Source organism: Sesamum indicum, linkage group LG10, assembly GCF_026168435.1.
Source record: "Sesamum indicum cultivar Baizhima isolate 11 linkage group LG10, ASM2616843v1, whole genome shotgun sequence".
NCBI classification, from domain to species: domain Eukaryota; kingdom Viridiplantae; phylum Streptophyta; class Magnoliopsida; order Lamiales; family Pedaliaceae; genus Sesamum; species Sesamum indicum.
This window is the reverse complement of record NC_142666.1, coordinates 13,951,531-14,023,619: the sequence shown is the minus strand read 5'-3', so window position 1 is coordinate 14,023,619 and position 72,089 is coordinate 13,951,531. Positions and strand designations below refer to the sequence as shown.

At 34.6% G+C, this 72,089-nt stretch overlaps 5 protein-coding genes and 1 pseudogene across 5 annotated transcripts; 4 read left to right on the top strand and 2 right to left on the bottom strand.

The window, feature by feature from the left end:
- Positions 1 to 15,812: 15,812 nt before the first annotated feature.
- Positions 15,813 to 17,612, bottom strand: LOC148786701 (uncharacterized; annotated as a pseudogene).
- A 20,114-nt stretch (positions 17,613 to 37,726) lies between these two features.
- Positions 37,727 to 41,342, bottom strand: LOC148786700 (uncharacterized). Its single transcript, XM_088886236.1, has 3 exons — positions 40,056 to 41,342; positions 39,804 to 39,989; positions 37,727 to 38,749 (listed from the first exon to the last, which is right to left on the bottom strand). The coding sequence occupies exons 1-3, from the start codon at positions 41,340 to 41,342 to the stop codon at positions 37,727 to 37,729; spliced, it is 2,496 nt and encodes an 831-aa protein (XP_088742362.1).
- A 2,007-nt stretch (positions 41,343 to 43,349) lies between these two features.
- Positions 43,350 to 44,863, top strand: LOC105172179 (two-component response regulator ORR9). Its single transcript, XM_020697471.2, has 4 exons — positions 43,350 to 43,727; positions 43,837 to 43,943; positions 44,071 to 44,148; positions 44,347 to 44,863. Exons 1-4 carry the CDS (start codon positions 43,622 to 43,624, stop codon positions 44,611 to 44,613), a joined length of 558 nt encoding a protein of 185 aa, XP_020553130.1. The 5' UTR covers positions 43,350 to 43,621; the 3' UTR covers positions 44,614 to 44,863.
- Positions 44,864 to 52,785: 7,922 nt separating this feature from the next.
- Positions 52,786 to 53,774, top strand: LOC148786699 (uncharacterized). The gene is made up of 2 exons (XM_088886235.1): positions 52,786 to 53,061; positions 53,151 to 53,774. Exons 1-2 carry the CDS (start codon positions 52,786 to 52,788, stop codon positions 53,772 to 53,774), a joined length of 900 nt encoding a protein of 299 aa, XP_088742361.1.
- A 235-nt stretch (positions 53,775 to 54,009) lies between these two features.
- Positions 54,010 to 55,206, top strand: LOC148786698 (uncharacterized). Its single transcript, XM_088886234.1, has 2 exons — positions 54,010 to 54,733; positions 55,043 to 55,206. The coding sequence occupies exons 1-2, from the start codon at positions 54,010 to 54,012 to the stop codon at positions 55,204 to 55,206; spliced, it is 888 nt and encodes a 295-aa protein (XP_088742360.1).
- Positions 55,207 to 65,815: 10,609 nt separating this feature from the next.
- On the top strand, positions 65,816 to 68,248 carry LOC105172180 (uncharacterized). The gene is made up of 2 exons (XM_088885601.1): positions 65,816 to 67,171; positions 68,003 to 68,248. The coding sequence occupies exon 1, from the start codon at positions 66,135 to 66,137 to the stop codon at positions 67,020 to 67,022; it is 888 nt and encodes a 295-aa protein (XP_088741727.1). The 5' UTR covers positions 65,816 to 66,134; the 3' UTR covers positions 67,023 to 67,171; positions 68,003 to 68,248.
- Positions 68,249 to 72,089: the final 3,841 nt, after the last annotated feature.

Below are 72,089 nucleotides of genomic sequence, written 5' to 3'. Positions count from 1 at the left end.
AAAAATTAAATATGCAAAGTGGAAAGATCCCATTTGATTAAGATTATATCTTTTACTAGATATTAAAACAAAAATGAGTCAATTATTGTTTTAATTAATGTAATTGTTTCTTAAAAAATATTTAATTAATTCAAAACATGATTGCTTGATCTATCGGTGGGTGTATTTGTAATTTTATAAATATAAGAGAATATTTGTATATTTTGGCTTAACTTTAGGGACTATCAATTCAATTTACCCTGTAAAGTACAATACAACCTCAAATGATATTATTTACAACTATTTAAAAAAGGAAAAAAAATGCAAGTAACTCACTTATGATATCGCAAATGAGCAAATTACCCCCTTATGAAAAATAAACAGCGATTTACCTCCTTATACTTTTTAAAATAGAACAATTTACTCTCCTATAATTTTTAAAATGAAACAAGTTACCTCCCTGTATAAGGAGGTAAATTGCTTCATTTTAAAAAGTATAGGAGGATAAATTACTATTTTTTTTCATAGGGGGATAATGTGCTCATTTTCAATATCACAGGGGGATAAATTGCTATTCACCCATTTAAAAAATATAAGATATTTGTGTAATTAAACCTAATACAAATCTTTTTTGATATAATTTACCCGAAAAATAATTTAAACAAACGTGCCCTAATCTAAAAGCACCAACCACTATGACTTAAATACATACCTAGCATATGTCAAGATCTTCAAAAATCAAAATCATCACTACCAAGTAGATGGTCACGAGTTAAATTTTGGTACCAACTATTGTGCTTTCTTGTCACGGGTCAATTTCAAAATTGACCTATTGATTGAAATATAATTATTTCTTAATTACACACACTAATAACTTTTCTTAAGCCAAAATCATTTGCCAAATCACTTTTGTTTTGTCTATTCTTAATTTAAAAGACTTGGGATTCGACAAAATTAAGCAAGTAAATAATGGGAAATATTTATTAAGTACTTGAGTTAAAATTAAGCAAAAATGAAAAGTTGAAATGTTGCTTAAACTTGGCATATAGTTGGGGAAAAATACAACACCAAGCATCAAATTGGGGGCTTAATTAATTAATTTTTTGTGCTGGGTATTTTGGTCATGAGTGTAAGCCTAGATGACAAATATAAGGTCATGTAATTTCAAGAAAACATGCATAAGGTAGAACCCAAGTAAAATAATTTATTATGATTAACATATAATGAAATTACGTGGTAAAATATGAAATATATATATATATATATATATATAAATGAATGATACATAAGTTTGAATGGGTAGTAGCCACAGAATTGTTCGAATTCTTTTATTAAGATGTAAGAACGTCTGTGAAAATGTTATTGAATTATCATCTACGTTCGATCGTCTAATAAAGTTTGGCTAAGTTTCTTAAAAATATCTTGTAAGATGTTTTAGAAACTTATAAAATATTTTATCCTCTTTTAAAAATAAGCATTTAATAAATATGGATAAAATAAGATGTTAAAATTTATAAGATATTTTCATATTGTATAACATGGTAAGGTATTTGGTATAATAAGATCATTTTATTGGTAATAGAGCGATATAGAACATGATATATATCATTAAAATAAAATAAGTTATTATTTCTTTACATATTTTATATTTAAATGTTTTTAAAATACATTTCATAAAAAATAAGCATTAATTTGACTCCAAATAAAAATGTTAACATATAATCTTTTTTACAAAAAAAAATGAATGATAAATTATTACCTAAACTTTTAAATAAAAATAATATATATATACACACACATTAAAGCTAGTCAAATATTAACATAGACATATAATTGATATTTGTTCTTAGTTAATTCATGACTATTTTAATCGTATAATTTATAATGTCCTAAATTAATATTTTTTCATTAAATATAATATCACTAAAAATCTTACTTTTGTTTAACAACAATAAATTATTATTAAATAATTAGCCATTTTCTCTTGTTCGAATGCATGAAAAATTAAATAACAATAAAATTCTTTGAAATCCTAGAGAGAGATTGTGTATCTGTCTCTGAGTGTATGAGAGAGATCCAAAAACATTTTATTTTAAGATCTAATTATGAACTCTCTAGAAAGGATTTTGTCAAATATTTTTTTTTTAAAATTTATAAATTTTGAAACATCTTTCTAAGAAATTTATAATCTTAGCTGAACACCCGCTAAAGAATTAAGTTTGTCGGAAAGTTAAGACGTGGACATCATGTCGTAAGTTTTTGGTAGTAAAACAGTTCAGTTATTTCCACCAGAATCAAAGTAGTTGGTAAGCATATGACAAAAGCCCCATGTCTACAAGTTCTTTTGCTAGATTTGTGTGTCGAGTGAACTTTTGAATAATTCAAGAAATAGAGCAAATACAAGCTCCTTCTCACTCCTAAAACACACCCGATTTGGAATGGGAGAATTCCATATTAATTTGGAACGTTTTTTGCAACGGATTTGGAAGGAATGTGTCTGAATAACGTGGTCGCAATATTTTAGGAAAGTATATGCTTTTTGTAACGGGCAAAAGGTTATAAAAAATGTTTCAAATATTTTCTATAAGATTTTGTTCTAAAATCCGTTCCAAATTAGTACCCGTGTGAAATTCAGAGTGATTTCTGGGCCGACGAATTTAAAATTGTGATGGCCTCTGAAAAGTGGAAGATGGCCATTCCAAATTTGGTTCGAAAGCCGTTATAAGGTTGTATTGATTTATAATCCTTTTCCAGAAACTACGCAGCTGTTACATAAAATATGCCATCTTTTGGAACAATTTCTCATGTGTTTGAAAAACCGTTTCAAACTTTGTGTGCTAATTTAGCGGCTATATTTTAACGACTATATTCCATTTCAATACCCATTGCAAAACGCATCCTGTAACTGCTACATTCCGTTCCAATACTCGATCCAAAGCCCCCAAATAGTTTTATACATCTATTCGTGTGTATGTCTATTTTCATTTCCTTTCATCTCACTCTCTTAAATTGGTTAACCACACACTTTTAATCTCTCTCTGGTTTTCTTTATCATATTCTTGATCGTCATTTTCTTGTGTACCGTTTATCTTTTAAGCTGGTTGACCAGCTAACTACGGTAACCCTTTTTGGTTAATCAATACTCAATTTAGTTATAGTTTATTTATTTTTATATTTGAATGTTAAGTATTAATAGTGGCAAGTAATAATTAATTTTTACGTTAAAATTTAGTTTAATATATTTTTGCACATATACATGTGTATGTATAGTGATCATCATGTTAAGACAATTGAAGAAATGGATATACGAGAAGAACCTTTCGGTGAAGGGTACTAAGCAAGAGTTTGGGAATGGTGTTATGACTTCATAAAATGGACCAAGCGTCAACATCAGACATGTGGATACCGAGAGGATTATGTGCTCGCATCGAAGGTTCAAAAATAAAAGGTTCAAAGCACGAGACGAGGTTAACTTTGACTTATGTATGAATGGATTTATGCCAAAATAGTACAATCGGACTAGCCCCCTGCTGCTGAGGAAGCTACTAAGCACTGGGGTGATGATTAGCAACTGGATTGGGCCCAAAGGATGGTTTCTAATACAGTGACCAAATTCTTTTTCACCGCACCATGAAGACGTGCCTGTTGAAGGTCCGATCTCCTATTCTACTCATGCCGATCCTAGTTCGTGGTATGATGAGGGACCCTATGATTATATATTCGGGTTATCAGACCGTTTTTTCGATATGGTACATGTTGTAGACCAACCGTTGTACAACAAATATAATGAATCTTGTGGTTGCTAGACTGGTGACAATCAAGGCCGAGACAACATGTCCTACAGATGCTACAATCAGGTGCCACAGTGGACTAGTCATCTATTATCGCACGATTACACCCTGACAGCACGAAGATGTTGATAAGGTATTTAGGTTACCTATTGACATGTGTGTAAAATGATTGTATGTTGTACTATAAGGACAAAATTGATTTGTAGTACTACAATTTTTGTGGTGACGCTAGGTACCTACTGACTAGGGATTGAAACCATTGTTGCAAGAAGCCTCGTTTGTCATTCATAGGAACTTGCCGCATATTCTCCGACTATAGAGGTCGCGTGCTTCAGCAGCGATGATAGAGTACATGATGTGGCATGCCACCATCAGATGGACAAGGGCTCTTGGGGCCACCAATCCAGTATAAAGGCTTAGAAACATTTTGACCAGACATATCCTAATTTTGTATTGGAGGCCCGTAATGTTAGACTTGTATCGTGCATTAATGGGTTTGCACCACACTAGAAATATGGTCAAACCTGCTTATATTTTTTAATTGTACTCACATCGTATAATCTCCGACGAGGATGTGCATGAAGTCTGAGTATATATTCCTAATGATAGTGATCCCTGGCTTGTCTATTCCAAAGCGTCTGATCAATGTGTACCTCGAGCTATTGATCGAGGAGCCGTTACAATTGTGGCATTAAGTTGTACGGACGTATGACAATGCCACGAATCTAGCATTTATGATGCATTCGGCTTTGATGTGACCATAAATGGCCTACCTACTTATGGGATAGACTACCGAAGGTATTGTTTTTGAAATCAGATTGGACCAGCCAGTTCGACCGATTCAATCGGTAATCGGGCATGTGTCCAGTCCGGGTCAAGGCCATAAAGTTGAGGCCTATCAACCTGGTGCAGACCGGTCAAAACTGATCAAAAATCGGTCCGCCCGATACCCGATCTAACCATTTTTGATAATTTTTTTTAAAAAACAATTATAATGTAATAAAATATATATGTCACTAACAAATATAGTGATATATACAAAATGAGAAGTAACTAAATGTCAAAGAAAATAAATAGGCATGTGCATCATAGATAATGATTCAAAATATATCACATATTTATAGTGTAAATAGCTTAAACTTGCTTCATATTTTCCCAATATGGGACAAATGAGAAAGTGCATAATCTTAGCTTATATTTTTTCAATGTGGAACAATGAAAAAGTAATTAAATTTGGCTGACATTTTCAATATGGGATAATGCGTACTTCTAATAGTCAATGGAGTTTTTATTTCTTCATAATCTATTTATTTCTCCTTTTCACCATGTTTCTCCAATCTTTTTTTTACTTTTTTTTAATAAACTTATATGAAGGAGACGGTTGCTAAAATATTTTTATTAATTTTATTTATTTAGTCAATCCATATATAATGTATTTGGGGGGCTTTCCAGTTTTAAATTTTTGTTACTTTGAATTTTAATTTAATTTACTTCCTCCAAGAGGTTTGTGTCTTTTTATTGTTAGACTATTATAAATTGTATTCATTTATAAATTATACCATTTTATAAAATATTATTATAAACTGTATTTATGTAATCTATTGACATATAATATATTATATGTTGCATATATATGTATATAATAATATCCGGGTCAATCGTTTTTTTTTAATCTTGTCCAATCGGTAGGACCAGTGACCTAGTAACTTGACTGATTTGATTCCCAGTCCAATTCTGAAAACATTGACTGTAGGTGTTATGGGTTGATCGTTTGTATATATATATATATATATATATATATTATAATTAAATACTTTTTCATATTAATAAAATATTTTTTTAATTATTCATATTTCATAATGTTTATTAAATTCTATTATTTTATATTTATTGAATTAATTAAATTTGAAAATAAAATTAATTAAAATCTCATTAAATTAATTTAATTATATATGAAAATTTATTAAAATGTATAAATTTATTTATTTATTCAAATCTATTAAATATATTAATACATTATAAAATTTAAAAATTAGGAACAGGTTTAGTAATGCTAAAAAAAATATTACAAATTTTAATAAAAACCCTCCAATACAAAGTCTGTCCCAAAAAAGTCTTCCTAATTGGATGAACCGTTCCAAATTAATAGATAACCGTTCCTAATACAAATACCCATTAGTTTTAATATGTGTTCCAAAATTATATAAATCGTTCCTAATGCTATTACTAAAATAGTTCTACGAACGTGTTCCTAATTCACTAACCTGTTGCATAAAATAATTCCAAACACCATTCCTAAATTGATCCCAATTAAAAAGAAAAAATAGTTCTAAAACTAAAGCAAGAGTATTACAAATACCGTTCTAAAATTTATCGATAAAAATAAAATATCTATTCCAAAAACCGTTACTAACTGTTCCAACTCATAAATTAAAATTTTTTTGGACAAAATCGACATTAGAAACGGTTTACAATGACCGTACAGTTACCATCTCAAATTAGAGGGATTTTTCATAAATTATTCCTAAATTTTTGTAACGCCGACTGTAAAGACGGATTCCTTTCCATTCCAAATTTCGCTCTAAATAACTTTTGTGTTCTAGTAACCATTTCAAAGTAAAAAAAAAAAAATGTTCCAAAATGCACCCCAAATACCGCCTTTATATAGTGATATGGGCTTGTCTAATTAATGGATTAGATTCATTAATTAGTAGAGATGGGCTAAAATTATTAGTTGGACTAATTAGTTATTCGGGATTGATTAATAAATTAGATTTATTAATTGAGTATTATTTAGCATGTGTATATTTAATTAAATTATATAATAAACCCAATAGATAGTTAACAAATTAAAACAAGCTCGGACCAAATATTAAGTCTCTGTAGGTTTAAAAGACTTTGCCTTTCAAACACACTATAACACCATCTTAAAAACTCTTTCCTCAACCATGAGCCATGAAATTTTCAGCCTTTTCTCCATGACTTTGAGTTCTTCCTGAAGCATATTGAATTATAGAGAACGAGAATAAATTATTTACATAAATCGGATCTAATTCTCTCTAGCAAGAAGGTTGGATTCATCTTCCGGTATGGTGTGGACTAACTTTAGAGGAGTTCTACACTTGAACTCTTTAAATAAATTGATACGGAAAAGCAGAGGATTCAATGCGAGTAACCAAATAGAAAACAAAGAAAAGGTATTTTTGTGATTATTTTTCTATTCGCTTTTCTTCATCTTTTGCCACTAATAAACACATTTTATTTTATATTTTTTGCACTTTCTTTGCATCGAATGCCCGGGAATGATCAAAAGGTTGGTCTATGGACATCTATTGTGAAATTAAACCGTTGTTGAACTATCAATAGCACAATAGACACAAATGTCAAGTATGAATACGTACCATATTCATCAAGATAATGTTACTTTAATAAAGATTATTGAATATTTTCCAAAACTGCAATTCCAATAGATTTTATGGTCACCTACTTTAATATATTATTGAATATATCTAATACACCGAACATGTGGAAAAAATAAAGGGTACACCTTTTGATCTGGATTAATTTGCATTATTCATTATTATTTTGGTTTTCCATGTTTCCACTGCGTCCTTGGTCGATTAGCTATCTTTCACATTGAGTCCCCCTACTGCTTGCTTTCAGGTGGAACAATAGAGACTGTAACAGTGGAGAAGGAGGTGTTTCCCTCAAAAGATCCATTATCACCTCCATTGTTTGCACTTGTCATTTCTCACATCAAAAGTTCAAGTGTTCTTACAGACAGCGCCAATGACGCGAACCAAGTCCAACAACACTGAAATGGTCAAAAGACAACACTCTAATGCTTAAGTAAATAACGTGTTTACTAAAGAAATGAAAGAAAAATTTGAATCAAAGTGAAAATAATGATTAAAAATTTTGTTAAAGTTATATATAACTAGTGTGAAGTGCAAAAAATGAGTTAAAAATAGTCTAACAACGAAAGAGAATGAGAATGAGAATATGATAGCTTGTTGTAAGATGATCCCAAAAATGACTACATAATATGTCTATATTTTTCGATAAAAGTAAATTGCATAAATAGATAAAAAGAGAGATACAACAATACGGTTCGAGCAGTCGAGGCCCCGTCAAACAAAGGGATCCTCCAAAGTTGGTAAAAAGCACGTGTCCTAACTATTGATGGGAGGGTATAACTAAGTATGACATGTCTAATCTCCTCAACTACAATACTAGAAAGTGCGTCATATATACGACTAGTATGCTGAAAGATCTATTGATTCCATTCTTGCCACAAGTGATACACTAACGACGTCAACAGTACGTGGTATGAGGCGTTGATGACGTGCTTCCCCCTCCATTTAAGACATCCACTCTACGTCAATATTCCACTGATTGACTAGGCCATCAGACCCGTACAGTTTTTCAAATATCTGCAATGCACTGACGAACATAATGGTACTAAAAGAATAAATGCTCATGTGTCTCAGAGATTCTACCTTGGCAAAGGACACATGCCCTACCGGTGTGGTACAACCATGGTTTGTCAAGAGTAGATAACTTCCCCAAAATGGCAAGCTATAAGATAAATTGGTTGCGGGGAATCTTGAAAGGACCCAAGAATAGTGAAGTCCAGCCTACCTTGTGTCCTTGAGGACAAAAGAAGTGCTATGCTACTACCATTGTAAAAGTACCGCCATTCAAGCGCCAAATAATGCGATCCTCTCTATCATGGATGACAGGCAGAAGGTGAATGATCGCCACAAATTCATTAGTGAGTGGCGGCTAGCTCCATTCCCTATCCGCAATGACCGAGTGTAGAGCCGTGTGATTGTTCGTAACGGTCGAGCCAGTAGGAAAGTGATAAATCAATGGCCCCATTTGATGCCAAGGGTCATGCCAAAGGGAAAATAAATCCCCATTACCAACTCGAAAGTTGATATAAGGTAATAGTCATGGTCGAAGAGCAAGAATTTGCCGCCACCCCCCACGACCCCTTGTTGTCACTGACTGTCCAGATAGTGTTAACTCCAAGTCGAGTATGGAATAACCAATCAACCCTGATGGAGTCCTCTTTCTGCAAAATAATCTTCTATAAATGCTTGCACATGAGAGCTCGATTTAAGGCTAAAATATCCCTAAGGCCGAGGCTTCCCTCGTCCACTGGCCTACAAATAAGTGTCCAAGAGACATTTGGACAGCCCGTTCCTGTGGTACCCTTCCAAAGAAAGGTAGGCAATTGTTTCTCAATCTCACGAATCACCATCTTTGGTAAGATAAATGTCGCTGCCCAATAGGTGTGAAACGACATCAGTACAAATTTGATGAGTTGCAGTCTACCGGAAAATGTTAACCGAATTCCTTCCCATCCTCGAATTCGATTATCAATTTTTTCCAAAAGTGGAGTGCAATCCCTAATCGTGATACGAGAGGAAAGAAGGGGGAGGCTGAGCTAACAAAAAGGTAACTCTCCCTATTAGAATGATAGGAGGGATAGTATCCTGTCGTGGAGTCCGTGTGCCGCCTTGGAGATAATAATGTGGCTCTTTTGTGGGTTGACACACAACCAGGAAAACATTGAAAACCTATCCAAACCCTTTTTAAAAAGACCCGATAGACGATTCATCGACCCTACAAAAGAGAATAAGTCATCAGCAAAGCAAAGTTGAAATAGACCCATCGTATCACACTCCATAACAAGGACAAATAAATAAGGGGTCATAGGGTCCCATTGGCGCAACCTTCAGTGAACATCTCAGTGGAAAGCGTTGTTGCTTATAGCCAATAAAAAGCTCCTGGGCTAGCAGAATATTGTCGCTGATCGACCTGCCTGCCACGAACGCGTTCTGCGAGGGACTAATTAAATCATCCAGGACGACACGCAGACGTTGTACTATAATCTTTGTAATCACCTTATATAGCACATTGCAACAAGAGATAGGCCGAAATTCAATAACCGTGCTGGGATTGCGTACCTTGGAATAAGTGTGAGCAACGTGCACTCACTTGTTTGAGAAGTTTGCCGGTGCAAAAGAACTCCATAACTGCACTCGTGATCTCCTGCCCCACTACCGGCCAAACCGCCTTAAAGAATGCAGAAGTATAGCCATCCGGGCCAGGTGCTTTATCTTCTACAATATCAAAAATCGCCATTTTGACCTCATGCGATGCGATTAGCTGCATCAACTCACGACCTTCCACATCCGACAATAGGCGTTGAACCCACGGACGTAAATGTCGTAAGTCAAGAGTTTGGTTCTGTCTAGCCCCTCCCAGAAGCCGCTAGTAGAAATCAACAAATTCATTCATAATTGCTATCTGGTCCGTCAATAATGTACTCCCTTGGCTCGTAATTTGGAGGATACGTTTGGCAGATCTATGTGTTGCCACCTTTTAGAAGAAAATCTGAGAGCATTGATCACCACCTTTCAGCCAAGCCATCTTTGCACATTGCTGTAGCATATGTTGTTCAACCCGAGTAGCCAACAGTAGAATCAACTTGCAACAGTGCTCCAATTGAAGTAGTAGTGAATTGTGAGGGTCTAACTGCAGGAGAGATTGGGCTATATGGAGAAAAGCTTTTGCCATATAGACGTTAGTCGCCAAATCCCCCTTGTTCCTTCGTTGCTTTCGGAAGATAGGTTTAAGGGCCTTCAATTTCTGCGTTACCGCATATATAGCACTTCCCACAATGTTGTGCCGCCACATTTTATGCATAGAAGGGTGAATTCCAAAGATAGAGCTAGATAATTATCAAACCGGAACATACTTACAATAGATTGAGTAGGAGTACCACGCATAACCAATGGAGAATGGTCAGATGTATGTGGTGTAAGACATTCATAGTGCGCAGATGGCCACTGCGCCAACCACCAATCATTGACTAGATACCGATCTAGCTTCTTCCAGAGACTGCGACTGTCACTGCTACAATTTTGCCATATGCATCTCTCCCCTTGCATAGGAAGACTGAGAAGACCCGGGTCATGAAGGCACTCAAGGAAATCTGCCATGGCTAACCTTATGTCACCTAAATTGCGACACACTTCACTCATATCGAGGATAGTGTTAAATTCACCACCAACTAGCTAGGGAAACTCATCAATTCCTTGGGCTAGGTGACTGAGATCCTGCCACAACTCACGATGCACCGCCAAGTCATTTGCACCGTAAACAATGATAAATAGCACATGTATATTCAGCAATCGGATAAGAATACGAAAGTGTATATATTGACGCCCAACATCTAGTACCTCATAATCAGCCCAATCATCATCCCAAGCTATCCAGATACGAGTACTAGGATCCCTATAATCAACAAACCATTTCCAATGAGGAAGCAGTTGCGTTTGAATGCGATTGACATTCGGAGCAGCCACCCTAGTTTCCAATAAACCCACAAAGCCAAACGATAATCAGTAATAAGGTCACTAACGGAAACTTGATGGTTGCGGCGGTTCGGGCCCCGCACATTCCACGCTGCTGCATTAATCATCATCAAGCAGTGTGGGGCTGCATTGATTAGGACCCCTCAAGGAATGTTCTGCAGTAGTATAGTCATACAGAAGAAGTACCTCGGCTATCTGGCTCCGGAGGCTCCCGCTCTACCTCTTTCGGTTGCACTATTGGTTTATGCACATAATATGTCTATTTATAAGTGATCATGGTGCAGGATCTAGAAAGTAATTGTGGAGAGTCGTATGCCGTTTGAAAGCTATGCATGTTAGCTATCCAAACAAAGAGTCTATTCATTATTTGGACTAATATTGACTAAGATATGACTCTTTAACCAAGTCTAGCCAGTTTGCTGGAAATTTAGGAGTTAGTTACCTACCCATTAGCATCTGATTGCACCCGAATGACTAGGAGTTAGTTGGGGATCTTGTGGTATGATGTGTCCCAATTGTCAACAACCTTCATAACGTGTCCGTTGTGCTATAAGCTAATGAATCTTGTTGAAATGGGTCTATTCCTTGGGCCTGTTAGATTAGTAATGTTAAAAACAGTAAAAGTTTATGCGCTTTTACCTCCCTACTCATGAGCTAACAGGTCCTGCCTGGCTAAGCTGCTCGGTGGAGACCCACTTTCATATTTTGGGCTTTGTGAGAAAAAAATAATAGTGACAAGGAAAAAAATTCATTTAATAGAATTAATTAATAATAACATTCATTTTGTCAACTAATGGCTTTGCGAATAATCAAGTATCTTTTTGTTATGACAACAAATACAAGTCTTGAATTTGTAAGTGAATATACATCATATTCATCTTTATTTTGAAATAGAAAAGAATCAAATTAATAACAAGTACAATAAATCAAAACATAACAATAACTGAGTGCATGACCAATATTATGTCTGACTTGGAAACACAATTAAGTAGCTTCGTTAAATCTTTTAACTAGCTAATTGAGTGGTAAGCAACCTAAGATCCTCATCATGTTCCAAATATGGCATGTCGGACTCATGCATGAACACTCAGGCTTCAATACCATCGTTATCTTTCGTGTTCACTAGGATCATAAATTCATGAACAGGTACATCAGCGAACCTTGCCAAATCGGTTTCCCATATCCAAAGTCCAATCATAGTCTTCGAACTTAGACCAGTATGAGATCCATATAACCTTCATATAATGGCTATCTGATTATGAGCTGCTTCGAACTCAGAGTCAATCAAAACCTTTTGTCCAAACTCTCTATTAGACAATATCCTCTCACAGTCATTAATGTCCAAAATGGTAACCTTGCGCTTCTTTGACACTATTTCAAAGAAATTGCATTCCAGGCCATAACTCTCCTCTGTCCTGGATTCCAGGAAGGACATGGAGGCCCAAGTGCGTCAAGCATATTTCAAAATCAGTGGAATAATCCTTTTACGAACATTGACCATTTACCGGATGATAAAAGCCCTTGACTTGCCATGTTGTTTTCCTATCAAAGTGCAGAATAGCCTATGTTAGGACTGCACCACCACCCTAGATGGCGGGCATTCGTTCTCCATTTCGAGCTCAACCTCTCTCGTAGCATATATATTGCATTCTTGTCAAGCATAAACCTCTTGGTTAGAATACTGGTGTCTTTAGTTATGGACACCCCAAATTGAATTGGGTCTAGATTCTGAGGGGGAAAGTAAGTGGGAGAGTCGAAATTTGGCCATATCTCTAGTCCCCCTTCAATAGCAACATTAGACCAAGCTTTGAGAAATATTGCCTGTGAGCATGAATCAAAAATCCTATGTGAAGAACAAATACCGATTGCCCAAAGGAACTTGTTAATTTGGACTACCAGCATCGGGTCAGCTCTTTGAGTTTGCAGTCCACTTCTGCTATTGAGAACCTAGCATCCTCATCATTACAGTCAACATAGTGTTCGTCTTTGTAGTTTCTTCCGGCAAGTGGGTAAAATAAAGGCAACACTTGAGATAGTGATTCTTCTAAAGATGTAATATGTTTTCCATTAACAACTTGGTCAGATGGATAGAAGAGAATGTGAATCTTATGAATTGATGGGTTGAGTTCGTCTGCTAGTGATATCTTGTAAGTGCGGAGCTATGATGGAGTTTGCTCGCAAGGCTTTATCAACTTCTTGTTAACAAGATTGACCTTCATAATTGTTTCTTGCATGAAGTTAACTCCCATATTACCGGCATCAAAACTTCACTAAGAAATTAATGAACATATTATGATTAAAAAGTTTAGTATTAAGATATATATATATATATATGTATCAACTTACTCCTCATCATATTGCAAATAAACAAATTACTCCTTATGAAAAACAAATAGTAATTTACCCCCTATGATGTTGGAAATTAGCAAATTACCCTTTACGAAAAACAAATAGTAATTTATCTCCCAACTAAATTACTTTATTTTATAAAATATAGAGCGGTAAATTGCTAACTTTTTTTATAAGGGAGTAGTCCTTTACTATAAGGGGGTTGATTTTTTTCTATTAGAATGGGTAACCAGAAAGCCAATTGGATTGGCGGTTTTAGGAACCATTCAGCAATCTTATTCAAGTAATATTGACCTGATGAATATGGTAACTATTCATCCTTAGCATATGTGTCTGTTACGCTTACCAATTACGTTAGGTGTTGATTCAACGTCACAATAGATACCCATAGACCGTTTAGATAACTCATGTAGTTGGGCTACACATTGAATGGCTGTAAGGAAACCTACTTTTGAGGGTTGATCTGAAACGTTCCAAGTCGAGGACCTTGAGACTGGGCATCAAGAGCCCTATTGAGACATGCAATAAATATTGCACTCATTGGATGAGTGTCGTGTTCCATCTGCGACAGACGCTGGACATCTATGCAATTTTAGTGGGTTAGTAGATAAGATCGTCAACTGACTGGACTAAATCGTGGGGATCGTTATATGGATGCTTTAGCAGCTTGGTCAGTGTGACTAGAGTTCCCCGACTCCTATAGTATGGGAGTAGTCCTTAGATTTGAGGAACCATGGCATTCACGTGCACATGATGGCGATATCTTGGATCTGGCGAGAGGTAATTGTGTCACTGAAATATCATTATAAGCATTATCCAGTGTGGTCAAAATATGCAGTGAGGACGGTGGATATCAAGAAGAGGATCAGTCTCCTGTCAATATATAACAACGGTATCTTCTATGCACTTGTCTAATTGCAAAGGCAATGTAATCTACGAACTCATCCGAATTATGCCTTTTCTTGGAGCTTTTCATGCATGCTCTTATTTTCCTAACCCATACCTGTAGAAACATAATAAATATATTAAAGAACATTATAAACTAAGATTTTCTAAACAACTGAGTATACATTAAACATGATAAAAACATTACAAATTTAGAATTTTCTGTCATAAAAGAAAGTATATAACTATTCCTGCATGTCGTCAACAAAAGAGTATATAAATCATCTTACATTATTGTTGTCATTACAAACTAATTACTTTACCTCAGACATCAAAATCATCTTCCATTTCAATATTATTTCCCACTTTAACATTTTCAACCGTCATCATTATCTCGTCAACAAACGATCCTTCTACCCCTTCTCTCACCCAACATACATCCTCATCTCGAGAAGGAATGTTGTCATCCAATTGCACCCTGCTATGTGGCTCAACTTCAATCGTTGAGTAGACTTCATAATTATCTCATTTTGTCATTGTTACAACCACATTCTAGTCTGCCTCAGATGGATCAGAATTGTACCAGACTTGTTGAGCTTGACTTGTTAACACAAAAGGCTCATTAGTAGGTAAATTCTTATTATACATCAAATGATTAAAGTTCACAAGCGTGAACTTGAACTCATCTTGTTTAAGCCCCTTTTCGTTGTCAACCCAATCACATTCAAATATAAAAAACTGAGTATCTTTTGTATATTGAATTTTAAGAATATCTTTTACAACTCCATAATAAAACACTGTCCTAGAGCGAGAATTCAAATCTTTAGCACTAGTAAAACTCAATGTATCTGCACTAACAACAATCCCACTACATTGAGTTTTCTCATCAGTATCTTTACGTTTCACACGATATCGACATCCTCCAACAATGCATGCATTGTATCGAATCGGGCCATGAACTAGAGTAATTAATTCCTTTGGAACATCTGATATATTGCTCTAGCCAAATTTTAGACCTATATTGTGTCATGAAGAGTACAAATTAAATTATATAGATTAATTTGATTTATTAATATACACTAATAATAAATATACTTACATAAGATTTGAAACCACACATCAAAGTTTGACTATGGTTACGTTGGATTTCTCTCAGTGTTGTGTGTGGTTTTTCCCTTCTAATTGTTGCATAATGTATTCTCCATGTTTTTAAAATAAATTCTATAAGTTTATTATGAATTGAATATAAGCATCAAATTATGATTTTTGATGCTACTTACTCGCGATATGATGTTATTAAATTGATATTGGATAGCACATAGCGATGAATCTTCAATAATGTATCTTTATCAATGATGCACCGTGTTCCTCCATATAACCTCCAACCCATGTTATTATATCCATCGTAATTGCAAGGTGATCAATTTTCCTTAATTTCCACATCATTAAGGTATCTAGAATAAAAGTTCATGCATTCTTCCATCAAATAACCTCAAGCAACTGAACCTTCAGCACGTGTCCGATTGCCCACATACCTCTTAAATGTAGATAATACCTTAATAATTGGAGAAATAACATCATAGAAGTTCAAGTGTTATAATTTATGACACGTAAACTTAAGGAGGTGATAAATGGAATACCTCTGAATAGGATATATCCATCGAAATTGAACAGGACCTGCTGGTAATGCCTCTTCAGCCAAATGTATAGTTAAGTGTTCCATTATGTCAAAGAAGGATAGAGGAATTATTTTCTTCAAATGGCATGGAGTGATGGAAATTCGATATTGAATTTTCTCCAAATGAAGTTTGGAATTCACTTTAGAGCATAATATCCTGAAAAGTTGCTTAGTTCTATTAAAACATGAACTACATTTTTTTGTTATGCTCTTCGTGCAGCAATTATTAGCAATTTTTTAATGAGAATATGATTGTCATGACTCTTTAGACCCCATATGGTAAGCTTCTCCAATTGTATGCAACAATAGATATTGGAACCATATCCATCAGGTGGCCTTAAACTCTTTAGAACATCACAAAATATTTTCTTCTCAATGATACTCATGGTGAATGATGAGGCAGGAAAATAATACCCCTCGACAGGTCTAGGAAATGGATGTAAAGAACTCTGAATGTTCATAACTTGGAGATCCTTCCTTGCATTGGTTTGTCTTTTGTCCTACCTTTAACACCCAACAAGGTAAAGAGTACATTTTCGTACACATATTTTTCAATATGCATGACATCGGAGCTGTGCTGAACAAAATTCCCTGACCAATATGGCAACTCAAAGAATATACTTCCTTTCTTCCAAAAGGTTTCTACTGGGCCATCAACTTATCTTTATTTACCTTTACATCACCTTTTGTCCTCACTCAATCTCAGGGAGTGGCATTGGCTCGCGACTCAATTCCATTGTCCCCATCAAATGATACTCTATCCCTGATAGTCGATGTCTTGTGGATAAGAAATGACGATGGTCACAATAATAAAACCTAGGACCATTTTTTAAATATTCAGAATGTGTATCTTTACCACAGTTAGGACAAGCATAAAGGCCTTTTATAGGACAACCTTATATGTCACTATAGCCTGAAAAATTATTAATAGTCCATAATAGTGCAGAATGCAATTGGAATATTTCACCAGATGAAGCATCATAAGTTGGCACTCCTGTATGCCACAACTCCTTCAGCTCATCTATTAAGGTTGTAGAAACACATATATTTTATTTCCCTGTCCTTTCGGGCCATCAATGATAACAGATAATATGAACGAAGTTGCTTCATGCAAAGCTAAGAAGGTAGATTGTATGTCATAAGAACAATTGGCCAAATGCTATAGCTAACATTCATCATTCCATGTGCATTGAACCCATCTGTGGCTAGACCAAGTCTAACATTATGGATGTTAGAAGAAAAGAGGAATTTTTCTTATCAAATTCTTTCATGCTTGACTATCTGCTGGATGCCTGAGTACTCTATTCTCTATACGCTCGTCAGCATGCCATCTCATAAGAGAAGCTGTTTTAGTTAACATAAACAATTTCTGTAGTCTTGGTTTCGAGGGAAAATATCTGATGCGCTTCATTGCTACTTTCATAGCTTCATCTTTGTATCTTCATTCACCACATATTTCGCACCGATCTAATTTTCCATCTTCACCTCTGAACAACATGAAATTGTTGGGACAAGCATCAATGACCTCACAAGTGAAGCTTAATTCAGTTGTGATCTTATTGGTTTCATAGTAGTTAGCAGGCAAATTCATACAGGAAATCTGTCTCTCAATAATTCAAGCAACAAATTCACCGAGTGGTTACACCAGCGACAAAGAACTTTTAGATGCAATAACTGAGAAACAAAGCTGAACTTTGTCTGGTTTTACATCCAAGAAACAGGTCAGGCTCAGCATCTCGCAGTATTTTGAAGAACCTCTTTGTTTCTGCATCAACTCCATTTAGATATTGATCATTTTCCACATGGTGATCTTTATATGGAATTCCTATTACATCTCGTAACATGATGGCCATCTCATCCCCATGATCATTCGTGAGGATTTCATTATATTCTCTTAAATGTAACGGAATATACATCTTATCTGGCAAGTGCAACTTGTATATGTATGATCAAATCCATCCCTAAAGCAATAAATCTTCACGGGCTTTGCTAAATTGATCTCGATATTTGGTACATGGACAACAGATTCTAGAACCATATTCCTTCCCAAAAAATGCAAATTCTAAGAATTTTGCATCTCCATTTACATATTCATCGAATAGATGACCAACTGCCTCAATCTAACTTTTATCCATTTCAAAGGTTTCTCCTTTATTCCGCTATAATTTCATATGCATTCAAATATTGATAAAATTAATTACATTAATTTTGGATAGATATTATATTAAACAAAACATCCAAGACTCCGTCAAGCTTGTTTATTGAGCTTATTTCATCAGTTCTATTCAATTTTGATATTGATATTTCTATAATAAAGCACTGATAAACCATATCAATTAGTTAGATTGGAGAATCAATGCACCAGTCAAGCATATTTAGTAAAGTTGGAGAATCAAAGCATCAATCTATTATACAAGTTTATAAATCTTGCAATCACAACTAAAAGAGAGAGAAAAATAAAAGAAATGGCATACAGAAAACAAAAGCATCAATCAAGTATGCAATTAGTAGTACATCAATTACATAGGTAGTATTCCCGCCTTTATATCAGCAAAAGAGGCATCAATTGCTGCCTTTTTTATCAACAAATAGAGCCAACGCTGCCTCCGTACATTATTACCGAGGCAGTGTTGCTGCTTATATTATCAGCAAATGTTGCCTCTTTTATCAACAAGCAGAGGTTAAAATCTAGAAAGCATACCAACTCGTTTAACAATAGATTTTCAATGACAAAATCATTTTAATTAATTAAAATAGTATAGACTCATCACGGCCAATATGCAAAGAACTATAAACTATAAAGAAACTTGCATCGTTATGAGAATTGATGAGCAGTTTGTCATTCAGAAAATGTAGGGCAGACAAGCATGAAGCTGTGATTGTAATTTCCACAATAGCAACACTTTTTTCAAACATCAAACTATATTTCCCATTTTTAAGTAGCACAAGATTATACTGTGATGTAATAAATTATAATTGAAATTCAGAATTTCTCTCCTGATAATAGAAACTTAAAACTGATCAATACCTATAATGTGAGGAAAGACAGAAACCAGCAATACATATACATAATTAAGAAAAAATAGAAAATACACCAAATCTGTGTGTCAACAAAATAAAATAGTAAGAGAATGGCTCCAATGGTTTAATTTCCACAAATCTTTCTGCATACGAGTGAAAATTTCATAAGTGTTTACAATTCGACTAAAATAAACATTGTTCGTGACAACCTACTGAAAAGAGAAACAACCTTGTACTGTATTTGTAGAAAATACATCACAATCACCTAAGCTATACCAAATACCCGAAAAGCAAACTAAAAAAAGTCAAATCTACTTTAGGAAATCCAAGCCCTAACTAAATAGCGCGATTTTGACGAGCAAAGGAAAAAAATACAAATAAAGAAAAATCAAAATCAAAACACAGACACAAACCTGAATAGAAATATCAGTTCAAGCTAAATAGTGTCACCAAGTTGCTTGAGAATTTTTCACATATGAAATTATGAATGTCATATTGTTCACATAAAATTTCACATCATGCCGTTACTAATTCCCCATATATCTAATATATTCAACTAAGAAACTAACTTAGATGTTTCAGGAGATATGAAAAGAAGCTCAAACCTGTACTATAATTTAGCAGAATGACATAAAATATTAACTAAACAGTCGGTCAAAGATCTAACCAAAAGAATGATATTACACCAAAAAAAAATCACAATATAGAGAAAACTAAGATTACCCCCTATAAGATACACAAGTACAAGCATACCGGTAAATGCTATTGTATGATAATCACAATCTAAGTTATGCTTACACAAGCACTATTGGTAAAGACTAGTCATTTCAGCTTGCCATTCAGTTTCTTGAATAAGAACATTAAATATATTTTAACAGACTACTGTTGAAAAAATAGCTACAATTCAATTTCCTAAACCAAACACCCAAAATTGATTCCTATGTTAATTGTTTTTATTGATAGAATATACAGAACCATCGTTGTCCATAATAGGAATAAGGATAAAATATTCTTACTCATGCTCGGTACATAGTATTAGTCTTTGAATTCGATCCAAACATGATCATTAATGACTAAGTTGACAGACCCTACAACTTTCGCAGCAACAGTCTTGTGATTGCCTAGCCTTAAGATCATCTCGTCTTTACTTAGTCCTCTGTTTCTTTCCAGTAGCTGGAAGTTATTGCAGATGTGAGCTCCACACCCGATATTTAAAACCCAAGAAGCAGAATTAGTTATTATATTCACTTCAATTACAAACATACCTTGTTTGGAAAGGAGTTATGGGCACTCCCTCTTCCAATGTCCTTTTCCTTGGCGATGCATGCAGACATTGTTGGTCTTCGACTGCTGTAAACTGCCAACCTTCCATTTCCCTGCTTATTCCCACTGAGCAGTAAGGGCGCTTAGAGTGCTAGTAGTAGCTACAACAGCCTTTCCCTTTCCCTGCTTCCTCTTCAAGTGTTCGACCCTATTGCCTTTCTCTTTGGAGGTCGAAACCTCTCCTATCGACACTACTGGCGTAGAGTTGTGGGGCCTTGTCTCGCATTGGACCAACATATTAATTAACTCATTGATAGACTTCTCAAGCCCATTCATATTGTAATTAATAATAAACGGGTCATAGGATGGAGGAAGTGACTGGAGAGTCACGAAGCCCAGTTTTGAAACCTTTGAGCTTCTCCACTAAGGATAAGCATCTTGACTCTATAACTTTGTATAGGTGACCCCTCAGCCGACTTGGTCCCGAAGAGTGCTTTTGTGGTGGCATATCTAATATGCTTGTCTGGAACAACATAAACATCTTTTATGCAGAGCATAATCGAGGGGACGTCGTCCATCTAATCATATTACTTTAGGATATCACTAGTCATTGAAGCCAATATGATACTGCGGACCTCTCGATTGTCCTTAAGCAATTTTTTAAACGTCACACGTTCTTCAGGCGAGGGTCCTTCCGGCAAGACCATCAGGAGAGGCTTGTCTAAGACATAGCCTGGTTCAAATGGAGGACAATCCTCAGATTCTTCAGTCAATCGTTATAGTTCGTGTCATTGAATTTACTAGTCTCCATAATTATAGTTAAAGGGTTCTTAGACATATCTAAATAAAAGAATGTAAAGCATAAATCAACAAATGTGTGCAATATTATTGTAAAAGTTGAAGACATGGTCTTTAGTCTTTAACCTTTCCACTATTTGAAATTAAATTACTAAACCTAATTCGGAAAGGATTTTCAAACAAGAATCATTTTGCGTGGTTTGCACTTATGTCCAATTTTAATGCATTATTTTACATATATTTTCCGTACTTCGATATGTGATATTATATGATATTGGTTGTCATATGTGAAATGTGAGCATGATTATGTGGAAAATATTTTCATGTTGGCGTATTGATCGGATTGATAATAGGATGCTCACAAATTTTTGTTGAGTGCTGCTTGCATGCCTCTTATTTATTTCTCTTGTTCTCTCATTTTTTGCCTTGTGCTATAAGGCATGATTTCTTACAATCCATGTACTCCCTCCCGGCTCTTCATCAGGGTTTTCTTTTTTAAGATTTAATGAGAGTAGATAGTTGTGAGGTTTGTTTTAATTTAAATAAGTTTAAAAGAAGACAAGGCCCAGGTGATAGAAGCCCAAGAAGAGGCCCAAAGGACAAATCCACGATGGACAGCCCAAGAGATGAAGAGGCAAGGCCCATCATTATATTAATGGATTTGTATACTTGTAATAGTATAGGGTCAACCTTATATCACTACAAGGAAATAAGGTTTTTTCTATCAAATTTTTCGCCACAATAAAAAACCCGCAGCAAATGTTGTTTTTTACTACAAAATGTAATCCGCAGTAAGTATTACAAACAAAATGACGTTGTTTTGAGTTTTTGCTATGATCTTAATTCTTACTAAAGCAATCTTAATTTAAAAAAAAAAGTGCATAAAATGACGTGTTCTCCGGCGAGTGGTACATTTTTTGGTGAAAATTTTGAAAAAACATATTAAATGCATATCACATCCGTTTTTGATGAATCAAACACCTTTTCGAACCTATTTTCATGCTCAACATTATGGCGAAAAAGTATACAGATGAAAACAGTAAAGTTAGGCTCGATTTTTTATGCAAAGAAAACTAATTTGAAATTAGGGTTTGATTTATCTAAATTAATACTCAATCGTTTTCTACCAAATTTTAACCATGTAATCTTCACATTAAAATCTATTCATGGTAGAAAAAACAACTCCAAAAAAATTAAATCTCATATAAATCGAATTTTCAAAAATAAATGGGTTTCCAGTTCGAAAATACCCAAATTTATCTAACAAATAATTCCCACCAAAAGGGTATACATCATTCATATTTAATCTCATGCATCATCAAATATAAAATTATTAATGGCATAAAGTTAAATGCATACATGCTTGTATATGAAGAGCGAACAAGTTTTAACGGCTCTAATACCACTATTGGAAATGATTACATATAAGTATCACATAATTGATATAAGTTGTACGTTAAAAGATTTTGGTAAACTAACTCAGTAGTTTGGTTTTAAAACCTGCAACAAAATGAAATTAGGAATCTCGGATCTCTACGACTTGTCTACGAGCTTTCAAGCGATCCCTTGGATCTACAAGCACGTTCTTGTTACCTCTTGAGATCAACAATCTCATCTAGCTCTCGTGGATTGCTACCAGACTTATCCACCCAAATTCATACGCTTAAACCCTTGGAGACTTTAGAGATACTCCAAGAGAAAATAGAGAGAGTATTTTGCGAGAGTTCTGTGAGAACATACGTAGTATGAATTGTGTTCCTTTTTTTTTTTTTTTTTTTCGTATCCATAGGAGCACCAATTTATAGGTGTGTGCAAGAGGAGTCCTCCCAACCAAAACTTTGAGAGACGTGCAAAAATCTACCAAATATGGATGTATATCTAATATTTTTTAAAAGAGCTTATAAATATAAAATTAATGTCATAAAACAAAAATATCCCTATTCATACACTCACACACTCTCCTCACTCTCTCTCTCTCTCTCTCACACACACACACACACAAACACACTAGTTCTCTCTATAGGATTTAAAAATAATTCTATTTAATTTTTCTAACATTTCAAAAAGAGAAAATACTCAATTATATAATAATAAATTATTATAGTTGAACAAAAATAAGATTGGTATTGATATTATATTTACTGAAAAATATAAATTCAAGACATTATAAATTATACTACTAGAAATAATCATTGCATTAACAAAAAAAATATAAACTATATATCAAAATAAATATTCAACTAGTATGATTCTAGTAGTATCATGCCAATTTTAGTCATTTTACCAATAAAAGACCTTATTATGCCAAACACCCTAATATCTTATAATTTTTTTTCCGCATCTTATAAGCTTTAACATTTTATTTTATTCATACACTTTAAAAACTTATTTTTAAAATAAGATCCAATATTTTATAAGCTCCTAAAACATCTTATAAAATATAAGAATTTATAAAACGTTTTAAAAAAACGTTAGCCAAACACCCTCTGCATCCTAGCCTCGGCCAAACAATGAAACACCGGTCCACTTGAACTGACTTAAACTAGTTTGATCTAGCCCTATAGTAGTTTAATTGACTTGGCTCCTAGCATCTAGGTAGAACTCTATCACAAACGATCCAAGTCGGAGACTTTAAGGTTATATAACCCCCACATTAGTATATTTCATACAATTGATGAGGGAAAAATATAAATAACTCTTCTTGGATAGTGTAGATGAACAAATTACCCCTTATAAATAAAAAATAATAATTTATCTCCCTGTGTGTTAAAAATGCAGCAATTTACCTCCTTATATTTTTTAAAATGAAGCAGTTTATCTTCTTAGATTTTAAAATGAAGATAAGAACGTAAACTGTTTCATTTTAAAAAATACAGGAGGTAAATTGCTATTCTTTTATTATAGAAGGAATTTGCTCATTTGTAATATCGAATTAAATTGCAATAAGCCTGATATTAATATGGGATCCAAATCCCTTACCATTAGGATCGTTTTCTATAATACTGACGTGGGATCACAGTCCGTTACAATTAGGATCAGATCTAAGTCCTTTGTAATTAGAATCAAGGGCCAGGCATGTTGGTCTTGCGCCAAGTGCTAACGCTAATCCAAGTCCCTTAAAATTAGGCAGTATATGGACATTAAATATATATATATATATATATAGGATAAGATATGGTTTTTATATTTATACTAATATAAAAAGAAAAACTTCTCCACACTCACACTCACAAATAGCGATTAATGACATGTTCGCACCATTTTTTTTGTGAAGTAAAAAAATATAAAAATAAAATGACTAACTTACTCAACTTTTCAAAATTCACATTAATTGATAAATTATTATTCTTTTCTTTCTTTCTTTTTTATTAATGTAATCACTGGTTTATATATTATATTTAAAAAATTATTTATTATATGTAAGTAGGAACGACGTGCCTCAATGATAGTATTAAGTAAAAGTAAAAGCTGTCGTGAAGAAGCGGCGACCTTAAGTGGCCTGAGGAAGCCTCGGTCCACAATAACCAAGGGAGGCCAGCACAGCCCATTTGGAGCCCAAGCGGACTAGACCCTCGTGGCTGCACACCGGAGATCGCCAACGGCCGCTACCCCATCCGTAAAGCAAAAAAAAAAGGATAAGCATCGGCCTCCAATTCTGTTAGACATGGCCAGCACTAGAAAAGAAATAGAGAATCATCCCTAGCTGATATATGACCAGACAATCGTGTCAGGAATCCTACCTAGAGTCGGATATGCGTATCCCATTCGAATTCCAAAAGTTGGGGATTCGGTCTTATTCTTTCAAAAAGTAGTTTTTTTAAGAAAAATGATAATGACAAAAGGCATTGACCACTGCTACAGGACTGGTCACTTATGGGAAACCTGTTTCAAGCTACATTGGTACTTTGATTGGTACAAATCCTTATCAGAACAGGGACAGAAAAAAGGCGAATGGGACATCAGAGAGAGTGCTGAATGTGGCTGAAAGTGATTACAATTCTAGTATTATCCTACCTGATGGGTCCAAGAAGATAGTGGAACCAATGAGAGATGTTCAACTTATAACATTGTACTGCATCAACTACTTTACATGCTTGCTTTCAAATATAATCTACTATATGTCAAATTATGTACTGATTCCCCTATTAAATTTGTTTTTTCTAAGGATTGTTGTGTAGTGCAGGCCTTCAGACTAGGAAAGTAATGGCTGGAGGTAGAATGGAGGGAAGACTCTATGTTTTAGACAGGAATTCTTTTACTACACATTTAATCAAAACCTACCTTAATTCTGTTCGTTTGTTTTGTAATCTTTCTGATATAAACTTGTGGCATAAGAGACTAGGCCACACTTCTAGCAGTGTACTCAGACATAATAAAGAAATAAAACTTGCAGATTGTATGATGGACATATGTGAAGTTTGTGCCCTAGCAAAGAAACGGAGGCATCCTTTTACCCTAGCAAAGCAACGGAGGCTTCCCAACAAGAAAGCAATGGGGTGCCGATAGGTTTATAAGCTCAAGCTTAAAACAGATGGCACTGTTGAGAGATGCAAGGCAAGGCTAGTGGCAAAAGGCTATAACTAGATGGAATGTATAGATTACACAGACTATTTTGCTCTTGTCGCCGAAACTATCACAGTAAGAGTTTTCCTAGCAATTGCTGCTTCAAAGGGCGGTGAAATTATTTTAAAACTATAAAAAAAATTTATGAAAATAAAGTGAAATTGGAAGAGTTAAAATTTAAGTGGCACCGCGATGTCAAAATGCGGTGCCACTAACTTTTTAAAAAAAAATTATTCAAGTCACCACGATTTGTAATTGCGGTAACCAAAATTTTTTTAAAAAACAAAAACTAATTGAAGTCACTGCGATTTGTAATTGTGGTGACACTTTTGTAATTATATATATAAAACAAAGAAAATTGATGTCACTGTAGTTATGTATATAAAAACAAAAAACTGCTTTGTCCGGCGACAATCGCTGCCACTTCTCTTTAAAATTTCAGCATCATCATGGCAAGTTGTCGACCATCAAATATATCATTCGACTTCCCTTGATGAGACGAACATTTCCCCTCTAACAATTTCAAATTTTATCAATTGTAGACAATGGGCTTTTAACACGACCACCGCTCCTTTCCGCTATCGATTCACCACCACCAGCAGTGGACTCGCCTCGACCTAAGGGTTCTAATGAGACCAACCTAGCTCAATTGTATTGAGAATTTATTGAGATATGAAAATTCGAAGATTTTTTTGCCGGAAAGTCGCGCTGAAGCTGTTTGTCGCCGTTTCTCGGCCGTCAGGACGAATCACGGACTGAGACCACCGCCGTTTGAATCCTCTCATCCAGACGATTCCAACGAGACTAGTCTTGCTTAATTTCATCTTGAGATTTGAAAATTTGAAGTATTTCCGCCGTCAACATTTGCGCTGAAATTGTTTGCGGTCGTTTCTCCGCCGCCAGGACGAATTAAACTCAAAGGGCTGGCCCGTACATTATTTTGATGTTAACAATGCCTTTCTCCATGGGAATCTTGATGAAGACATCTACATGTAACCACAGGTTTTGTCTGTAAACTTCAAAAATCCTTGTATGCTTTAAAGGAATCAACGAAGAAATGGAATGAAGAGTTTACAGACAGATTGAAAAGTTTTGGTTTTAAGTAGTCCAAGCATGACTACTGTTTATTTACCAATATGACAGATGCAGGACTTATTAATTTACCAGTATATGTTGATGATATTTTGGTCACTGCTCCTTCAATTGAATATATGGAGAGGGCCAAAAGATATTTGGATGATCTTTTCACTATTAAGGACTTAGGAGTTGCTAAATACTTCCTTGGTTGTGACACAAAATAAATATGTCCAAGACACCGTGAGAGATACTAGACTCACTAGAGGAAAGACTACTTCAACTCCTCTTCCTACGGGTATTAAGTTTACAGTAGAAACAGGTTTCCTTTTGTCTAATCCTTCTAAATATAGGAGACTTATAGGATAAATATTGTATCTACGTTTTTCAAGACCTGATATGTCGCATGCTACGCAGCAATTGAACCAAATTTTGCAACATCCCTATAACACAAGAATGTCGTCTTACATTTGGTGAGATATATGAAGGGGAGTTCATCGACAGACCTTTTCGTTCCTTTTAACAATGTTCTACATTTGTCTGTTTACAGTGATGCATACTGTGCCGCTTATGTGGACTCTCGTAGGTCGCTTACAGGATATTGCATCTTCTTTGTGAGCACTCCCATTTCGTGGAATACTAAAAAGCAAACCACCGTCTCGCGCTCCACAAAAGAAGCTGAATATTGCTGCATAGTTGAAGCTTCTTGTGAACTGACTTGGGTGTCTTTTGTGTTGCAGGACCTGCTCATTCCTCTCAATACCCCAGTACCATTTTACTGCAATAATAAGACTGCACTTCACATCACTGAAAACCCAATTTTTCACGAGAGGACTAAGCACATCGAGATTGATTGCCATATTGTTCGCGATAAGTACAAAGGACTGATTAAACCTATGCATTTATCTTCAAAAATTCAGTTGGCTGACCTGTTGACCAAGGCTCTTACAGGTCCTTATTTTTCTTTCTCTAGGTTCTAAGTTTGGTTTGGTGTCTTTAACCCGAACTCCAACTTGCGGGGGGATGATGAACCTCCAGCCACTCAGCCACCAGATTCAACCAGACTTATAGAGTTAGATCGAAAGCAGTAGACAAAATTGCTACAACAGCTCTAGCACTTTACAGTGTTATTTATAAGTAGAAGTTAACCCCTGATTTCTCTTTACTTAAGTAGCTTCATTAAGCCTTAGTTTGTACTGTAGAGTTTTAGAAAGATTTTGTTTCAGAAAGACTTTGTTCTCCAATGATTTCTTCACAGATTTTTGCTATTTGCTTCTCAAGTTCTGAGCAAATACATATACATATACTAGCTATACACTAAAAAAAAAGGCAGAATTTGTAACGGTCATATGACCGTTCAAATACACATGGCCTTTGTAACATTTTTGTAAAGGATAGAGCATGCTGACATCATTGAGGGGGTAATATAAAATGAAATTATTTTGTAATGGCCAAAACCTTACAACAACCACTACAAAATTTGTGCGCCTAAAACCATTAGAATTTGTAGGCCGTTGCTAATTTGCTATGGGTTTTTTAACAGCTAGTTAAATTTGTAATGGCTTTTTGGTGAAATAAAGAGCCGTTACAAAGGCGGTGGAAAAAACCGTTGGAAAACATACAGAAAGACGGTGTTACAAAAACCGTCACATTAGAGATGATTTTTTTTTGTAGTGGACTTTACAAAATAACGGCTACATTTTCTAACGGCTAGTCTTAAACGGCTATCTTTGGAGTTCCAAAGAGTTTTAAAAAAGCCATTACAAAGAAACTTATATATTCATTTCATTTCATTTATCGTAGAAATTTTTATATTAACCACACACACTCTCAACACTCTAATTTTCATGCATATATATTTGGTTACCTTATAGATTATTACACGTATTTTGAACCGTCAACTAGTAGGATCGTCACTTAAGTTGGTTGACCAGGCAACCGAGACTAATTTAATACTTTATTGTGTTTAATTTAATTAATTGTAGTTTACTTATTTTAGTTTTATGATTTTGTGTGAATCTTGTATGATGCTAATGATATGTATTCTCCTAAAAAGTATAGTTTAATATTTATATATCATTGTATTCGCACATGTATCTATCCAATTAATCTTCTGATATATATATATATATATATATATATCACGTTACGAGAATTGAGGAGATGGATGTATAATAAGAACCTCCCAGTAAGAGCAGGTCTTACGCGGGAATTTGAGGATGGGTATAAAACTTTCATAAAATGGTCAAAGGGTCAGCGTGAACATATGAGTCCAGATCATGCCATTTTATGAGATACACAAAGTTGGTCCTCGCTTTCACGCCACGCAGGGCACAAGCTGCTCAGTCGTAAGAGGAATAGGATCAAGAACAACTCATGCTGGAAGTCCAAATCAGTGAAACCACAAAAGCCATTGGTTTTGGCAGCCAACTTTTGGCGTCAGGCGGGAAAATGAAATTTTGTAAAACCAAAACTCAAGCAGATTTTTTAAATCAATATTAATAAAAAGGTGGAAAAATTTAATTTCGATTGGCCGTTACAAAGGCCGTCACAAAGGCTGTCACAATGGTAATTTTAACAAAATTATTAAAAAATTAAGGACTATAATGCAAATTTTAGGAAAATTATGCACGTAAATGAAAACTTTAGAAAATTAGAGGACCTTAATCTAATTTTAGGAAAATAAAAATTTTATGAAATTATTAGAAAATTAAGGACAATAATGCAATTTTTAGGGAAATTATGAACCTAAATAAATTTTTTAGGAAATTAGAGGACCTTAATGTAATTTTACGCGCAATTTGGATTTTATTGCAATTTTTATGAAAAATTATGCATTTTAGAGAAAATATGGAATGCAACTTGTAGGCAAACTTTGGATCTTATTGCAATTATTAGGAAAATTACAAAAACACATAATTCAATAATAAAATACAATTATATGTTTTTAATGTTAATAATTTTATAAATTGTAGATAATGATGATCGGTGCTCCGCCACGCCGGGAAAGAGGTCGTGGCTGGGTCCCTGGTCGCGCAGCGGTCGTGGCCCTCCCAGCCCTCCCTAGGATGATCTAGCAGATGCACCTCCAGCCCTGCCATCCTTGGAGGGAGTGTCCCAGTCCCTGCTGATTCCTGTAGACTCCCCCGCAGTGGAGTCAAATGATTCGGGGGCCAGCAGTTCACAGGCCCTGGTCTAGGCCCGGCTGTGGGATGCACCACCACCACCAGCGCCACTACTTCCCCCAGTGGTCCAGAGGCATTACATCAGCCTCCGGGATGCGAAGTACGTAGAAGAATTTATTCAATTATTTTGTAATGTTTTTGAATTAAATTTAATATTTTATTATTATTTTCAGGTGCGACCGTGATTTTCACACGGCCATCAATGTTGTGGTTAAAGGGCATTATGTACATCCCTAGGCCACCATGTCCCAAATCCACAGGAGCACCAGCTATTTTGGTTCCAAAAGTTGAAGATAAGTATAATATTATTTAATTTTAATTAAAATTTATTTTTTTATCAAATAATTATAATTTTTATTTTGTCAATTTTTTAGATGTTGTACTAGTGGGACTGCAATGACGAGAGCATGTTCAAACTCGTCAAGTCAAAGGCGGGGAAGTTCCTGCGAAAGCGGTTTGCTAATGCCCTGAATTATTTGGGCCGACTGCTATGGCTGGACGAGGAGATCTGGTCGAGCCCTAAATTTCAGGCACCGCCTCGGTACAAAATAAGGTCAATTGGGCAACAAACCCAGAAGCAGCTGCGACCGTCTAACCCGGGGGTCATCATCCGTTGGGACGCACAAGCTGAAGATGGTAAGTATTTCAATGCATATTAGTAATTTCATTTAGTTTTTAATATTTCTAATCATTTTTTTAAATTGATTTTTGAATAGAAGACACAACTCGGACGCCCCGTCACTCAGATGGAGGTGTTCGAGAAGGTCTACAAAAAGAAGAAGGACAACCTGCTTGAGGGTGGAAGAGGTCGTGATAAGTAATTAAATTTTTTTTCGTAATTTATTCTTTTAATTTTAAATTATTTTTTTAATCTAATTATTTAACATGTTCGTAGGAGATATTCTTGAGGATGATGGAGGAACTCCAGAGATAGCACAACAGCAATGAAGAGCCTCTATTGTCGTCTCAAGGCTCTGTGGCCCTAGACGAGCAGCAGGTTTGGATGTCAGTAGCGGACGGGCGGAAGAGGGGTCGAGTATTCGGTCTCGGCTCCAAGGCCCACCACTCGATTGCTGAACCATCATAGGCCAGCCGTTCAACTGCTTTATCGCCCTTGCCACCACAATCCCAACGCCCCGACATAGATGATCAGGTGTTGGCCCTCGAGCGCTACATCAGAAGTATCGATTCCAACTGGCCCGATCATCTAGCGCCCGAGCCTCCAATTGATCCCCCGACGACGACGAACACACGGTCACTGGGAATAATAATTTAGATTATGATTTTTTTAATATTTTGTAAAACACAATTTTGTAATAATATTTTTATTTTTGTCATTAAATTATTATTTTTTTGGTTATATTATGTATTTTTTATATAAATTCATTTAGTCAATGTTACAAAATTAAATATTCAAATATGTTAAAACAAAATTAAATAATATTGAATAAAATAAATATTAAAAGATATTAAATATATAATAATTTTTGTAAGACTTCGTAACGACTTTTGTAATAACCAAAAATATTTAAAATCGTCAGGCCGTTACAAAGACTGTGCCCAAAAATAGTTATGAATTTCAAAATGAGCCATTCCAAAAATAGTTACAAAAGCAGTAAAAAAAAGTAGTTACAAAAGCAGTGGCAAAAACAGATACAATATAATTCAACATCGTTACAAAGTGTATTATAAAAATCGTTCCAAATATCAAGCACAACCATACATAAATATGTTATAAAAGCCGTTACAGTAACAATTAAATCAAATTCAACAGAGATGTTGCAAAAATAGTTCCAAATTTATTTTTTTCAGCGTCACCAGGTTTGTAACAGCCTCTAGAGACCGTTTCAAACACTGTTACAAATTGTAATGGCTTTCTGTAAAGTCGTTACAAATAGTTTGTAACGCCCTATTTAGCCGCAATAGGCCTATCCGTTACAAAAGCAGTTACAACTAAAAATACCATTACATATTAATAAAAAATTCGTTACAAAAGTCGTTCCAATAAAATAATTTTTTTGTAGTGGTATATGGTACATTCTATTTATGTGAACAAAAAAAAAGATATAAATAATTAAATATTATTTATTATTTATTTTTTCATTGTAAGAACAATGATAATATAAAAATAATTATAATAAAAATAAATAAGTTTGAAAAGAATATCTATAATTGGAGAAAGAGAAAAAAAATATTAACTAAACTATTTGTAAAATAGTTTTTATGTGCAAAAAATATAGAAGTTAGTGGTTGCGAAAAAAAAAAGGAAAGAAAAAATGAAGACTAGAAAATAGAGGAGAAAAAGAAAAAAATATTAATTAAAAATAAATAACTATTTAAAAAAATATATTTTACTACTTATAGATAGTAGGGAAAATGTGGAAATTAGTGGATGGAAAAAAAATTGCAGACCAAAAATAAGAGAGACGTCAAAGAGGTGCTCTCCTTTAATATATAGTATAGATTATGTATTTCATTTTATTCAAGTTAATATGAACGCAACTTACACACATCAGAAATTTTTCACAATTATTTGGGTAAAATCCATATTATCCCCTTATGATATTCAAAATATTCAAATAAGCCTATGTTTACAAAAAAGACTACATAGCCTATGTTTACAAAAAAGACTACATAACCCCCTGTATATTTTAAAAAGGTGCAAATTACCCCATCTTCTTTAGAAGTGCACCTCACGCGCGAAAAATGCAAATGAGTAAGCATTCTTGCTACTGCAAAGACCAAAGTATCCTTATATTTTCAAATAATTCCAAACCTCTGATTATAATATATTTTAATATGTAAATATAAATTTATATATTTATTAAATTATATGTATTTTTAAAATATAATAAAAAAATATAATTTATATATTAAAAGAAAAAAAAAGGGTGAATGACAGCTTCTGTCGAAAAAAGGAGGAGAAGTTGACGGAGGATGGGAGATCGAAGGTGGGTGATGGTGCAAAATTACAGCCTAAACTTAGGCTTTTAGACGGTGGTCGATTGGAAGAGAAAGTGCGGCAAACGACAAAGAGCAAAGCACTAAAAGACGGCGGTGCGGATTAGGATTTTTGGGACGATAAAATAGAGATAACTCGTCGAAGGCTAGGAGATTGGTGGTGGGTGGGGTGTCCAATTGCCTTCGAACGTGCTTTTCACCGGTGATAAGCTCAAAGTTGAAAAGTAGTCGGACAGTGGAGAAAAAAGCGATAGAAGATGGGAGCGCAAATTAAAATTTTCTGACCAAAAAAATAGAGATAACCGCCGATGTCTTGGAGATTGACGGTGGGTGAGGTGCCAAAATGCTCGCCGTTGAACGGGCTTTCCAATGGTGGTACGCTCGCCCGAGAGGTGGTCGGTCAGTGGAGACATGGGAGGAGAACGAAATTACACACGTATAGATACAAAAATATATACATCGTTATATATTAAAAAAATATATATAATTTTCTATATATTAAAATATTTTATTTTTTATAAATATGATTAAATCTCAACCATAAATTTAGATCAGATTAAATATAGGCCATTGAATTATAAAGGGCATTTTCATTATTGCTCCTTAAAAACCATGTCCAAATGCACCAGTACCGTGCATAATACACGGAGTTATGTGATATTTTATTTTTTACAAAAACTTATATAAACATTTTGGATATAAAAAGAGGGTAATATGAATTTTACCTTTGTGCATTCAAACACAAATACTCTCTCATATCTCACTAAATTTTATTTTAATAGAAGCAAGAATCAAATAACTTCAACTCAATTCACAATAACACTAACCCTCAATATTAAATAAACCGACTCCCTCCAATTTGGAGTGGGCTTCCACATTCCCATCTTCTTCATCTCCTGTCAATTAAAAGATTCAATACTCACATACAAACAATTGATATCAGTATTTGGAATAAAATCACACGGATTTCAATCATGTTATCTCCCTGCAGACTCCAACTCATACTCCACAGAAACAACGGGAGAGAAAAAAGAATAAGTATTGCAAGTGGGCGTACGTCCTTCAATTTGTGCCCAAACCAAGAAATATATATATAGTCTCGTGGAGAAGAGTGCCCTTTATCTGATTCTGCATAACCAAATCCACAGATAATGTTCACTTCCATATCTTAATGCTTTCAATCACTTTCCTCAATCTGATTATTTAATTAGTAGTGATTTTTTCAAGCTATTTGTCAGTAGTAATTTAATTATTTCGGACCAAATCCAATCAATCACACAATAAATATAATATACATTAGAAGAAATACTACGATTAAAACTAAAATACCATGGCAATACTAATTTATGAACGCAGCTCCACGACTGCCATTAATCATTGTTTTTATTAAATAAAGTCAAAAAAATTTATACAGCTAAAAACCGTGAGAAATACTTTAGTCATAGAGAAAAAACTATAGCAGATGTTGATTAATCATGATCAAAATTTAAGTTTTTGCATTGATTTTATTTAATTGTGCTAGATGGCATTGATAAACTATGATTCTTAACCGGTAACGATTTATAGTATACGGAAGAATATATGGTGATAATAGCATGTGATGATCGCTCTTTTTTAATTGTATAGTAATCATATTATAAATATATTATATTTATTATATAATTAATTCAAATTTAATCAAAACGGGATGTGAATCAGAAATATGACAGACTGCGTGCGTGCATTCCAACTGATCTGCACGTAAGATGCTCCAGCTAAATCACTTGGAGAGATTTATTTATACATGCTGTTTATAATAATAGCGGTACGCGTTATGATAATGAAGTACGGAAGTAGGTCAAATTAGGTTAGGTGAAGTGGTATCACTTAGACGAGCTACTGTTAATTCATTTCATTGTAGTTTTGTAATTTAGAAGGTGGTATTTTTTGATCTTTCATAAATTATTTTTTGCAATTTAGTTTTATAGTTTTAAAATTTTTAGTAATTTTAATTATTTTTTTGGTCAATATGGCTGAAAATTTGCATGTGAGTTCCACAAACACAGTTAAATTATAATTTCAGTTCTGCAATTTAGGGATGTTGGTATTTTTTATCTTGCACGAATTGATTTGCATGATTTATATTGTGATAAAGAATTTTTTTATGGTGAAAAATCTAGTTTTTACATTGATTTTATTTAATTATGGCTAATAATAGTTATTTACCAAATTTTTAAGTATTCTATTAACATTGTAACCAATGGTAATTATTTTTCTAGTGATTTAATTGGGTCGTGTGCAAGTCACATGTAATATTTTGGAGAAATTGTTCGAAAAAGGATAAAAATTATTAAAATTTTAAAATTATAAGACTAATTACAAAATTCAATTCATGTAGGATCAAAAATACCACCCCTAAACTAGAAAACTAAAATTACAATTATTACATTGTATTTTGAAGTGCTTGTGTGAGTTTATAAATTTTTTGAGAAAAATTATAATTTTACTTCAGTAAGAATTTATTTTGACAATTTTTAAATCTTATTATAAGTTCATTCTCTAAATAATTTATTAAATCTTTTCAAGAAAATTACAATTTACATCCCATAACTTAGTCCATTCGTAGTTTTGGTCCCATTATTTTGCACATGCTTCTTCCGTTAACAATCTAACAAAAATGAGTAATGTGGTGTAAATTGCATATTTTTTTGACTTACGGGACAAAATTTGTTGAGTCGTAAAACAGTGAACCAAAATTGCAAATGGGTAAGTTATGGGTATAAATTACAATTTTCGGCCATTTATTTTCTCTTACTTCTTAATTGCTTCTTTCTTTTAAACAATAAATTGGATCGATATGAAGAGCTATTCTGATCAACAAATGAAAACATAATGGAGGTTAACGGAATGAACTCGTTGTTAGATGGACTTTAAAATTAGAGACGTATTTATAATTTTTCAAACAATAAGAAGATATTTATAAATAATAAATTTCAAGAAATGCTATTGTAATTCACACTTTTTAAAGGGTTGAAACAAATAACATCCTATTTAATTTAAAATAGTAACTTTTTTATGTGATAAACCAACTAATTCATTACAACTACTTCAAAAAATAATGACAAAAAAATATACGCACACAAAAATAATTTTTTTGTTGAAACTAAAATTTTATTTAGAGTGATAAGAAGCGAGATGGAAGATTTATTTTGGTATGGATTAGACCAATGTGTACATTACTTGAAAGTGACCCAACTTTTTAAACGTTAATAAATCCTATAATTTAAAAACAGATAAGGAGGACAAAGGCGACAACTAACATGTGAAATTGGTCCGTTGGACATAAGTCATGTAAATATTTTTTTGTAGAAGGTCACACCCCATTTTTCATTTGCCATCTGCAGGGAAAATTATAGTTTATGTATAACCATTGCTATTATGGTCCAATTATTTTACGACTCAGCAGATTTAATCCTACAAGTTCAAAAATATTTTAATTTACATCCCATTAATCATTTTCGTTAAATTGTTAGCACGTGCTCCTCCTGTTAACAATTTAACGGAAATGGGTAATAATACGTAAATTGTAATATTTTTCGACTTGTGAGGTTAAATCTGTTAAGTCGTAAAATAATGAGACTAAAATCATGAATGAATTAAATTATAAGATGTAAATTTCAATTTTCCCAAATCTTTTCATTAATATCTTATAATTAAGCTCTCAAATACCATACAAAACATTTTGAAAAACTTACGAATTTAGCCAATTTTGGGACAATATAAAATAGAGATCACATATTCGAGAAACCAAATAGAAAAGAGTTATTCTATATATTTGATAGGTATACATGAAAAATGTCTATAATACCCTTAATGAAGGACATTTTAGTCTTTTTGTTTAGGATCCGCGTCTTTTCTATCGGTCGGGTCGGAGCTGACTCAACCCAGACCCGTTTATCCACTTGAAGACCCAAGCAATGCCAGCCGTCCGATCGTGGGCGTAAGCTAGCCGGATAAGGCCACGTGGCCCTTTCTATAGTACTCGGCTAAGCCCTATAAATACCCCAAGACGCCATATTATGAGGTAATTAATGCTAATCCTATTCGATCTACACCTTTAATTACACACATTTACCTCGATCAACCTAACTTGAGTGTCGGAGGCTCGTTGTTGAAGACGTGCCCGATGAGCTCATTCTACTTGTCTTATTCTCAAAAGCCCAACACTTGATATTGGTGGAGTTGGTTAACTGTTGTGAGGTCGCTCATCTAGATTGCTGATTTCGAGCAAGATCAATATCATTAATTGACTAATATAATACAGTACTTGAATTATAGTTCCTTTTATTGATGGAAAAAAATATTAATTGAATACACTTTCAAAAACTAATTAATTACCATAAGAAAAGTGTAAAAATGGTGAGCACGAACAATTCAAGAAGTGTAACTTCCATGAGAAACAGATTTGAAGCAGAAGACTAGAATCAAGAAGACAAAATTTCAGTTTATTTTCTCTTATCTGAAAATTAGATACAACAGATGTATATATAACTATCTTAACCAGAAAACTTACTCTCCCGCTCTCTAAGTCGCTATCCTAACTGAAGAATCGTTTTCACGCCTTCAAATCTCATGAGAATGAATACAATGAAAGCAACTCATAAAAGCGTGATTTCGCAGTACCCTATAATGCGTTTTCTTCTACGAAGTAAAGCACGTTTCCAATTGTTCCTTTCTTCTTTCTTCTGCAAGTTCTGAACTGCACGCTGCAACTTCATAAACTATTCTGAAGCTATTGTTTACATACCCTCCTCAAGTGGGACTTGGTTGAATGTTGACAAGTCCTAACTTGGAGATAGCTTTCATGAACTTTGGACCTGACAGATTCTTAGTAAACACATCCGCAGGCTGATTATATGTAGAAATGTGCAGAGGCCTGATGAAGCCTTCTTTAAACTTATCTCGTACTAAATGGCAATCAATCTCCAGGTGTTTGGTCCTCTCATGGAACACCGGATTCGCAGTGATATATAGTGCTGCTTGGTTGTCGCAGTGTAGTGGAATAGGAGTGGGAATTACAATCTGCAAATCCTTTAGTACATTATGAATCCAAATTAATTCACATGTGGTGGATGCCAAACTTCTGTATTCCGCCTCTGCTGAAGATCGTGATACGGTCGTTTGTTTCTTGGTTTTCCAAGATATCAAACTATTGCCAAGAAAAACACAAAAACCAGTTAATGACCTCCTCGTATCTTTGCATGATGCCCAATCCGCGTCACAATAAGCTGACAAGTTAAAATCATCATCTGCAGCAAAAAAAATTCCCCTATCTTGTGTTCCTTTGAGGTACTTAACCAGGTGTAATGCTGCTTGCCAATGTTGCTTGCACGGATGTTGCATAAATTGGCTAAGTTGCTGCGTGGAGTGACATATGTCAGGTCTGGTTATTCCCAGATATAATAATCTGCCCAATAACCTTCTATACGACTCAGGACTAGACAGTTGTTCCTCTGCATGTTCTGTTAACTTGATTCCTAGAGGCAAAGGGGTAGTTGTAGCCTTTGACTCCTTCATCTTAACATCTTCAATGATGTCTCTCGTATATTTTCTTTGTGTTACTGTAATTCCCTTCTCTGATCTCCCAATCTCCAGCCCCAAAAAGAACCTTGCAGGACCTAAGTCTTTAATGGTAAACATTTCATGTAGGTACCTCTTAATTTCTGCAATTGTCTTCTCTGAAGGGCCTGCAATTAACACATCATCCACGTATACAAGAAGACAATAAAAGCTAGTTAATGAGTCCTTTGTAAACAAGCAATAATCATGCTTGGACTGAACAAAGCCATAGCTTTCAAGCTTTGAAGTAAACTCTTGAAGATCTCCTTAAGGTAAGATTTTCCATATTTTGATTATTTTCATTGTTTTCTTCATGTACAACATCTATGTTTTGTGTATCAGTATTGAATTCCTGCATTTCTGTGTTTTGTTCATATTCATCTGGTTGATCTGGCTCTAATTCATTCATAATTTGAGGCAGAGAGCAAGATACAGGATCTATTTGTTCTTCTTGATAAGGGAACACATTTTCTTGGAACCTGACATCTCTAGAAACTAGTGTAATCCTTTTATCTAAGTCATACACTTTATACCCCTTTTGGTTCATGGCATATCCTAAAAAAATACATTTCATTGCTCTTGGTTCAAATTTAGTTTTATTAGGCAAGTTGTTTGTAGCAAAGCAAAGACATCCAAAAGTTTTAAAATGGGAATAGTCAACAGGTTTACTATAAAGAATTTCATAAGGGGTTTTCCACTTTAAAATGGGTGTAGGTAATCTATTAATAATGTAGGTGGCTGTAAGGATAGCATCGGTCCAAAACATCTTAGGAAGTTTAGATTGGAACATTAGGGACCTTGCCACCTCTAAGAGGTGTTTATGTTTTCTTTCCACAACTCCATTTTGTTGTGGTGTATATGTGCAAGTGGTTTGATGAATAATACCTTCTCTTTTGTAGAAGTTTACAATTTGTTGTCCTAGAAATTCACTACCATTGTCTGTCCTAACAATCTTAATTCTTTTGTCAAATTGAGTAAGAATCATTTTATGAAAGTCAATCAATAGACTAGTGGTTTCTGATTTTTGTTTCATTAGAAACACCCATGTACACCTGTTGTGATCATCGACAATGGTCATCATATAATTGCATCTAGAAATGGAATACTCATTATAAGGTCCCCATAGGTCTATGTGCATTAGATCAAAACAAAAATCAGATGTTGAGACACTTAAAGGAAATGAAAGCCTCTGCTGTTTTGCAAGAGGACAAGTTTCACAGATGTTTTCTTGAACTTTACTCTCTTTAACTAGCCTTGTGTGTATCATTACATTTTGAGAGGCATGTCCTAATCTTCTATGCCAAATTTCTGAAGGAATAGAGAGTGCACTAAGTCCTAATTCTCTGCAGGATTCCATGATGTTCTTTATGTGTTTCTGGTCAAAGTGTTGATCCTTGATGATGTACAATTTCCCTATTTGGCACCCTATTGCAAGCACTTCATTAGTCATGTGGTCCTGCACAATACAATGTGATTGAATGAATTCAAATCTAATAGAAGTATTATTGCAAATTTTACTGACTGAAAGTAAATTAAACTTCAGACCAGGGACATATAACACATCCTTTAACTGAATCCTGCCACCTAAGTTTAAGTCTCCTGAATTGACTATTTTGCATTTGCTGTTATCAGCAAGATGGATGTAACTGTTAGGAATATTAGTGTTAATTTTATCAAGTAAAGCATTATTATTACACATATGAGCCGTGGCTCCACTATCAATGATCCAAGAATCATATAACGATGTTTCAGAATTCAAAAGTTCAAAGCACTTACCAGAAAATTCAAGGTTACCTTCTCTCATCAATGTTGAAGATTGTGGTTTCAAGTCCCCAAGAAACTTATGTAATTCTGTACGTAGAATTTCAGATATTGCCTTACCATCAGGAGGGTTGTTACAGCTTTGTGCAGGATCAATAACAGCAGCAGTTCTGTTTGCTGTAAATCCACCTTTTTTTCTTTGTTCCATCAGTGATTTGTACCACTCCGGATATCCGTAAATTTCGAAGCACACTTCTTTCAAGTGCCCCGTCTTCCCACACTCTTTACATACTTGCGTTCTTTTATCCACAAGGTTTCTTTTCTTACCAAGAAACCTCTGATTTTCATTTCTTTTGAAGACTGGCATTGCCATTTGCTGAGAATTGTGTGACTGTCCCAAGGTGACTTCCCTTTGCTTTTCCACTCTCAAAACCATTGAGTATGCTCTACTCACATTAGGCAATGGATCCATCATGAGGATTTGATTCCTCACATGGTCATAATTTTCATTCAACCCCATCAAGAATTGAATCAATTGATCAGCTACCTTTATGTCTGCAGATTCCTTTGCCGCGCCACATGTGCATTGTGCAATTGGTGTGATGCAAGCGAGCTCATCCCATAGTCTTTTCAATTTTGAAAAATATGTAGAGACTGACATTGATCCCTGCAAAGTGGATGACAAATCTCTCTTGAGTTGGTAGATCATAGGCCCGTTAGTTTGTCCAAATCGGCTCTCAAGTTCCAACCACAATTCTCTGGAGGTGTTGGTGTATAGGAAGCTTTCCACTATGTCCTTTGAAATTGAGTTCAGTATCCAGGATGTGACCATATAATCAGTCCTAATCCACTGCTCTATCTCCTTGCTTCCTTCTGCAGGTTTAACTCCTTCTCCATTGATGAAATTTAGCTTCATCTTTGCTCCTAGGGCGATCTTGATTGATCTGCTCCAAGAGAAGAAATTGGAACCATCCAGCAGTGTTGATACCAGGCTCAGTCCTGGATTGTCATTCGATTGTAATTTCAAATTTTCTTGATCTTCAGCCATTTCTGTGTTTGAGGGTTTCTTGAATTCTTGAAAACAAAACAAAAAAAAGGGGGGGGGGGGGGCTCAAATATGGTTAAAAGGAGAATAGGAAATCAGAGACCATCAAAGATGGTATTTTGGTAGCTAAAATAATATTAATTGGCCATAGCTAAAAACTATATGGAAATTATTTTAATTATATAAATCGAGTCATAGGAAATATGACTAACTATGATCAAAATTAAGTTTTTAAAGTAATTTTCTCTGATCGTAGTAGATATATAATTTTAATTTTGCAATAATTTTTAAGTCGTAGTCATATATATTATCAGGAATAATTCATTTTTTTACAGTTTAGACTTATATATTAATTACATATTCCGTCATGTATATGTTATTAATATCAAATTATATATATAGGAAAATATTTTATATATACACACATAATAACTTGAGATGAAGCATCAATTAATTAGAAAATATATATAGAAGATTCAAACTTTTTTTTGGAAAGCTCGAAAAATAGTCATATATCATTTAAAAAAATTTTTATATTGAGATTAATTATTTGCTTTCTAGCATCGATTTCACTATCAAAAAAAGAGAAAATTATTGTAGAATTTTTTATTTTATAATGAGTTCCATAATTTTAGAGGGAAAAGTATTATTTTAATCCACTAAATATGCCTAATTTTAATTTTAGTCCGATAACTATGTTCATTTTTGTTTAGGTCCAGTAATTTATGAAATTGCTTACTTTTAGTCCTCTGGCAGAATTTCGGATAATTTTACCCCTATGAGTGCATATGGACTAAAACTGCCTTTCAAAAGTTGCATAGGGGTAAAATTATCCGAAAATCTGCCAGAGGACTAAAAGTAAGCAATTTTGTAAGTTATTGGACATAAACAAAAATTGACATGTTATCGAATTAAAATTAAAATTAGGCATACTTAGCGGACTAAAATAATACTTTTTCCTAATTTTAGACAGAGAATTCTTGTCGTAATAATTACATTGTGATAAGTAAAATTAAAATTATTAATCACTTAATATATATATATATATATTAAGGGACATCTTCGAAATTTTGTACTTGATATTATGTCACTATCTGTTTGAAGCGTTTCCAAAGAATTAAATTCCCAAAAGAATATGTAATTTCTAAGTCTTAATTATCCTCCCTCAATCATGGGAAGTACCCTTTGAATTAATGATGTTACATTCATAAACTTAATATTATAATATGACCAACAACTTCTTTAATCCATAATTGATTAACTTAGAAAAATAGGAGAAATTCCGGTCCAAATCGAATTTACCTCATATCTAAATTAATTACAAATACAATATACTTATTACGTAATTACTGTATAGTTTAAAAAAATGATTAATCACACTATAAGTACATATATTACTTTTATTGTCTGATTAGTTCGATTGAGCCAGACTTCACTGGAAGAAATATGATTTTCACTGTAGTTAATAAAAATAGTTAAAAATTAAAAATCATGGTCAGTGGCTATTAGTCGTCGGTTTTATAAACGAGGTTAAAATATTAATTTAATACAGCTAAAAATTGTGGCAAATATTTTGTTCGTATGTAAAACCATTGAGAAAATGTTCACTAATCGTAAAAAAAAAAATTTAAATTTTCACATTGATTTTATTTTATTATAATAAATATATATTAATTTACTATAATTTTTAACTATAGTAATTTCCAATAAAAGAAACAATCGATTTTTTTATAATGCATCATCTGAATAAGAAATCACCCTGTGCCCGTGCATGGGAAAAGGGCTACTTTAAAGCATGTTACCCTAATAATATATATATATATAAAACAAAAGGTCAAGGGACAAACACTGCAGTAGCCTTAGACTTGTCAAAGGGCCAAAGAATCTCATTTTTTTTTTAATTTTTTTTGTCTTTCTTATTTTAGTACAAGAGCCAAAACAATATTATAAAAAATTGAAGTAGGAAATGAGAAAGTTCATTGCTTCTTCTGCAATTCAAAAATCAACTTAGGAAATCAGTGGAGATTCTGAATGATATCTGGTGGGGATCTCTCATCTTTCCAAACTGTCCAAATCTTTGGATATCTCTCTTCATTTTCCATCTCATGATCTTCAAAATCAGCCACAGCCCTCCTCATATATACCATTTGCTTTATCCTCCTTCGCATGCTCCTTCTCTTTCAACCTTAATACTCTTACCTCATCGACCGATTATTCCCGTCCCCGTTTCTGGGCTTCTCGTACACAACCACATTGCTCGTGTTCGGAAGACGTAGGCGACAATGAGTGGAATAGTCACTGAGACTCAGTTCCATGTACTAGCGGTCGATGACAGCATCATCGACAGAAAGCTGATCGAGAGACTTCTCAAGACTTCTTCTTATCAAGGTATATATATATATATATTTGATAATTATAAATTAATAAATCATGCTAATATTGATAATTTCAGCAATTTCTTTAAAAAATAATTAATTTTATTCCTGGTGTAATGCAGTTACTGCTGTGGATTCTGGAGTGAAGGCTCTAGAGTATTTAGGGTTGCTGGATGATGAAGACACAAGCACAGATTCAACTCCTGTTTCCACCACCAAGAATCATCATGTATGTGTACGCTTCTAAATCTTTAATTATTCTAATTATTTTTATATTTAATTACCTTAATTGTTTATAATTAATCACTCATACATATTAATCAAAACCCTTAATTACATCTATTTTTCACCTACAGGAAGTGGAAGTAAACCTGATCATCACAGATTACTGCATGCCCGGGATAACCGGCTACGATCTTCTTAGAAAGATCAAGGTATGTTGGATCAATTCTTGAAACCACATTAATTATATTAATCAAGGGTTAAATATAATTTACTTCGATGTGATATGAAAAATGAGAAAATATATATATATATATATTTCCATGAGTTTTTGCTCGTTTGTATTTTACTCTATTTTATTAATTTAGAATTATCGAAATATAATTAAAAAAAATGTTGCAAATTTTCAGGAATCAACATTGTTAAAGGACATCCCGGTTGTGATAATGTCATCTGAGAATGTTCCATCAAGAATAAACAGCTGTTTGGAGCAAGGAGCAGAAGAGTTCTTCCTTAAACCAGTTCGACAATCCGATGTTAACAAACTTAGGCCACATTTGATGAGAAAGTCAGGAAAGAGGAAAGAAGATCATCAGCCTAACAAGAGAAAGCCAATGGAAGAATGCATGTCTCCTGACAGGACAAGAGCCAGATACAATGATGACTTGGAATTATAGTCCTACCAGAAAATAATAAATACATGTAGCATTTAAAAGAACAAAAAAATCACTTATATATATATATATATATATTCTTTCTTCTTTTTTTTTTCTGGGTATTTGTAGGTGTATTAGAATTATGGCTTAGTGATTTTTGAGGTGGATATACACAACAATGTTGTTTTAATTAGGAAAAATTACAATTTTTGTTCTGTAATTTTAAATATTTCACACATTAAAGACAAAAATTGCTGAAATTTGCTAAAAATGATCAGAGAAAATGCACGTGACTACCTTAATTGGGTGTACTTTTCTACTATTTTAACAAATGTTGGCCATTATTCTATCGAATTTTAAAATTATAGGATAAAATTGTCAATATAAATTCATACAAAGACTACTAAACAACCCTTCATTTCGACATGACTAAAATTTTAATTAAGGGCATTTTTGCACCATTCCTGCTGCATAATCAAATAAATAAATATGACATTTATTGTTTTTACAGTTAATTATCATAATAAAAAGTAGAAATTCTTGATGAATACTAAAACCACAACCCTGCAACAACTATTAATTAATCAGTATTTCTACAAGTGACATCAAACATATATATATATATATATATATATATATTGATCAAATGTAAAAATCATAGCAAATTTTGATTAATCATGGTCAAAAATAAATTTTTTGCATTGATTTTATTTAACATTGATAGATAGTATTAATTTGTCGTGTGTTCGCAATCAGAAATAAAAGAGCAAGAAAACGTTATTGAGAAGAAAATTGCTGGAAGAGAAGAAGTGTTGGAATGTATAAGTATAAAGGAATATAGAGCAATGCTGCTTAAATGGAACTAAGTCCAGTCACTTAACTCAACACTAAACTAACTTAAACTAATTTATAAAACAGTCTAAGCGCCAAATAAGGGAAAGTGTATAAACTGTACACAAAAACACGATTTCTAAATAGCTGCCTCTCTTAAGTTATCCCCTGTTTCCCTTGCTGATCTTCCTCTGCTTTATTCCTGCAATGCGCAGCAACCTTAACCTCCTTAACATCCCCCCCTCCCCCCCACCCTTGCAAATTGAACTTGGTGGCAAGGAAAACAAATTCAACTTGGATTTCATAAACTAAAAACCTAGACCTATTAGTGGCTTCGTTAGGATGTCTGCCACTTGACACTTTGCACTGACATGACTAGGAAGAACGAAACCTTCTTTAAACTTATCCCTTACTATGTGACAATCAATTCCCAAATGTTTCATCTTCTCATAAAAAACAGGATTAGGTGTTGTGTGAACGACTGCTTTGTTATCGCAGACAGAGGGATAGGTTTGGGAACTGAAACTTTGATATCTCGCAAAGGATAGTTAATCCAAATAAGTTGACAAACAGTGGAAGCTAGTGTTTGAAATTCTGTTTTTGCAGTCGACTTGGACATTGTTGCTTGCTTCTTCATCTTTCAGGAAATAGGTGTGTTTCCCAGAAAAATGCAAAATCCAGTTAATGATATTCTAGTATCCAAACACCCTGCCCAATTTGCATCACAAAATGCAGTCAGTTTTAAAACATTTGTTGAAGGAAAGAACAAACTTGTAGAGGGGCACCCTTTCAAATACTTCACTAAATGTATTGTTGCGTCCCAATGGAGCTAACAAGGCCTTTGCAGAAACTGGTTCAATTGTTGGGCAGTATTGGGATACGTTTGACCTAGTAAAACTCAAGTATAAAATTCTTCCAACCAGTCTGCGGTACCTGGAAGAATATGATAAAAGGTTCCCACACTTCGTGGTGAGTTTAACCCCTATTGGTAGAGGAGTGCTTGTAGCCTTAGCTTGTAGACGCCCCGTATCTCTGATAATGTCTGAAATGTAATTGTTTTGAGTGGCCAACATCCCTTTCGCCGACCATGCTAGCTCAATTCTGAGGAAGAACTTTGCAATCCCTAGATCTTTGATAGTGAAAAAATCATGTAAATATTGGTTTAACTTCTTGGATACATGATTCTGAAGGGGCTATGACCAAAATGTTATCAACATAAACAAGGAGCACAACCTGTCCACCATCTACTTCCTTTGTGAACATGTAATAATCATTTTTTGACTGGCTAAAGCTAAAAGCTTTCATTTTTTTGTAATTTTTTTGTTCCACTGTCTTGGAACTTGCTTCAATCCATAGAGTGACTTTCTTAGTTTACAAACATATCCTGGCTCCACTTTATAACCTTCTGGTGGATCCATATGTATATCTTCCTTCAACGAACCATGTAAAAACGCATTGTTTACATCTAGATGGTGAAATGGGCCAACCCTTGGACACTACCATTGCTAAGAAAGCCTCACAGTGAAAACTTTTGCTACCGGTGCAAAACAATCTGTATAATCTTCCCCTTCCACTTGGTTATACCCTTTGACTACTAGCCCAGCTTTATATCTCTCCATCGTGCCATCTGGTTTGAGCTTCAACTTATAGATCCAATGGCATCTAATAGTTTTCTTATCTACAGGAGCTTCCACCAACTCCTAGGTTCCATTCCTCTCCAACGCATCCACCTCTAATTGCATGACTCGCCTCCATTCTTTTTTCTATTGTGCCGCTTTAAAATCATTTGGCTCCTATAAAACTAATAGACAATCCACAAAGCACCTATAGGAGGGTGCAACAGAAACAACATGGATATGGTTGGAGTCAGTAGATAATGTACAAAAAAATCATTTGGCCATGTTGGCATAGAGGTTGTTCTAGTGGACCTTCTAAGCTGGAAATTGTCTATGGGTGGATTGCTAACTTCAGAGTTGCTTATAGCAGTAATGTCTAACTCCGTAGGACTCTATATACTAGCTTGACTGTCAATAGTGATAAAAGGCAATGGACAAGCAAGTTCTTGACAGTCTATGGAGCTAAGTGGAAAGACATTTTCATGAAAAATGGAATCTTAGTAATGAAAATAGCCTAAGAATCTAGATAATAAACTTTATAGCCTTTATATTCATGTGCATATTCTAGAAATACACACTTAAAACTTCTAGCGTCAAACTTTCTTTTATTAGGAAGGTTGTACGATGCATAACACAAGCAACCGAAGGTTTTTAAGTGAGAGTAAGTAGCAGGTTTGTTATACAGTATTTCAAAGGACTCTTCCAATCTAATATATAGAGGTAGGTAACCTATTGACTAAGTAGGCTACAGTGAGGATAGCCTCAGTCCAAAATGTCAGTGGGGCATTTTAGCTTGAAACAATAAAGTTCTTGCTATTTGTAATAGATATTGGTGTTTTCTTTCAACTATTCCATTTTATTGTAGGGTATAAACACATGTTCTTTGATGAATAACACTTTGTTTCTGTAGAAAATGTTGATAGGTTTGACTACTGAATTCTGTGTCATTGTTTGTTGTAATGACTTTGATTTTCTTGTTAAATTGTGTTTGAACCAGATTAAAGAAAATTTTCAATTTCTATACCACTTTTATATGTCATTAAATAAATCTATGTTGCTCTACAATGATCTTTCACAATAGTGAGCATGTAATGAGAGTTAGAAATAGAGTATTGTTTATAGTGCCCCATACATCTATATTGTAGCAAATCAAATATTTCAATAGCTCGTAAGTTACTAGAGGTAAAGGGCAACCTATGGTGCTTGGCCATTGGACAGACATCACATAGAATTAAAGTTTGATCAGTTTTCTTCATAGAATGAATATGTTTTAGTACATCAATGGAGGTATGCCCTAATCTCCTATGCCATAGATCCAATGAGAGGATTCTTTCATGCAATGTATTTCGGGTCCCTAGCTTTGCAGACTTATTTGTGTAGTGGAATTGCAGAATTCTTTATTAGATAGCCTTCCAACTAGTTTACCTACTGCCATAATCCTATGTGTCTGAAGGTCCTGCAAAAGCATTGATTATGCGTGAAAATTACCCTAAGAGAGTTATCAAGACACATTTTACTGGCTGAAAGTAAGTTATGTCTAAAACTAGGAATATATAGAATTTCATTTAGTATGATGCCTTTAGTCACTTGAATATATCCTTTATGTGTTACTTTCTTTTTATTTTTTTAACAAAAACCACCTAGAGGTGGGGGAGAGCAAAATTCAAGTGACTAAAGGCATCATAGCGGGGAGAGCTACCTCAGTCCCCAGTCCCCAGTCCTTATATATTAAAATTCACAAAATAATAAGAGCTACCTCCCTAGAATTTCTAGTAAAGCCATAAATAAGGAGTACTACTCCCTTACAAATAGAGCAACAATAAACAAGGAGTACTACTCCCTTACAACAAAATACCCGAACAGGTGTCGAAGAAAAATTATGGCGAGTCAAAAAGATTTTTGTTATCCCACCACGTCGTGGATCGCACAGCACCTTCAAATAAAGCTGCACAAAAATGCCAAGCCAGAGTGAGTGTAATTATGTGTTACTTCCTTCTTTGCACCATTGGGCAATTTTAAATGAATAGGTGCTTTAAGGTGTCTTATGTTATTATGCACCACTAACAATAAACTAAGATTTTTCATAATACATATGTATATTAAAAAAAGTAGATGCACTACCTGAAAAATCCTCAAAATATACTAAATTTGTGTCATGTTCTTGGATATGGCTGTGTTCCTGTATTGCTCTCCTTATCTCCAGTCTGATTATGTCATAAATATCAGGGCGTATGGTAGTGATAGATCCTTGTGAAGTTCCTTCAATGTCAACATTGTATGCCCTGTTTGTAGCCCCCATTGCATAATTCCTTTGGTCCAAGAGGTTCTTATACCAATCAGGATATCCCCTCAATTTGAAACAAGACTCTTTTGTGTGTCCATTTCTTTTACAGTGATCACAATATTGTGATCTATTATATATTTGTCCTCTTCGTCTTTGTCCTGTCTCATTTATAGCCTGCTTAGCTGTGTTCAAGAACCTCACATTCATAGCTCCATCTCGAGCAGACCCCATGTAAACTTCCTGTTGTTTTCAATACATAGTAACATGGAATAAGCCTTCCTATTGTGAGCAGAGGCTCCATTAAAAGAACTCGGCTTTGAACATGATCATAAGTTTCTTCTAGTCCCATCAAGAGTTGTATCAATTGACTTGAAGCGCTCATGTCTGCTAGTGCTTTACTTGACCCACATGAACATTTTTAAATGGGCTAATTCATCTCATAATTTCTTAAGCTTGGTGAAATAAGTAGGTATCGTCATATCACCCTGAGAAAGGGAAGCAATTCTTTTCTGGATGACATAAAGCATGGGGACATTGCTTTCCCCAAATCTTGTCTGCAGTTATTGCCATAAATCAGTTGAAAAAAAACCATAATATAATTAAAGTGAAAGTCCATGGACTCTCAACATTCTTTCTCTTCTCTCTCACACACTAGCACACCATATCCTACACACAAAAACCCTAGACACCATGCAAGCGACCGACAATGGAGGAGGGACATCGGCCGGCGAGGAGGATGATGAAGATGACGGGGGTCGTTGGGAGAAGGATTGTCGCAACACTGTTTGTGAAAAAACAGGTGCTGATTTGTGGGGAAGATGAAGAGTTGCCGGCGGAATATGTACAATAAACTGGCGAAAAGCAATGTTTTGCTGACGATTGAGGCTCCTCTAGGCGTTACAGAGATCGGGGATGAACTTCCGAAGAGGAAAGGCCCAACCTTGGACGGAGACAAGGGTGATTTAATGCGCCGCCCCCAATTAAGGTTTGGCGGCGCACATGAGAACAATGTCAATGGAGAACAGCAGCCACCGGCGTTTAACATTCATGAATTCTCGTGCCTCGCCCATTCAATCATCGATGACGGCGATGAGACTGGAAACGCGGCGCTGGCAATTCTGAAAAAGGAAGTGGGAAACGCGTTTCGGACGGGAGACAACGAACTTTGGTTTCCCGTCAACCATGGCATCGACTGATCGTGGTTCGCGACAGGTATGGAGAAACCCTATCCCGATGCTGGCAATGGAGAGAACGGCGGGACTGGGATCTTTGAGCCGAAATAGTGGCGTTACAGGTGGTTTCCTTGCGCCGGCGACTGGTTTGCGAACTGTTGATTCTGGTTCGCGCTCTGGTGCGCTGGTGACTACGGCTCCGGCGACTGAACAGAGGAGGAGCGTGGATGCCAGTGACATGCTGCCTTTAGGTGGCGGTGACGTGACTAGCAACGTGGCCAACGTGGTTGTGGAGGTGGGTGGTTCCACGGGATGTGATGTGGTATTTGATGTGGCATGCTTGGAGGCCCACGTGGCTTATGATGTGGCAGCCAATGTGGAAAACATTGGAGGACCCGTGAATGATGATGAGAAAGAATTGGGTGTTGTGGCAGCTAACGTGGTTTACAAGTCACCTAGTGCTAAGGTGATATCTACTCCAACTGGTATTTTTGTTTGAAACACTCCTTTGCATGCGTGTCCCAAACCTATTATTGATGACAAAATCGCACATGCATTCAATAATTCATCTCGAAAAACTCTTTTGTATATTGCTCCTATAATTGAAAATGGTGAAATTATTGTGCGTCCATCACTTGAGACTATTCGGGATGGGTCTCGATGGTGGAGATCTACAGTTATTGGGTACTTGTTAGGAAAGAGACCTTATTTCCACCACTTGAAGGAGTACGTAAGTCTGTATGGCCATAAGTGCGAGAGGTCACCGTCACTACTAATGGGTTCTTTTTCTTTCAGTTCAAATTGGTTATTGATATGGAGGAGGTCATTGAAGGAGGGTCGTGGTTGTTCTAGGGTCAGCCTATTATCCTACAAAAATAGGAACCGGGAATGGTGATGAGGAAGCTTAAGCACACTCAGATGCCTGTCTGGATCAGACTTCGTCACCTCCTAGTGGAATTATGGACGGAGGAAGGACTTAGCACCGTAGCAGTGGAGTGGGAAAACCTTTGTATCCGGATGCCATTATGAGAGCATGCACGAGACTAGATTTCACTCGTGTGTGCGTGATGTTGGATGTCAATTCCAAATTGCCAAAATATATTATTATCATGACACCTGATGATGAAGGTGGGGAGTCGCCATATAAAGTGGATGTAGAATACGAATGGCTACCACCCAAGTGTACCAGTTGTGTGACCTTGGGACATAGCGCCAAGAATTGTGTGATGAACAAGGGTGCCAAACCAGTTAAGCCTCCAATATCAGTATACATTCCAAAGTGGCTCCAGCTCGGCCAGTTGACCATGGAATAGATACGGATCTGCCAACCCATGAGGATTTTGCATCCAGTGGACCGTGATAGTATGACCACTCTAGCGGGTCCGAGTCGTGACGTCAGAGGTAAGACTCTCGTTATTTATAATACTTTTGATACTTTACACCTCCTTGATGAAACACATAACTCTCCCTGGGTTCCTAACGAACGCAACCCCATATATCCTGATCCATGCTGAACATAGCTATATGGAATGTACGTGGCTTGAACAAGAGAGACCACCAGCTAGCTGTCAAAGATCTAGTTGTGGAGTTCAGGTTACATCTTATTGGTCTCTTTGAAACTCGTTTACGCTTGCATAATGTTCCCCGTATTCAATCATTTTTATTACCCCAGTGGAAATGGTTTGTTGATTACGCTACTGTTGGTAATCATATTTGGCTTGCTTGGGATGACAATTATACTGATGTTGATGTGCTTGCTTTGGGTCCCCAATTTTTACATACTCGAGTTACTATTAAAGCATCGCATGAATCTATTGTTGCTACTGTTCTCTATGGTGCGAATGAGGTGGCTGATAGGCGAGAATTGTGGGGTTCTTTGGAAGCTTTGGCTTCGCAATGTGTGGATATTCCATGGATTATTGGAGGAGACTTTAATGCGGTAAGGAACCTCAGTGAGGTCAGTGTCACTTCTGGTGATATAAGAATTGGTTAGTCAGAACAGACAGGATGAACTGCTTTTATTCTTGGAGCACTGCTGTCACCTAGTTTACGCTAAGGCAACTAAACTTGAGCAGATTATGCTGCAGCAGCGAGCTAAGATGCAGTTGATGAAGGAAGGGACCAATGTTGGTGAATCTTCTTTCGCAAGATTGCTCAAAGGAGGTCTACGAGAAGAATACTCCAAATAAATAATGAACAAGGGATTACCCACACAGAGCCGGAGGCGGTGATCCATGAGTTTGTCACTTTCTATTAGTCCCTGTTGGGGGATGATAGGTGAAGGGACGTGATGGACATTCGATTTCTGAGGCCGTGGGCGAGGTACCTTCTGTCTGAAGAGGACGACACACAACTAATATTGTCGTTTCCAACTGAGGACCTAAAACTAGTAGTGTTTGATATAGCTAATGACAAGGCACCGGGGCCAGATGGGTTTTCTTCGGGATTCTTTAAAGCAGCTTGGTCGGTGGTGGGGATCGAGGTTACTAAGGCAGTGTTGGATTTTTTCTCTACGGGTAAGCTCCTAAAGCAAATCAACTGCACGTTTTTTGCGCTTATTCCCAAGGTACACTCTCCCACGATTGTTTCTGACTTTCGCCATATCTCATGTTGCAATGTCCTGTACAAGGTTATTGCTAAGCTTCTTGTTTAAAGATTGAGCGTGGTTTGGACAAATTAGTCAGTCCCTGCCAGGCCGCTTTTATTCCAAGCCGGAGTACTGGAGATAATATTATAGTGGAGATAAAATGTGAAGATTCTCATACCTTTCAACCGGAATTCGCTGATGATGTCTTGTTATTCTGCCGAGCTGACTTACAGTCTATACGTACTTTTTTAAAAAAAGGATTGGACCGATTTGGCAATTGGTCGGGACTCCGCGTAAATGTACAGAAGAGTCATCTCATTCTTTCCCGATCAACGTACGGATTGAAGGAACACATGCTGGCGGTGCTTGGCTTTCAGGAGGGACACCTGCTGATGAGGTACTTAGGACTTCCCTTGATCTCATCTTGCCTTTCTATTTCTATCTGCCAGCCTTTCATACAAAAGATTGATGCTCGTATTGCTGGTTGGGAGGGATTGTCTTTATCGTATGCGAGAAGGGTACAAATTATCAAATTTATGCTCACTTCATTGAGTGTTTATTGGGCATCGGTATTCATCCTGCCGAAAGGAGTCATTAAACAAATTGAAAAAAGATTACGGAAGTTCCTATGGAAGGATACGGGGAGTAGTGGTTATCCCAAAGTGGCCTGGTCGAAAGTTGTAAATCGATGACGGAGGGAGGACTAGGGTTGCGAGATATTGGCACATTGAATTGTGCCCTTATGTGCAAGAAGTTATGTGATGTCATCCGGTGTGACAGGACATCTATATGGGTGGACTGGTTATACCAAGGGAGACTATGTGATACCTCTATTTGGACTATTCCAGACCATAGGGGCATGGGGTTGGGGGAAGATACTCCGTCTCAGGCCGTGGCTTCGTCCGGTGGTGGAGTACCGTATCGACGATGGGAGCGACTTTTATTTATGGAAGGACCCATGGCACCACCTTGGCCCCCCTCATTGAGAGATTGTCACGGGGGCCGCTCATCCTAGGACTGCAGGAATCCATCATGTTGAACTCTGTGATAGGAGACGGACAGTGGCAGTGGCCTCCCAGCACGGACATGGAGTTCTTGGAGATTGTTGACACACTACCATTGATTCATGGTGGTAGTGATCGGATTATCTGGCGGTTTTCGAGTGGGACACCCTCAACCCAAGATCTGTATGGCCTGTTTGATCCTCCCGGACCGAAAGTAGGCTGGACTTCACTACTTTCGGGTTTTTTGAAAATACCTCGACACATGTTTATCCTTTGGCTAGCTATTCTGGAGAAGCTCCCTACAACAGATAAACTATGGCTATCTCACCTCGGCATTTGTGTTTTATGTGATGAAGATGCGATGGAGGCACACACGCACTTGTTCTTCCGCTGCCGCTATAGCCGTTGCTGCCTGGCTGCCATTCACCGGATAGTACGATTAATGTGGCCTAATAGAGATTGGGCAACTGACATTTCATGGGCCGTCAGAAAATGGAGGGGAAAACATATCATTTATATGGCATATCGCGCACTGCTGGAATCCTGTGTTTACCACATATGGAGAGAACGCAACACTAGATGCTTTGACCTTACTGAGAGAAATCCGACGGTGTTAGCTAGTTTATTTGTCGAGGATATCAAACTACGTATACTTAGCATTTCTTTAACCTATTCTGTTAGTACTAATGCAATATATAGACTTTGGCGTATCGCTTGGCTTGTTAAGGGAGAACCGAACTCATGAGCACTATTGTATTTTATCTTTTTTTACACATTTATGAAACTTACATTTACCTAAAAGAAAAAATTATTGCCATAAACCTTGGGCTAAAGTGGTGTAAAGAAAGGCTTCAGCAATATCTTTTATTATGAAGTTCAACAACCAAGAAACCACTATATAATCAGCTCGTTGCCACTGTTCTATTTCATCTTTATTTCCTGCAGGTTTTGTGTAGGTTCCATCAAGAAACCAAGCTTTTGCCTGGCGCCTAGAGCCAATTTAACAGACCGACTCCATGCTAGAAAGTTATTTCCATTCAGAGGGACTGAAACTAAACTCATGAGAGGATGTTCTCCTCCATGGAGTCTCAATCTTTTAGGCCATCCTAATGGATTCTGATTTTGAGTGGAAGTTCCACCTCCTTCACTATTCTTCCCAGTCATTGTAAAAGTGGAAATTTTGTGCAAGAAAAAACACAAGAAATCTCAAATTCAAGAAGAAGAAAAAGAAAAGACCATTTATGGAATTGGAAGAAGGAACGAAGCTACTAGATTGTGGCTCTGATGCCATGTTCGCAATCAGAAATAAAATAGCACAGAAAACGTTATTGAGAAAAAAATTGCTCTGTGTATTCAAGAAAAAAAGTGTTGCATAGCAATGCTGCTTAAATGGAACTAAGTCCAACCACTTAACTAACTAACTGGTAATAACCAACACTAAACTAACTTAAACTAATTTATAAAATAGTTTAAGCGCCAAATAGGGAAAAGCGTATAAAGTAGAAATAAAACACGATTTCTAAACAGTTGCCTCTCTTAAGTTATCCCCTGCTTCCCCTGCTGCTCTTTCTCTACTATTCTTGCAATGCGCAGCAACCTTAACCTCCTTAGCACCGTGGTTTTAAATTAAACCGTTGTCATTTATAGTATATGCGGAGGAATCATATATATATATATATATATATTGTCGTAGGATTGGATTGTTGTGCCTAATTAATTTTGTGTATCTTCTATTCTATTTAGGGAAAAGTATTATTTTATTCTGCTAAATATGCCTAATTTTAATTTTAATCCGATAACTATGTTCATTTTTGTTTATGTCCAGTAACTTATGAAATTGTTTACTTTTAGTCCTCTGGCAGATTTTCGGACAATTTTACCCTTATGAGTGTATATGGACTAAAACTGCGTTTCAAAAGTTGCATAGGGGTAAAATTGTCCGAAAATCTGCCAGAGGACTAAAAGTAAGCAATTTCGTAAGTTACTGGACCTAAACAAAAATGAACATAGTTATTGGGCTAAAATTAAAATTAGGCATACTTAGCGGACTAAAATAATACTTTTCCCTTCTATTTAATATATACATGCACTAAATGTACAATAATATCATTCACAATCTACAGTATATTTCAAGTTTATTGTATCTTCTATTCCAGCTTGATCTAATAACAACAAATACATCAGACAAAAAGAATTTATTTAAGGAAAATATTACAGTTTCCACAAATTTTTTAGAATTAATCAATTTTAGGTAAGAAAGAAACCTCAAAATTAAGATGTATAGAAAATGAATTCTTTTAAGAAATAATCATTTGGAGATCTTTTTATTTTGAATAAATTACATCAACACCCCCAAAAGTTGACATAATTACAAATACATTCTTATTAGATCAAAACTTACATTGATCCTCTTGAGGTTTGTTCCGTCTTACATTTAACTCCACTATTAGGGTTCTGGTAAATCTATCACATGTTATTCTCAAAATACTCCCAATGAAATGTTTGATTATGATCTGGCCAAGTTTTCAGATAAAAATACCATTTGGACTAAATTGTAATATTTTAAATTGTTGAGGGGATTAAATGTTATAATCTCACATACTTTGTACTTAAACATAATTTTTTTGGGCTAAACTAGCCATTTTTATCCATTAAATTTTGTGGAGATTATCTTATATATCAGGGTGATTTACATTTACACCACTTCAGATTTAGTATAATTATAAATACATCCTTATTAGATAGAAAAATTATATTTACCTTCTATTAATGAAGTTTTGTTTAAGGAGTTTTTAATCTTTTTAAAAGTCTTTTTTTTTTTTCCAGATAAATGAAGGTTGTCTTTGTATTTACACACTTGTTTTTGTAACCATTGTAATGTTTTACAAACCTCAAGAAGAATAAATGTAGTTTTCTATCTAACAAGGTTGTATTCATAATTACACTAAACCTTAAGGGGTGTGAATGTAATTCACGCTAATATATAAGATAATCCCCTTAATATTTAATGGACAAAACGGCTACTTTAGCCAATATATATATATATTACATTTAAATACAAAGTATGTGAGATCATAACATTTAACCCCTTTAATATTTTAAAATATTACAATTTGGTCCAAAGGGCATTTTCGTTTGAGAAGTTGGCCAAATCATAATTGATCTTTTTATCAGGGGTACTTAGGAAATAACATGTGATAAATTCATCGGAACTTTACAGATGGAGTTAAATGTAAGACGGAATAAATCTCGAGGAGGCTAAATATAATTTTTTTTATTTAATAGAGATGTATTTATAATTATGTCAAATTTCAAGGGATCTTAATGTAATTTTCCCTTTTATTTTTCCTGAGAGATAAGAGACTTGATAATGAAGAATAGAAACATGTTCATACCTCATCACCTAACACTTAATAATTAATAACAAAATGAAGATATAAAATAAAAAAGAAAATCTCAACATAATCTCAATTATTGACCCAATGGAGTTTTTAATTAATTCTGACAACATTTTTATTGACCCAATGGATAATTATATCATTTTTTTCTAAGGTTTGGTATAACCACACATAGATGTTCTGTGATTTGAAAAATTATATATAATACTCCTAACATTTGCTTCTGTCCAACAAATAGATCCATCTATTAGTAAAATTTAGGAGTATATTGAAATCAACAAAAAAAGGTGAATTGAACTTTATATTTTCTCACAATTGATTTACAAGCTTATTGTAAGTTAAATAATCTCTGACCAAACTATCTTTATAAGGATGAAAAGTATATCTTCACAGCGTGTGAGTGAAGATGTATAAAGGTAGTTTGATCAAAAAATATTTGTTTGACCTACATATAAGTCAATTGATGTGAATATAAATGTTTTTTACAATTTGTTGCTTATATTAACAAATTTTGTGAATTTTGACTAATATATAAATTTATTTATTAGATGAAAATAAATATTTAAATATAATTTTTCAAACTACAAGACACATGTAATTATACTAAACTGGGAGGATGGTGTAATTATCCGAAAAATTAATTCATCATGAAATAAAAGTAATCTCCGTATAATTGTAAGTTGGATTATTGGGTTTACCTAAATTTTCTTTTTCCAAGACCACACGACATAAAAGAATTAATTTACGCATGTAGGAATTAGTCTACCTTTTAATAGTATGTATATGTTGTTTATTTTATTCCATCTAAAGTCGTTGATTAATTTAAAAATATTATTGTAGTGCGTACTGAATATTATAATATTATGTCAAAAAAATTAATTGCAATTTCTGTTTTGTTTATGGAGTGTATGGTAGTTTTTATCCCATACTTGAAAACATAATAATTTTTCAATTTAGTCCACCAATTTATCTATTTTAGTGGATTGACCAGGACTTTGGTCGTCGGAATTTTCAAATTTCCTAATTTTCCTAATTATTTTGCTCATTTTTTACTGGTTTTTGAGTGTTTTGGAACAGTGTTATGATTAGAAAAATACTATTTATTTTAATCCACTCGCAACTAAATAAATTATATACATACTCATACATATATATATAAATATATAGACATGATTTGACACTGAACAATACTTTTTGTCTCCCACTAACTAACATCAAACATATCATACTGACTTTATATCATCTCCGAAAACAAATCTGAACATACACACTGTCTCTAATACATACTTATTTATCTTTATTTTTCTCTCTATATCTTTACAGAACACACCAAAACATGTTAAAAATGAAACCAAACATAGTGGGTTTTGAAAATCTCTGCTAACACGAGAAAAATCAATAAATTGGTGGATTAATTTAATTGTTCAATCAATTTTTCAGGAGACAAAAGATTGCCCAACTCCCATATATATACACAGGACGAAAAATGCAATTAAGTTATCGCAGTTTTGGTCCCATAAAAAGTTGATCTGGCAAATTTAGTCCACCAATTCATTAATTTTTGCATATCGAGGACTCTTTTTGTTTGAATTATTAAAATTCTCAATTTTATATCCTCGTATAGCAAAATCCAGTTAATTCAAAAATTCTGATGAAAAGTCCTCAATTTGTAAATATTAATAAATTAATGGACTGAATTGCCAAATCAATTTCTAAAAGGACTAAAGCTAAACAAAAAATTGCAATTAATCCGGACATAAAGCGAGTCAATAAAGTCAATTTCGAGCTTAATTAATTATATTTATTTTAACACCGACATGCAATTAAAAAAAATCTAATAAAATAATTATTTAAGGATTTAAATTTTGTTGGAGCTGAGTTTGACAGGCTCAAGCCACAAGGTGAGCTTCTTAAGCTGGAGCTGCATCTAGTGGCTAAGCAAGAAAAATGACTTAGCCTTATTAAAATTTAATTAATTACTTTAAGTTAAATATTAAATTCGACAACAATTTTAAATCAGTACACAATTGCTTTATAAATTAAATATAAAATATAGTAATATAAAGTGTTCATTTACAGAATTTATAAAACTAAATATGTCAAGTTTTTCTAATTTTAGGATCATTTTAAAAATCTCGTAAAGCATAAGACTAAATGTGTCGAATTTTCTCAATTTTAAAACTACTTTTTGAAAATTCCGTAAAACAAAGGACTGAAAATGTTGAACCCTCTATCTTATGGGACTAAAAACGCTATAAACGCAACATTCACTTCTTTTAAAATCAATTATTCCAGATTAATTCTATCATAATAAAAAAATTTATAATTAATTATGCAATCTTCAAACCAAATTATTTAATCTACAATTAATTCCTACAATTATGACTTGACAATCAAAAGGCTAAAAAGTTCTCGATAACCGTAGTTGTTGTTACATCAACATTGTTCGAAATTGTTTATATAGAAAAAATTCTTGTAATTAGAAATTATTTTTTATATTATTTTAAAAAAGTCACAATGAGACGTTCAAATTAAACTACTTACTGACTACAATTATTTCATTACCATCAACTAAAACTCCATAATACTTGAAGCTAAGCCCTGTTGGCCGTTGGCCGTCGGGGCTCAATAGGGCTTAGCTTTGCCCCTGGCTGCATCTTTTTATATCTATACTATATATTAAGGGAAAGTATCTCTTTGGTGTCTTCCTTATTTTTTGTTTGTTTTTTTTTTTCGTCTTTTTTTTTTGTTACTATCCTCCACATTTTTCCCAATTCTTACAGGTGTGAAAAACTACATTTTTAAAATAGTTATTTATTTTTAATTAATATTTTTTTTCTCTTTCTCATGTGCTAAATATCCTCTTTCCAAATTATTTTTTTATCATAATTATTTTTATACTATTATTTTTTCGACAACAAAAAATTTTATTGAATGATATTTAATTATTTTAAATTTTTGGTGACACATGCGTGGATTAGATGCATAACAATATCTTATGCAATCATAAATAAAATTAATAAAATACTTTTTTTTTAATCTCTAATTTGTACAAATTTTAAATCACATACATCACTGTAAATTAATTCTAGACGTAATGTCTTTCTTTCAATAGAATGAAATGGCACCATAGTGATTTTAGTTTCAATATAAGTTTCACATTTATGTTTAGCAAAATTTTAAATGAATGTAATAAATTTAAAGTTACTAATCTTCATAGAGTGTTAAAATTAATATGTCCTAAACTAAAATGCCATAAATTACAGCACACAGTCAAGTAAGTAGAAGCAATAATTTTTTTTATTTTAAAATTATGCATTACAATATTACATTGATCTTGAACATCCATTCTCTACATAATCTTTCCCTAGAAAATGATTGTTCTTTGTAAGTACAAATTTGTTCGAATACTAGTCTAAATTCACTTTTAACTAACAGTGATCCAGACATCAAGTTCTTTTGGATGTTTGGAATGTCCAGCACATCGATCAAATTGAACTCCTTTACGGAGGTCATCTTTAGTTCTACCATGCCGAGCAATAATGTTAGAATTTGCTGGTTTTTCCGTAAACAATTTCCTCCCATTAATTGATGTGTAAATTGCAAACATCTTTTTTTCAGAATAGATGTGGCGGGCAGCACCCGTATCAATCCATCATTCTCTGGAGTTATCTTCCAAATTGGCTTGAAATACCATGCTGAGAGGTTGAGGTTTCACAAATCTATAAATGTGTTTGATTTTTCTTAAGGAGTCGGCAATTCTTGGTCATATGATTACATTTGCCACAGTTGTAGCTATTCCACTTTGTCATGTTAGCCTTTCCTTTTTTCAAATGCGCTTTTGTTCGTTACTAGAATTTACATTTAACTCCATAAAATTTGTCTAAGCCTCAAATTGTAACATTTTGGATTTCACCTCAAACAACCAACTGTTTTCTTCAATCGTCAATCTAACAATCAAATTCTCATCTCTTTCCACTTGTGCTTCAAGTAACTTTTGAAATTCTTTCATAGCTGTGGTAGCTTTTCAATCATAGCAGAGACATGAAAGGATTTACTAAGTTTCATCACTTCTACATACAAATCATGCATAATCATTTGAAACTCTTGGGCTTGGCTCATTACCATTTTGGAATCCACCATTTGAATTCCAAAAACTTCCCGACTATGAATTCTTCAAGCCGGTATCCTTTAGTTTGTATTTCGTTCTCAAGGACTGCCAAAGTGATCTTGTAGTCTTGGCTGAGCTATATATGTTGTAAAATATATCACTCAAGCCGTTGAGCATGTAGTTTCTGCATAGGAAATCCCGTGTCCCCATGAAGCAAACGCAATCCTCTCTTTGGCATCAATCCCCGCCTCAGAAATAATGGGGGTTTCCTCGCTTAAGAACATAGTTGGATTAAATATGGTGAGATAGAATAGCAACTATATACGCACTTTCATAGAAACTGAAGTCACAACCAAAAACTACAAAGTTCAAATAGATGGCTTAAGAAACAACTAACTTAACAAATTTCGAACGTCTTTGATCGGGACATATATAGAAAGATAATGAAAAGTCTAAAATACCTCTCATAAGTACAAAATACATCAACAGAATAACAATCTACGTATTTTCTATTCTGGTCACATCAAACCTGATTTGACCCAACGCGTAGACTCAGGACTACAGCCGTCGATCACTCCACACCTGGAAGATCGGGATCACACCGCGTGGATTCCTACCTGTACGATAATTTGCATATAAATATTCAGAGCTATTTCAGATCAAAGTACATCAATTTTAACGCAGAGAGTTATTATTCACATTTCTCCTCAATTCTGCACCCAACTGACTTAAATACCGAAAGACCTTAATTCAGGACCTCCCAACAAACCTAACAATCTGCTCATCTTTTCCAAATCCCAATATTTTTAAATTAGAATACCTTTAAAATCACCTCGACCTCCAACCGGAATCATTCTTCAGTCTTATGTATGTCTCTATTTGTTTTATGTGCTTTCTCATTTCTCAATAAATAACAAGTTCCCACTTCACATCTTTGGCATCCATTTCTTAATTAATTATGCTCGCATTCTTCTTCTTCTTCTTCTACTTCTGCTTCTTCTTCTGCTTCTTCTCCTCCCCCTCCTCCTCCTTCTTCTTCTTCTCCTTCTCCTTCTCCTTCTCCTTCCAATTCACAATAAAAATATCATTAACTTCATCTCAATTCTATCTAATAATTCTCATCATTAACTTTTTCATTCGATTTCATTCACCAATCAATTATACGAGAACATAATCATTTATCTCACAACCGTACAATACAACTAGATATAACACATAATAACAATTTCATCGATATCAAGGTAACCCAGCAAATACGATCAGATATATAAACAACCAATATACTATATCCACATGTATAGATATAAATCCAAGTTCACGGTTAAATATATATCGAAACCAATATAATAATACTACACACACACATATATATATAATTCAATTAGCTATACTTACCTCAAATCTCATAAGATATTTATTGAATCAAACTCCTTAGCAGTACATCGGTTAATATAAATAATATTTAATAAATATACTAATTAAATAATATAATTATATAAATTAAATAAATAAAAATTGAAGTTTTCGTACCTGTTTCCTTTTTTGGCATCAGTATGTGTGCGTATAAATGGTGTATGTGCATAATTGGGGTGTATGTGTTTTCAAAAAAGAAACAATTTGAGGCGGTAGGTGGCTCATGTGCTACCCACCCTTTTTGCGATTTGGCGACCCACATTTTCTGGCCTTGCTGTTTAGATGAAGACGAAGGGTCTGAAGCCAACACTATGTTTGTTTTCATTTCCAACTTATTTCCGAGACAAGTCAAAATATATCCAATGTTTGCTATCATTCAAAAACACCTTATTTAGGTGTTTTTAACTGTTTTAGCATAAAAACTTACGTATATATATACACACATATATACATAAATATATATAAAAAAGGCATGATTTGACAATGAATAGTAATTTTTGTCTTCCAAAATACAACATTAAACATATAATACTTATTTTAAATTATCTCCAAAGACATGATTTGACAATAAATAGTAATTTTTGTCTCCCAAAACACAACATTAAATATATAATACTTATTTTAAACTATCTCCAAAAACAAATCCAAGCATACATACTATCTCTAACACACACTTGTTTATCTTTATTTTTCTCTCTCTATTTCCACAAAACACAACAAAACACTCAAAAAACGAATCCAAACATTATGTGAGAGTTTGAAGCTTTAAGAATGAGAAGATGACGGGACGACATAACTCATGTTTGGATTCATATTTTTACATTTTTCGAGACGAGATAAAATATACATAATATTTGTTTTCGTGTTTTTACACATTATTTATGTGTTTTTTTTTATTTTTCAACTCTCTATATATAATATATATACATGTTCACTTATATATATAATATAAAGAGATATGATTTGACAATAAACAGTGATTTTTGTTTTAAAAAAATACAGTATTAAACATATAATATGTTATATATAAACATATTTAATATAGAAATATATATAAAAGAGATATGATTTGACAATGAACAGTAATATTTATCTCCTAAATCTCAACTCAAACTTACACGACTTATTTTAAAATATTTTAAATTACCTCAAAACAAAAATTCAAACATATATCTATTTTCAAAATACACTTACTTATCTTTATTTTTCTTTCTCTATCTCCAAAACACAAAACAAAATACTCAAAATACAAATCCAAACACTATGCATGTTTTTCCCATTTGTAATTACATACAACTTGACGCACAAAAAAAGAATCATTTTTCAAGGTAGTTATTATAGAAAGGACAAAATGCATATAACCCCCCTGTGTTTTAAAAAGTCTGCAAAAAGCACCTCTCTGTTTTCAGAATAGGCTAAAAGCTCTCATGTGTTTTGTAAACTCAGCTCAATCGCCCCCTCTCCGTTAAATCCAACTAACGGTGTTAATTTTTTAGAAAATGACCGTTATACCCTTACTTAATATATATTATTTCTTATTCTAATGACCGTTGGATTTTTTTGATCAAATATTGATCGTTAGATCTAATCAATTAATCTCAACCGTTAGATTTTGAAAAAATAAAAGGTCTAGATTCAACATATTATTTAATTTATATTATATATAAATAATTTAAAATTTTAAAAATATATTATTATTATATATTAAAAAAAAAAACTAACTACCCCACCTACCCCCTCCCCCCCCGCTGCCCCCCCACCCCCACCCCCTTCCCCTTTACCCCCGCTTCCCCCCACCACATCTCGTCGCCGGCGACGAGATTTCGATTAAATCATCATATCTCCATAAATTCTTTATCAAATTGAGTGAGACTGGTCTCGTTAGAATCTTCTTAAAGAGACGAGTCTGATGGTGCTAGTTCGGCGATCGTTGCTTGAGCCCACTCTCTATGATCGATGAAAACTTAAATTGAAGGTATGAAAATGATCGTCTTGAAGAGAGGATTCTAATGATACCATTGGGCGTCGGAAATTCGTCCGGACGGCGTCGGAAAATTGTTTCGAAGTTTCCGACGAAAGTGGGCGAAATACCAGATTTTCTTTCTTTTTTTTTAATTTTTTAATTAATTTTAATTATATTAGTTAAAATATATTTTAGTAAATTAAGAATATTTTAGATAATTATAATAATTAAATATTTTGGCTAATTAATAATAATTATAATAATAATTATTGTAATTAAATATATATTTTAATTAATTAAAAATAATAGTTAGATTTAATAATTAACAATTACAAAATTATTTGAATTTAAATATAATTTAATTTAATATTTTAATTTAAATTTAATATGCCAAAATTTAATTTATTTTTTAAGGTGAGAAATGACAAAAAGAATACACAAAACAAGCAAAAGACCCCTTTATGTGTTATATAGACCCATAGAGGGTTATTTTGGTCCAAAAAATCATTAAATATGAACCTAAATCGCAGAAAAAGACTACCAAATACAGCAGACGCGCGTCTTCTCCACTTCCCGTTAGTTGCTAACAGAATGAGGGTTTTTTGCTGACTAAGATAAAACATGAGAGGGGTTTTAGCCTATTCTGAAAATAGGGAGGTGCTTTTTGCATACTTTTTAAAACACAGGGGGTTTTATGCATTTTGCCCTTATAGAAAATAAACAGATGTAATTTTCCGAAAATATGGGTGTTTAAGTGTAATTGAAGTAAACTTTAGGGGAAGTACTGTAATTATGAGAAAAAAGAAAGAAAGAATTAACAATAGCCCGAATCCCAAAGGCATAGCCCCCACCCCCGCGTGTGCATCTCTGCGTCTATATCTATTTTCGTTGTCGTTGAAGGTGTCATCACCTCTGCATTGCATTCATTCCGCCTTTCAAACAGGCTCTTCCTTCTCTCTTCCTTCTGCGTTTCATTTCATTCCTCCATTCTTTGTCTAGCTTTCCGAATTGCTTTCAACCCACGTCTCTATTTCCGGCCAGGGAAGAACATCTCCGACCACCCTTCGCCGCCGTCGCCGACGTTTGAAATCTCAACGATCTTTGGAAACCGGTAAAGCCCTTTGAGCACCCCGTATTCTTTCGATTGGTGTCTGTTGATTTTGATGGCTGATGGTAAGAATCAAGGAATGGGATACGGTGGAAAGAAAACTCAGAACAATGGCAAGAGCAATCCGTCGTCGGTTTTCAATCGATCGTTGACAATCAATTCGTCGGCGGCGGCGGCGGCCGGGGAAAACAGGCCGTTCTATAATCTCTATGGTTCCACGCCGCTCCAGCGCAATGGTTCGGTCAAGAGTTCGTACAGCTCCTCATTTGGCTCCAAGATTTCTGCTGGGAATTCTTTCAAGGGAAAGGTCAAGAAATTGTGCTCTATTTTCGAATCCCCGAAATCCCCCTCAAGCACCCCAAATTCACAATCTATGGCCTCGCCCACATCCACGAAACACAACAAGGGGTTGTCGACGGTGTCGGATTCTTCATACGTCGTTCCGAAGAGCGGCTATTCTCTGGTCCCTGATTCTCCCTTGAGGCTGCCGGGCACCGAGGATAGGGTTGTAATTTACTTCACCAGCCTCCGAGGAATACGAAGAACATTCCAGGATTGTCACAGTGTACGAATGATTTTCCGAGGATTTCGTGTAAATCTTGATGAGAGGGACATTTCAATGGACGTGGCCTATAAAAAGGAATTGCAGAAAGTGCTTGGAGAAAATAATGTTAGCTTGCCTCAGGTGTTTGTCAAGGGAAAATACATTGGGGGAGCTGATATTGTAAAACAATTGCTAGAGGTTGGTGAGCTGGGAAGGCTGGTCAAGGGGCTCCCCTTGCGGCCGCCAAAGCCCTGTGATGCTTGCGATGACATGAGATTTGTTCCATGCATGAAATGCGATGGTAGCCGCAAGGTGTTTGATGAGGATGAGGAGGTGCCCAAGAGGTGCCCGGAATGCAATGAAAATGGGCTCGTGCGCTGTCCCCTGTGCTGCTCATGAGTGGTGTATTGTAAATGGAATTTTAATTAGTAGGAAGCTGGTGTGATTATATATTGCTCCCAACAGTTACTTGGACATTGTGAGGCAGGATAAATGTTTCTTTACTGAGGAAATCAGCCGTGTACATAGTGATTGAGTTCCAAATTTAGGTGAATTGATTTGCTGTTCACCTTCAATGTTGATGTTTTTACTTGTATCTGGGTAGCCATGGTGCTGAGATCTGACACTTATGGGCTATGACTAATATGCTTATAATGAAACATAATGATAAGTATACCATATTGGTTTAATAACGTTTGCCAACTTGACTCAGGCCCTCTTTTATATATGATGATTATGATCTTGCAGCTTAACTTTCTCTCCTGTCCCCAGAGGAATCAAAGAAGTTAGTTGGTTTGATAGGTTTTGTGCATTAATGTGTCTATGGCTTATGCTTTTAAGGTTTGAATTGCGTTTTGTTTGTTCGTCTAGGAGATGAATCATATTGCAAGGTTGCGCTAGAATTTGCTTGCCTGATGAATGGGTACTTTGAAGTTTGAGATGGAGCTATACTGCTGCATGTAGTCACATTTCAAGGAAGTTAAATTGATTGTCAAATTGGTGATCCAAATTGCATCCTTGGTCTAATCTATACTAGGTTGATTTCACATTGTTATCTGTTTTCCCCTTTTTGGTGGTTGCTTCCTTCTTGGATATTTTTCCTTGGATTCCTTGGTTGTCAGTTTTTCTTATCTGACATATTCAATAGTATCACTTAACTATATTATTGAAGGTCAAGATACTAGGACTAAATTATTTGTTACCAGACGTTTTATGTAACCTTGCATGGTGAGATACTTCCTCTAGTGTAGTCTGCCAATGCTACTAATTATCATTCAATAGTACGTAATATCATTAGTTCTTAATCTTACCATGTGATTTTTTTGAGCTCTACGACGTGCAGAACTACAGGATTTTGATACTTCCTGATCCTTCTGCAGGATTTTGATACTTCCTGATGCTTGATGAACGGACGAATTTTCTCCAATTCTGGCCCTTGCTTCAAGTGTTTGGTAACTGTTAGAAATTATACTCTGTTGGTATATTTCTCTTTCAGGACCACATTTTCTGATGTTTGTATAAGAGGATAAATTTGCTCCTTTTCTTACTTTTTACGACTTATATAACCTTGTACTTTGAAATATTCTTTGATAGATTACTAAATGGAGTAGATTCTTCTTGGGATCTATGCTTAATTCTATCAACAGCTGATTATGTGTTGCTTTTACTAGTTCGACTATTACTATCGGTTGAGTTGATTGATTTATCAATTTGACATTGTCCCTTCAAATTTATAAAGTAGTTTATATGGTTATTTACGTTGGAAAGTTAGTGGCTACTAGTGAACAATGCAAGAACTTAGTGAAAGCACGACTGCATGCAAATGTCCTGCACCATAATGTTCTGGAAGAGCTCATTTCATTATTTAGATTGCATCAATGCAATGTTTTACTATGTAGATGATCCTTATAACACAGTAAGTGTGATACATGATTGAGTTGATCAGAGTAGCAACTATAAAGTTACCAAAAGGATGTGCTTGTGCTATCCTTAATCTGCATTATCTTGATTACTTGTGTTTGCTGGTGTTGCATAGTATTTTAAAGTAATATCTGGCATTTAATCATTGATAGCATGACACTTCCAAATGTTAAATGTTTTTAACCATTGATCGTTATGTATGATTACAGTATATTAACCTTGAGGCTGCTTCAAACGTAAATGTTAAAAACGCAGTTATATTCGCATATAGTACAGTATGTATTACGGGTTTACTCTACAGTGGTTGGGGATTGCTGGTGACGTTCTTCCTCTCCCTCCCTCTCAATGACAATGGAAGGGTCGAGCTTATTGCACCCATTGGTCAATCTAAGGAGTTTTGGTTTGGGTACTCATGTTCTTTCCTTTTCTTCTTGTTATTCACTCACCCTCCATTCTTTCCTGTGGTTGAGCGGTGCAAACTTGTATTGTGAATGCAAAAGTAACTTTTTTGTCACAAATTTCAGCCGAACCATGCTTTGACAAAGCTACAACTTGGTAGTTTTTAATTCCATAGCAGTTTTTCTTTACCTAATTGTTCATTATGTTCATTGAATGGAAGTCTCTTGAGAATTGCTGATATGCTGATAATGGAAGTCGCGGTTCTGACCTTAGCATATACGTGTTTGTTTTCTTACAGTTGGCACACAATTGCCATACCTCCAACATGGAAAAACGTAGTACTAGAAATGGACCATTGATTTTGATTCATTTCCAGCTTCGGTTTTGCATATACGTTTGTGACTTTGTGGGTTCCGAGGGACCTTACAGAAAGAGAAGACGACCCTTTTTAATTTCATTCTCCAAGGTATTGAATATCTCAAATCAACCTACGAGGAATCTTTACATCTTTTAAGAGGGTGTTTAGCTATGTTTTCTTTTAAAATATTTTATAAATTTCTACGTCTTATAGTTTTAGATTTTATTTTAAAAATAAATTTTTAAACTGTTTGAATAAGATTAGATGTGAAAACATCTTATAAGATGTTAGAGTATTTGGCATAATAAGATTTTTATTGGTAAAATGATTAAAATAGATTTGATTTTTTATAATAAAAGAAGTTGTTATTTTTTGATATTTTGTTTTAAATATTTTTAAAATACTTTTATAAATAGTACGCATTAAGTTAATTCCATATAAAAACTTAATAGGCAAACTTTTTACTATATAAAAAAAAATGACGAATATTACCTGAACTTTTTGGATGAAATATATATGTACATTCATGCTAATCGAATATATTAAGATAGATATATTGATATTTGCCATATTAATCTCTTTAAAAAATACAAATATAAAGACATAATGTTTAGTTGATCAATTATATCATTTCAAATATATGATGTATTTATCTGTTTAAATTAAATTATAAAAAGATAATGCAAAAAGTGTTCGAGTGGATCACAACTCTATTTCTTTGGCACTTATATAAAGGGTCCTGGAGCCTCATTCAACACATAAAGATCAAGAACGAAAAGTGAAGCAAGAAAGGAAGCGAAATAATTCTCTCTATAAAGTTCCCCATGTTCAAGATTATTCAAACTGCTCAAGGCGGAGATCGACTCGTTCATTGAAGCTGGGCAATAAATTCTAGCATTTAGTTCGCGATTACAAGCACTAACCCCTGGAGTGAATGTCATAGATATTCAAGTGTATTCCTAAGAAGATCAAAGGGGGGAATCCACTTGCAAATCCTCAAATTCCAAATCAAGACTATAATTTGAAATTACCGATGTGAGCCCCTGAATTAACGTTATAGAAATTCAAATTCAAGTTCAAAGGTGATCTACGAGAAGAAACTCAAATTCAAGTTCAAAGGTGATCTACAAGAAGATTTATCCTTTGAATTTGTCAAGATTTATAATAACTACCTTTGAAGAGAATAATTAAGGGATAAAATAGATATTGTACTCACTCATGATATTTTAATCATATATTTTATTTGTGATAGTTTATTTATATTTTGATTTTTCAGACATAATAAAATTAGCACTTATAGATTTTTGCACGCCCACTGGTACTTGTCTACCCTTCATCTCTTCCCTTCATCATGATTTGAAACACTCAAATGGATACTCAAGGAAAGGCTATGAAGTCGGTGAATTTCAAACTCGCCATAGCAAAATCTTTAAACTCTAGTACCAAGAGTGTTGGTGTTACAACGAGGAGCATATCAAAGAAACTCAAGGAATCCTCTCAGATGACTCTTCTCACTGAGTATGTCTAGAAGGACATAGACTTACCTAGTCATGTAAGTGAAGATGATGGAAATAAATCTCTTCCATCCTCTCCTCACTCCGTGTTTAGCTACTCCTTCACAATAAATGTGGCTTCATTTCTGGTGAAGAATGCTACAACTATAGAGGAGTAACTTGCAAGTCTGACAAGAGCCATTGAGGGACTTACAAAGCATGTCCAAGAGCAAGATGCTCAAATTGCTAGATTTATCAACAAGAAAGATAATGTTGACACAAGCTATATCATGGAGAAACAAGTTGAGGCTCATGATGAATCAGAGGTATCCACAAAGCAACATTATACTGAGAAGAATAAGTTTGCAAAAGAGTTTCAAATTTCTTTAAATGGATTTATTCTTGTGGATCAACTAAAAGAATTTGTCGAAGGAAACATTAGAATCAAGATCGAAGGAAACTCAAAATCATCCCTTACTCCAAGCCTTACACCCAAAGGACTGACAACTTGAAGGTGTCGATGGGTTATCAACCACCAAAATTCCAGTAATTTGATGGCAAGGGCAGTCCTAGGCAGCACGTGGCTCACTTCGTTGAAATGTGCAACAATGCAGGAATATCTGGCGATCATATAGTCAGGCAATTTGTTCGATCACTAAAACGCAATGCGTTTGACTGGTATACTAACTTGGAGGCTGGACAATTGATTCAGTCGACCTCTCAAGCAGATGGAGTTGTTCTCTAGATACTACAAGAAGAAGGTCGATAGGCATTGGAGCGGCTTAAGGGCAGAGGAGGTTGTGGTAAGTAGTTTATAGAAATTATTTTTGTTTCGATATTAATTAATTTATTTTTTTTACTAATTATCTAAATCGTTTCGCAGGAGATGTTCTTAAAGCTGTTAGAGGGCCAACAAGTCGCACCGAATGATGTGCCAGATCCTTCAGCTTCTTCTCAAAGCTTGGTGGCTATGAACGAGCAACAATTGTGTATATCGACAAAGGGAGGCCGGAAGAGGGCTATGTCTTTTTCTAGGTTCTAAGGCCCATAACACGGTTGTTAGATCATCACAGTCCAACAGCTTGTATACGGCGACACCTCCTCCCCCACCATGGTCAGATATTGATCAACGAGTCACGAGGCTCGAGGAAGTTTGGCCCGCCTTATGCACACGTGGCCATTATGATGAGGCCACTCTTTTTTTCTTTCTCCCCAATTCCCAAATCTAAATCCTAAGAGGCAAAACCCTAGTCTCAAACCAACGATTGCAAAACCCAATCCATCTACCACCAATAA

Excerpts from the sequence above, each read along its gene's own strand:
- LOC148786700 (XM_088886236.1), bottom strand. The coding sequence starts at position 41,342 with ATGGCTGAAGATCAAGAAAATTTGAAATTACAATCGAATGACAATCCA. Across the intron at positions 39,990-40,055 it reads TGAAGTTTAATTTACTTTCA|GACCACATGACTAATGAAGT; the intron begins GTCAGTAAAATT and ends TGTATTGTGCAG. Across the intron at positions 38,750-39,803 it reads TAGGACATGCCTCTCAAAAT|TCCAAGCATGATTATTGCTT; the intron begins GTAATGATACAC and ends GGCTTTGTTCAG.
- LOC105172179 (XM_020697471.2), top strand. The coding sequence starts at position 43,622 with ATGAGTGGAATAGTCACTGAGACTCAGTTCCATGTACTAGCGGTCGAT. Across the intron at positions 43,944-44,070 it reads CCACCACCAAGAATCATCAT|GAAGTGGAAGTAAACCTGAT; the intron begins GTATGTGTACGC and ends TTTCACCTACAG. Across the intron at positions 44,149-44,346 it reads ATCTTCTTAGAAAGATCAAG|GAATCAACATTGTTAAAGGA; the intron begins GTATGTTGGATC and ends GCAAATTTTCAG.
- LOC148786699 (XM_088886235.1), top strand. The coding sequence starts at position 52,786 with ATGGACATTCGATTTCTGAGGCCGTGGGCGAGGTACCTTCTGTCTGAA. Across the intron at positions 53,062-53,150 it reads TTTTTGCGCTTATTCCCAAG|ATTGAGCGTGGTTTGGACAA; the intron begins GTACACTCTCCC and ends TCTTGTTTAAAG.
- LOC148786698 (XM_088886234.1), top strand. The coding sequence starts at position 54,010 with ATGGGAGCGACTTTTATTTATGGAAGGACCCATGGCACCACCTTGGCC. Across the intron at positions 54,734-55,042 it reads TGTCGAGGATATCAAACTAC|GTTCCATCAAGAAACCAAGC; the intron begins GTATACTTAGCA and ends GGTTTTGTGTAG.
- LOC105172180 (XM_088885601.1), top strand. The coding sequence starts at position 66,135 with ATGGCTGATGGTAAGAATCAAGGAATGGGATACGGTGGAAAGAAAACT.